This window comes from Ranitomeya variabilis, chromosome 8, assembly GCF_051348905.1.
Source record: "Ranitomeya variabilis isolate aRanVar5 chromosome 8, aRanVar5.hap1, whole genome shotgun sequence".
In the NCBI taxonomy this organism is placed as follows: Eukaryota; Metazoa; Chordata; class Amphibia; order Anura; family Dendrobatidae; genus Ranitomeya; species Ranitomeya variabilis.
The window spans coordinates 125,412,940-125,485,028 of NC_135239.1; positions in this window are offsets into that span (position 1 = coordinate 125,412,940).

Consider the following 72,089-nt stretch of genomic DNA (forward strand, 5'->3'; position numbering starts at 1 on the left):
GGACCAAAAACCAAACAACTGAAAATCAGCACTTAGCTTATCCTGAAAGATCTGGGAGCAGGTAGGCAGGAACCAAACAGAGCACATCTGAACACATTGATAGCCGGCAAGGGAAATGACAGAAAGGCCAGGTAAAATAGGAAACACCCAGCCTCTGATGGACAGGTGGAAACCAAAGGCCGCAACCCACCAAAGTCACCCAGTACCAGCAGTAACCACCAGAGGGAGCCCACAAACAGAATCCACAACAGGAGACACCCGACCGCCACAGCGCAGGCCGACTCACCGCAAGTCACAAAGGCGCCAGGTCGGGAGAGTGGAGTCAACGGTCAGCGCCTCTTCGCTGCTCGCGTTTGGCAGGCAAGTCTCTCTCCGCTGTCGGCTTCCTGTTGGTGTCTGCGTTGGGGGACCAGGTGTCAGGAGGCGTGGTGGGAAGGCAGATACTGCGGCAGGGAGGCAGCTCCAGAGCGCTCAACGAGCAGGTGAGCGATGCAGACCTTCCCTTAATGAAGCGTCGTCCCTATGATAGATGGGCTGAGGCCGCAGCAGCCGCTGTAGAGAAGGGGGTGGGTGGGAAGCACCGCCGATGGATCTGCAGCCCACTCACCCTCCGCAGGTCTTTTCACCTCCTCCAGGCACCGGAGCTCCTCCGAGAAAGTCCACCAAGTCCCTAAATATATAGGGAGTGCACCACTACAGCCTTACTTGGTGTGGTTTCCCATCTGGAGATAGGAGAGATGTAAAGGGCGCCACAAACAAATGGCGTGTCGAGAGCCCCTCCGACAGGTTCCAGGCCTGCCTGTAGGCCTCAGATTCTCGTCCCTGGAGCACAAATTTGTGTCCAACATGACAAGATAATGTCTCCAGGGTCCAAGGGCAGATGGATGTTGCCTTTCAATTATAAGGATGGGTCTTCAAAACTGCTAGATTAATTAGATTATTGCAGCTATCAGAGGAGCTTAAGGAGAGTGCGTCCAAGAGAAAATGATTTTCCAGACATTCACGGCCTTTTTTGCACATTTTTTGCAGCTGTGATCTTCAGCTTCTTGGTGTAGATGTGGTAAATTTCAAAGTCGTCATCAATACCATCATGGTCCATATCTTCTAAAGAGGAAATCTGGTGTTTCCCAGGGTCGTGGTTATCTACGTTTAGTGGCATTCCTTTAACAATGTTCGTTACACTAGAACAAATAATTTTTGACTGTGACATTTGGATATTATTGGTAATATGTATGGGTGAAGATGAAGAAGCTTGTGCCACGGGTGTGTTTATAGTTACGGGTGGTGCACTGCACTACTCTTTAAACTTAATTTTTCACAAGCATCCATCAGTTTGTTTGGTTTTCCTCCAACACTGATCTGCTTTCTCTAATTCAGCATCTCATGAACATGTTGCACTTTTCCCTTTAGACAGACAAGTGCATCTTTGGCAACATATTTTTGACTGGCATTTTTTTTTGCAGAGTCTCACACGTGCATCTGTTAGACCAATCTTCTGACTGGCATGAAACACATTCTAGTAATTGGTGGTGGCTAAACAACTAATCATTGTAGGTTGTATCCTGGATCTAATACCTCCCATAGCCACCGCTGTTATTAATCAGGTACGTTCCCATTCCTGTCATCACCATGACACTTTTCCTGATCACTTCATCCAAGGATTCGTCCGCCATATTTTTACTAAAAACCTGCACCTTCCCAGCAGCAACTGTGTAGGAAACCACTTTACAGTTTTGCAAAGTGTTTATGATGCCCCTAAAAAAAATTTTTTGATATGTACCCCCAGGGTGAAATGTTTGTCAGTCCATGCACTTAGTATATGGGCCTTTTTTTTAATGAGGCCTTCCTCCACGTCTCATCATCCACTGCCACTAGATTACCAGGGTTAACGTGTTCCGTGCTGCTACAGCCACTTTGGTTTTTTCAAGGGTCTTTATCATGCACATAAACAATTTTTTTACAAAAATTGACCCCCTATGGGGAAATGTTTTCAGCCCATACATTTAGTGCATGGGTATTTCAAGTCTAGGAGACCTGCTCCTTTAAATTGGGCCTATTTTTTAATGAGGCCATCCTCCACGTCTCATCATCCACCCCCACTAGATCACCAGGGTTAACGTGTTCCGCACTGCTACAGCCACTCTAGTTTTTTTGCAAGGGTGTTTATGATGCCCGTAAACAATTTTTTTTACAAAAATTGACCCCCCATGGGGAAATGTTTGTCAGCCTATACACTAAGTGTATGGGCATTCCAAGTCTAGGAGACCCGCTCCTTTAAATTGGGCCTATTTTTTAATGAGGCCTTCCTCCATGTCTCATCATCCACCGCCACTAGATCTCCAGGGTTATTGTGTTCCGTGCTGCTACAGCCATTCTAGTTTTTTGCAAGGGTGTTTATGATGCCTGTAAACAATTTTTTTACAAAAATTGACCCCCCCATGGGAAAATGTTTGTTAGCCCATACACTTATTGTATGGGCATTCCAAATCTAGGAGAGTCGCTTCTTTGTAATGGGACAGTATTTTTTATTAGGCCCTCCTCCATGTTTCTTCCAATGGGGGATTGGGGTGCTTGCAAATTTTGGTCAAGGCGGCCCTTGCATTCACTGCATAAAGAAACAGTATGGCAGGACCAAATGAAGAATGTGAAGTCTTTTTTCTGTACCTGGGTTCAAAGTATTCTTGGGGTGTATATGACTTGGTAGCAGGGCGGGCCTTGCAGTCAATGCATAAGAAAACAGTATGGGAGTACTAAATGAATAACGTGAAGTGGGTTTTTCTGTGGCCATTCAGTACCTGGGCTCAAAGGCTTATTTTTCAGGGAGCCCTTCTGTACCTCTCGTGAAAGGGGTATTGGGGTATGTCATAATTCTTGGCATCCCAGCCACTCACTACATAGGCAATAACAGCATAGGAGGCCCAATGTTTAATAATGGCCCTTTAAGAATATTAATGCCGCCTGATGCCCCTCGAAAAATAGGCTTTGTGAATTTAAGAGTCCCTTTTTCATAAATGAAACAAGAAGTGTCTGCTTATGTGTCACACACCAGATGGCCAGCTAGGGTTGTTAACCCCTTTCTGACATCTGACGTACTATCCCGTCGAGGTGGGGTGGGCCCGTATGACCACCGACGGGATAGTATGTCATCACCAATCAGCGGCGCTCACGGGGGGAGCGCGGCCGATCGCGGCCGGGTGTCAGCTGCATATCGCAGCTGACATCCGGCACTATGTGCCAGGAGCGGTCACGGACCGCCCCCGGCACATTAACCCCCGGCATACCGCGATCAAACATGATCGCGGTGTACCGGCGGTATAGGGAAGCCCCCTCCCTGCGTGCTTCCCTGAGACCCCCGGAGCAACGCGATGTGATCGCGTTGCTCCGAGGGTCTCCTACCTCCCTCCTCGCCGCAGGTCCCGGATCCAAGATGGCCGCGGCATCCGGGTCCTGCAGGGAGGGAGGTGGCTTACCGAGTGCCTGCTCAGAGCAGACACTTGGTAAGCCTGCAGCCCTGCACAGCAGATCGTCGATCTGACAGAGTGCTGTGCACACTGTCAGATCAATGATCTGTAATGTCCCCCCCTGGGACAAAGTAAAAAAGTTAAAAAAAAATTCCCCACATGTGTGTGAAAAAAAAAAAAAAAATATCCTAAATAAAGAAAAAAAATATATATATTATTCCCATAAATATATTTCTTTAGCTAAATAAAATAAAAAAACAATAAAAGTACACATATTTAGTATCGCCGCGTCCGTAACGACCCAACCTATAAAACTGCCCCACTAGTTAACCCCTTCAGTAAACACCGTAAGAAAAAAAAAAAAAAACGAGGCAAAAAACAACGCTTTATTATCATACCGCCGAACAAAAAGTGGAATAACACGCGATGAAAAAGACTGATATAAATAACCATGGTGCTGCTGAAAACGTCATCTTGTCCCGCAAAAAACGAGCCACCATACAGCATCATCAGCAAAAAAATAAAAAAGTTATAGTCCTGAGAATAAAGCGATACCAAAATAATTATTTTTTCTATAAAATAGTTTTTATCGTATAAAAGCGCCAAAACATAAAAAAAATGATATAAATGAGATATCGCTGTAATCGTACTGACCCGACGAATAAAACTGCTTTATCAATTTTACCAAACGCGGAACGGTATAAACGCCTCCCCCAAAAGAAATTCATGAATAGCTGGTTTTTGATCACTCTGCCTCACAAAAATCGGAATAAAAAGCGATCAAAAAATGTCACGTGTCCGAAAATGTTACCAATAAAAATGTCAACTCGTCCCGCAAAAAACAAGATCTCACATGACTCTGTAGACTCAAATATGGAAAAATTACAGCTCTCAAAATGTGGTAACGCAAAAAATATTTTTTGCAATGAAAAGCGTCTTTCAGTGTGTGACGGCTGCCAATCATAAAAATCTGCTAAAAAACCCGCTATAAAAGTAAATCAAACCCCCCCTTCATCACCCCCTTAGGGAAAAATAAAAAAATTAAAAAATGTATTTATTTCCATTTTCCCATTAGGGTTAGGGTTAGAGTTAGGACTAGAGTTAGGGCTAGGGTTAGGGTTAGGGCAAGGGTTAGGGTAAATTAAGGCCCCGTCTCACATAGCGAGATCGCTAGCGAGATCGCTGCTGAGTCACAAGTTTTGTGACGCAACAGCGACCTCCATAGCGATATCGCTATGTGTGACACCTACCAGCGATCAGGCCCCTGCTGCGAGATCGCTGGTCGTGTCGGAATGGCCTGGACCTTTTTTTGGTCGTTGAGGCCCCGCTGACATTGCTGAATCGGTGTGTGTGACACCGATCCAGCGATGTCTTCACTGGTAACCAGGGTAAACATCGGGTTACTAAGCGCAGGGCCGCGCTTAGTAACCCGATGTTTACCCTGGTTACCAGCGTAAATGTAAAAAAAAACAAACAATACATACTCGCCTTCTGATGTCCGTCAGGTCCCTTGCCGTCTGCTTCCTTCTCTCACTGACTGCCGGCCGTACAGTGAGAAGTGAGAGCACAGCAGTGACGTCACCGCTGCGCTCTGCTCTCAGTGTACGGCGGCTCAGTCAGTGAGAGCAGGAAGCAGACGGCAAGGGACCTGGACACCGAAAGGCGAGTATGTAGTGTTTGTTTTTTTTGGTAACCAGGGTAAACATCGGGTTACTAAGCGCGGCCCTGCGCTTAGTAACCCGATGTTTACCCTGGTTACCCGGGTGCTGCAGGGGGACTTCGGCATCGTTGAAGACAGTTTCAACGATGCCGAACTCGTTCCCCTGATCGTTGGTCGCTGGGGAGAGCGGTCTGTGTGACAGCTCCCCAGCGACCACACAGCGACTTACCAACGATCACGGCCAGGTCATATCGCTGGTCGTGATCGTTGGTAAATCGCTAAGTGAGACGGGGCCTTAAGGGTTAGGGCTAGGGTTGGGGCTAGGGTTGGGGCTAGGGTTGGGGCTAGGGTTGGGGCTAGGGTTAGGGCTAGTGTTAGGGCTAGTGTTACGGCTAGTGTTACGGCTAGTGTTAGGGCTAGTGATAGGGCTAGGGTTATTGCTAGGGTTAGGGCTAGGGTTAGGGCTAGGGTTAGGGTTGGGGCTAAAGATAGGGTTAGGGTTTGGATTACATTTACGGTTGGGAATAGGGTTGGGTGTGTCTGGGTTAGAGGAGTGGTTAGGGTTACTGTAGGGATTAGGGTAAGGGGTGTGTTTGGATTAGGGTTTCAGTTATAATTGGGGGTTTCCACTGTTTAGGCACATCAGGGGCTCTCCAAACGGGACATGGCATCCGATCTGAATTCCAGCCAATTCTGCGTTGAAAAAGAAAAACAGTGCTCCTTCCCTTCAGAGCTCTCCCGTGTGCCCAAACAGGGGTTTACCCCAACATATGGGGTATCAGCGTACTCAGGAAAAATTGGACATCATCTTTTGGGGTCCAATTTATCCTGCTAGCCTTGGGAAAATACAAAACTGGGGGCCAAAAAATAAGTTTTGTGGGAAAAAAAAGATTTTTTATTTTCACGGCTCTGCGTTGTAAACTGTAGTGAAACACTTGGGGGTTCAAAGTTCTCAAACCACATCTAGATAAGTTCCTTGGGGGGTCTAGTTTCCAATATGGGGTCACTTGTGGGGGGTTTGTACTGTTTGGGTACATCAGGGGCTCTGCAAATGCAACGTGACGCCTGCAGACCAATCCATTTAAGTCTGCATTCCAAATGGCGCTCCTTCCCTTCCGAGCTCTGTCATGCGCCCAAACAGTGGTTCCCCCCCACATATGGGGTATCAGCGTACTCAGGACAAATTGGACAACAACTTTTGGGGTCCAATTTATCCTGATACCCTTGTGAAAATACAAAACTGGGGGCTAAAAAATCATTTTTGTGAAATTTTTTTTTTTATTTTCACGGCTCTGCGTTATAAACTGTAGTGAAACACTTGGGGGATCAAAGTTCTCACAACACATCTAGATAAGTTCCTTAGGGGGTCTACTTTCCAAAATGGTGTCACTTGTGGGGGTTTTTAATGTTTAGGCACATCAGGGCCTATCCAAACGCAACATGGCATCCCATCTTAATTCCAGTCAATTTTGCATTGAAAAGTAAAATAGCGCTTCTTCCCTTCCGAGCACTGCTATGCGCCCAAACAGTGGTTTACCCCCACATATGGGGTATCGTCGTACTCAGGACAAATTGCACAACAACTTTTGTGGTCTAATTTCTTCTCTTACCCTTGGGGAAATAAAAAAATGGGGGCGAAAAGATCATTTTTGTGAAAAAATATGATTTTTTATTTTTACGGCTCTGCATTATAAACTTCTGTGAAGCACTTGTTGGGTCAAAGTGCTCACCACACATCTAGATAAGATCCTTAGGGGGTCTACTTTCCAAAATGGTGTCACTTGTGGGGGGTTTCAATGTTTAGGCACATCAGGGGCTCTCCAAACCAACATGGCGTCCCATCTCAATTCCAGTCAATTTTGCATTGAAAAGTCAAATGGCGCTCCTTTCCTTCCGAGCTCTGCCATGCGCCCAAACAGTGGTTTACCCCCACATATGGGGTATCAGCGTACTCAGGACAAATTGCACAACATTTTTTTGGGTCTATTTTCTCCTGTAACCCTTGGTAAAATAAAACAAATTGGAGCTGAAATAAATTTTTTGTGAAAAAAAGTTAAATGTTCATTTTTATTTAAACATTCCAAAAATTCCTGTGAAATACCTGAAGGGTTAATGAACTTCTTGAAAGTGGTTTTGAGTACCTTGAGGGGTGCAGTTTTTAGAATGGTGTCACACTTGGGTATTTTCTATCATATAGACCCCTCAAAATGACTTCAAATGAGATGTGGTCCCTAAAAAAAAATGGTGTTGTAAAAATGAGAAATTGCTGGTCAACTTTTAACCCTTATAACTCCGTCACAAAAAAAAATTTTGGTTCCAAAATTGTGCTGATGTAAAGTAGTAGACATGTGGGAAATGTTACTTATTAAGTATTTTGCGTGACATATGTCTGTGATTTAAGGGCATAAAAATTCAAAGTTGGAAAATTGCGAAATTTTCAAAATTTTCACCAAATATTCGTTTTTTTCACAAATAAACGCAAATTATATCGAAGAAATTTTACCACTATCATGAAGTACAATATGTCCCGAGAAAACAGTGTCAGAATCGCCAAGATCCGTTGAAGCGTTCCAGAGTTATAGCCTCATAAAGGGACAGTGGTCAGAATTGTAAAAATTTGCCCGGTCATTAACGTGCAAACCACCCTTGGGGGTGAAGGGGTTAAAAGTTACAATGAAATTTCCCAGTGAATGCATTTGTATTGGTTGAAAGCAATGTTAGGGTATGGTTCAACGGTCAGGAAACAATATGTGCCTGACGCTGCGTACAGCAGCAGCATCAAACACGCAGCGTCGACATGTTACAGCATAGTGGAGGGGATTTCATGAAATCTCGTCTCCACTATGCGTTAAAAAGACGCAGGCGGCAGACCTGCATAAACAGACATGAGGCACGTCTTTCTAGAATGCAGCATGTCTGTTTTCAATGCGGCGACGGTCTATCACCGCACAGTAAATTTACCATAGACTATCATTAGATGTGGTAAAACCGCATCTAATGATTAGTCATGTGTAATAACTGCGTAAATCAGGTCCGGCTCCAGGTTTTCATGGGCCCTGGGCAAAAGAGTCCCGGTGGGCCCCTTTAACACATACCACAATTCCTAATGCACGGATACGGCAGAGAAATATAGATATAGTACAATGCCAAAGATTTCACATACTTCTTACATTACATGAGTGATATCTATTGTGCATTCTACATTAGCTCAGAAACCGGACAGTATCCTCCTCTATACAGAATAATGAGCCCCATATATTGCTCCAAACAGAATAATGAGCCCCATATATTGCCCCATACAGTATAATGGCCCCATATAGTGCTCCATACAGTATAATTGGCACCATGTAGTCCTCTATACAGAATAATGAGACCCATATATTGCTCCAAACAGAATAATGAGCCCAATATTATGCTCCATGCAGAATAATGAGCCTCATATAATGCTCCATACAGTATAATGGGCACCACAGAGTGCTCCATACAGAATGAGCCGCATATATTGCTCCATACGGAATTGACCCCATATACTGCTCCATACAGTATAGTGAGCCACATATAATTCTCCATACAGTACATGATGGGCCCCATCTATTGCTCCATATATAATGGGCCTCATATGATGCACCATACAGAATGGGCCCCATGTAATACTCCTTACAGAATGGGTCCCATATAATGCTCCAAAAATAATTGGCCCCATAAGATGCTCCATGTATAATGGGCCCCATATAATGCTCCATATATAATGGGCCTCATATAATGCTCCATACAGTATATCATCGGCCCCATACAATATACTGAGTCCCATATATTGCTCCATACAGAATGGGCCCCATATGATGCACCATACAGAATGGGCCCCATGTAATACTCCTTACAGAATGGGTCTCATATAATGCTCCAAAAATAATTGGCCCCATAAGATGCTCCATGTATAATGGGCCCCATATAATGCTCCATATATAATTGGCCATATAAAATACTCCATAAATAATTAGTCCCATAAGATGCTTCATATATTATTGGCCCCATATACTGCTGAATATGTAATTGGCCACATATACTGCTCCATATTGAATTGGCCCCATAAGATGCTCCATATTAAATTGGCCCCATATAATGCTCCCTATAGAATTGGCTTCATAAGATGCTCCCTATATTATTGGCCCCATAAGATACTCCATATAGAATTAGCCCCATATAATGCTCTATATATGGGCCCCTTCTGATGGTCCCCATATATTGCTCCAATTATTAAAAAAAAAAATGAAATACTCACCTCTCGTTGCTTGACGCTGCTCTGCTCTGGACTGTGCTCTCTGTGCTGCGACTGCTCAGGCAGAGGGTGCGCACTGGTGACGTCATCGTGCCCTCTGACCTGAACGTCACAGTCAGAGGATGGAAGATTCTGCAGCACTGGAACCGGGAGAGGTAAGTATCACAAGTGCGGGGGGGTCCACTCGCGGGGGCCAGCATTATAGCGCGCCAGTGTCCCCGATGGCAAGTGGGCCCGCTGCCTGCTCAGGGCCCCGGCACTTGCCCAGGTGCGCTGGGTGCTGACGCCGGCCCTGGCGTAAATGCAGCTTACTACGCATGTCTACTAATTTAAATAAGGTCTTACCTGTCACACCACCGGAAGTCCGCTTCCACTGCAGTTCTCGCGATAACTTAGCTTACCGTGAGAACTGCCATGCACGTGACCGGGGGTTCTCAGGTCACCCTAGGCTAGTTCTCATGGTCAGCTGACCGCAAGAGCAGGTGACCTCCGGAGAGTTATCTCCGGTGGTCATCTACAAGCTTTGCTATGTCTGGATGTCAGGCATCCAGATGTAGCAGAGCTGGACTCATCGTGGGACAATCGTTATTAAGGTCTGCGTGGGACCAGGGAGTATACTGTTGATTTATTTATTTTTTTCAGAAGATCGATGGCTTCGCTTGGATTACCAGTGTAATAAAGATGACAAAACAGTGTGGGGTTTTATTTAATTAAAATACTTTATTCTGCATGTGTGTGCGTTTATTAACCCTTTACCAACTATAGGATTAGTAATGGTAGGAGTCTTATTGACGCCTCTCCATTACTAAGCCGGCTTAATGTCACCTTACAAAGGTGACATTAACCCCTTATTACCCCATATGCCACTGCTACAGGGCAATGGAAAGAGAGAGAATAAGCACCGGAAATGGCACATCTTACAGATGCGCCAATTCTGGGGTGGCTGGGAGCTGGTATTTGTAGCCAGGGTGGGCTAATATCCATGGTCCCTTCCTATGCTATGAATATCAGCCCACAGCTGTCTGCATAGCCTTTCTGGCTATAAATTATAGGGGGAGCCCACTTTTTTTTTTTTGGATGGTCCCCCTATTTTAATAGTCAATAAAGGCTAAATTTACAGCTGCAAGCTGATATTCATAGCCTGGGAAGCTCCATGGGTATTAACCCCTTCCCAGGCTATATACATTGGCCCCTAGTCGCTGGCTTTCCCTCTCTGGGGCAGAAAATTCTTTTTAAAAATGTAAACAGATATTGCAATTAAGGCCGGGGTCACAGTTGCGAGAAACTGGTATGAGTCTTGCACCTCAACGCCCGGCACTGCCACCGGCACTGCCACCAGCACTCGGGAGCGGTGCGTGCGGCTGCTCCCAAGTGCCGGCGGCAGTGCTGGGTATTAAGATGCGAGACTTGTCCGCATGTGTGATCCTGGCCTAACTCTTTATGTACCATTTTGCTATGTTTATTACTAAACATCGGGCTTGGTATTATCTTTAGATATATCTATTATCTATCTATCTATAGATCTATCTATCATATCTATCGATATATCTATCTATCTATCTATTATATATCTATCGATAGATAATAAATATATATACAGGTAGTCCTCGACTTACGACGTTGATCCGTTCTTACGCGTCGTCGTAAACCGAATTTCGACGTAAGTCAAACCATACGTTCATACAGTACTGTACCATAATAACAGTACAGTACTGCAAACTCTTAGCCTATCCAAACACCTATCCTAACACAGTACCCTACATAATTATCAATAAAGATAGGTACAGTAAAATATTGTGCAGTACAGTACGTTTAATAATGAAGTACAGTACTACTGTACTGTAAGTGCTATAACAGGTAATAAACAGTGTACAGTACTGTACATTACTGTAATAAACAAAGATAACAATTCCAAAGACAGAACAGGCTTATTGGGAGGAATCAGCAGAAGGTGCTGGAGATACTGGGGCAGGGGAGTCAAGAGGGGCAGGTGAGTCAAGAGGGGCAGGAGAGGTAGAGGGTACAGGTACAGGATCTGTTGCAGGATCTGTTGCAGGCCTCTCTACCTTCTTGAAGTACTGCTGCAGGTTAGTTTGGAAGGAGATCATCTTCTTCTCCTCCAAGATCTCCTTGTAACACCTAAGGGAATCCATGACTCCTCTGGCAACCCTAGTGTACCTTTCCGTGTTGGGATCCTCAGCCTCAAACCTTGACAATCCTTCCTGTATCAGGGCAAAACCTCCTGCCAAGCCCTGCCTTGTAAATCTCTTACGTTCTGGGGTTGGTATGTCTTCCTCTTCCTCTATCATCTGCTTCTCCAGTTGAATAAGGTCCTCAGCAGATAACTCCTCTCCATGAGATGCCAGTAGCTCTGTGACATCATCCTCCTTCACCTCCAGATTCATTGTCTTACTCATATCAACAACGTTCTTTATGACATTAGTCACTGACTCTTGGACCTCTGTGACATCATTCACAAACTGGGGACACAGTTTTTTCCACACACCATTCATACTGGTCTGCTTAACCTCATCCCAGGAATCAGCAATGTTATTCACAGCATCAAGGATGTTGTATGTTTTCCAAAAGGCCTTTAGAGTCAAGTCCTTATTCTTTTCAGTTGCTGCTAAAGCATTACCAATGACCCTTCGGAGGTAGTAGGCCTTGAATGTAGCAATGACTCCTTGGTCCATAGGCTGTATTAGGGCAGTGGTATTAGGTGGAAGGTAAACCACCTTGACATTATGGTTAAAGTCATCCAGACGAGCAGGGTGTCCAGGGGCATTGTCCAGAATTAGCAACACCTTAAAGGGGACATCCTTGGAGTTACAATACCGCTCCACGCCTGGCACAAAATGGTTGGTGAACCAGTCATCAAACACTGCAAGTGTCACCCATGCCTTCCTATTAGACTTCCAGATGACTGGTAGTTGACTCTTTGAAATGCCCTTGAGTGCCCTTGGATTCTCAGCCTGACACACCAGCATGGGCTTCAGTTTGTAGTCACCAGCAGCATTGCCCCCAAGAAGCAAAGTCAGTCTCTCCTTGCCGACTTTATGACCTGGTGCTGACTTCTCCTCCTTGGCGATGTACGTACGGTTAGGCAAACATTTCCAAAACAAGCCTGTCTCATCCATGTTGAACACTTGTTGAGCACAGTAACTACCCTCCTCAATTATCTCAGCCAATGCTTTAGGAAACTCAGTTGCTGCTTTCTCATCAGCACTAGCAGCTTCACCTTGCACTTTAATGTTATGGAAATTGGCACGATCCTTAAACCTCATAAACCAACCCCTACTCGCCACAAATTCTTCACTTTCACTTCCTTCCCCCTTATCTGTTTTCAACGCCTCAAACAGTCACCTAGCCTTCTCCTGAATAACCATAAGGCTCACAGGGATACGGCGTTGATTTTGGTCTTCCAACCAAAGCACCAGTAATCTTTCCATCTCAATAATAAGCCCACTCCGCTGCTTTGTTATCACTGTCGCTTTCATAGGAGCAGATCCTTTCACATGTTCAAGGATACGATCTTTATCCTTGATAATCGTAGCGACAGTCGAACGACTAAAGGTACCTTCACACGAAACGACTTTGTAACGATATCGCTAGCGATCCGTGACGTTGCAGCGTCCTGGCTAGCGATATCGTTTAGTTTGACACGCAGCAGCGATCAGGATCTTGCTGTGATGTCGCTGGTCGCTGAATAAAGAACTTTATTTGGTCGTCCGATCGCCGTGTATCGTTGTGTTTGACAGCAAAAGCAACGATACCAGCGATATTTTACACTGGTAACCAGGGTAAACATCGGGTTACTAAGTGCAGGGCCGCGCTTAGTAACCCGATGTTTACCCTGGTTACCAGTGTAAAATGTAAAAAAAAACAAACAGTACATACTTACATTCGCATCCCCCGCCGTCTGCTTCCCACACTGACTGAGCTCCGCAAAGTGAAAGTGAAAGCACAGCACAGCGGTGATGTCACCGCTGTGCCCTGCTACTGCCGGCGCTCAGTGAGTCAGTCAGTGCAGGAAGCGGATGCCGGGGGACACGAATGTAAGTATGTGCTGTTTGTTTTTTTTACATTTTACGCTGGTAACCAGGGTAAACATCGGGTTACTAAGCGCAGCCCTGCGCTTAGCAACCCGATGTTTACCCTGGTTACCCGGGGACCTCGGCATCCTTGGTCGCTGGAGAGCGGTCTGTGTGACAGCTCTCCAGCGATCAAACAGCGACGCTGCAGCGATCGGCATTGTTGTCGCTATCGCTGCAGCGTCGTTTCGTGTGAAGGTACCTTTAGTCCTAATGACCTGCCAATTTCTGTTGGTGTTTCCCCCTTATCAGATCGCCTTAGGATATCCACTTTCACCTCCATGGTGATGGCCTTCCTCTTCTTTGATGCACTGCTGGTGTCAGATGAGTCTACCTTGCGTTTGGGAGCCATAATGAAGCGTGTTATGGCGTGCAGGAGGCGCAGTTTCCTCTGTAACCGGGTACAGTGTACAGTACTGGACACTGTAGTTCCGCCCCTGCACGTAGTTCGACTTACGACGCAAAACGTCGTAAGTCGGAATGAGGCGTCATATAAAGCGTCGTAAACACGAAACGACGTAACCCGAGACCGTCGTAAACCGAGGACTAACTGTGTATATATATATATATATATATATATATTTTTATTTATTTATTATCTATCTATCGATATATCTACTTTTCCAAAACAGTTGAGGCAGCACACCAAATCCAAAGTTGTAAAGTGCTTTTTAACAGCCCATGTGGTGACGTTTCAGTCCTGGGTGCAGATCTTTCTCAAACTGTGCTGTTTTTTTCTATTTTTTTATCGATATATCTATCTAGCTATCTATAGCCAGCTATAGATAGATAGCGATATATATATATATATATATATATATATATATATATATATATATATATATATATAGATAGATATATCGTTAGATACGATAGATGTAAAAGAAGAGGCTGGACAAGGAAATTACAGCACAATTCTTTTTTTTTTTGTATATCTTTATTTAGCTTACAAAAACAAAATGCATCAAAAAATGAATCAGCGACCTCAGATGCAGATTTGGTGCAGATTTTACCTGCGTCAAATCCGGAGCAAATACTGAGCCATTCCTGACCGTGGAAACATACCCTTAAAGTTGAAAAACATAAAAAATGCTGCACGTGAACATAGCCCAAGTGGTGGATGAACATTTTGGTCTGGGGTTAATTATTTTGCCTTATATACAAGTCATTTCCCTGGAAAGGATGTACCTTAACATATTTCCCAGCAAAATCCATTTTGTTTTTGGTTTTGTATGTTTTTTGGTGCACCTGTAAAAATGGGGTGAAACTCTGACAACATTGTTTACAGCTGTGACCTAGGAGTCAGACTCATAAATGCTTCCAGGTGCGATGATGTTCCCGTGTCATTAGAGCAGTGTTTCCATCATTTTCAGACATTTATAGACCTTAAAAGGACCCCTGGGGGAGATCGTGGAAAAAAAATGCTCGGGTTTCCCATTGACTTATATTGGGCTCGTTGTTCTGTCCGAGTACCCGAGTATTTCTATCTGCTCGACCCAAGCAACGAGCTCCCGAGGAAGTGCTCGCTCATCACTAGTAGTCACATATGGAGTGGTTTATGCTTTCACATAATAGTCTGTTTTTTTTTGTTTGTTTGCTTTTCACAATAATAGTTATTGCACTTTACTGATAGTTTGGTGTCTGATACACATTTTTACATGGATACCTATGCTTTAGATTAGGTTTTGACATGGTGTTCACTTTCAATTTTTTAATTGTGTTTTTTCACAACACACTGGCCAGTGTGTACTTAACAATGATCTGATTGCCTCTTATGTATTAGGTCCTTAGTTATCTTAACTTCACCTGATTCCTATACGCACGCGCGTGGTAACGGGCTCGCACCTGTGTTGCACATTTTCACATGTTGCCTTTGTTTCAGACGATTTGCTGTTTACTCGATTGCGCAGGTGCGTGGTGACACGCACACGCCTGTGCTTTATCTATTTCCTCCTGCTGATGGGCTAATGCTGCTTCTGGCAGATTATGCACATGTCATTTGACATGCACACCCCAGCATGCTGCTATACGCATGTGTGGCGCCCCAGGGTCCTGATCATCACTGTAGCATTGGTTTCCTCATGGGGAGAGTGATGTTACTTTTGGAGGCAAGAAGGGATAACTGTCGCCAGGTAAACACAAGCATGCAACACATTCACACTCCAGGCCACCAGGGGGAGCTTTTGATCCTATTTACTAGGTGACTCCCCATATATATGGTAGTTTGTAGGGAAAGTTAATCAGTTCTTGCCAGGAAGCAGACTGGATCAGTCTGAGGCAGAAGAGGGTGCACGGAGCTGTTTAGCCACAGTGCAGCAGCTCCTGGAAAGAGACATACAGAAAGCCGAATATATTGCAGAGAGCATGTAGGAGAGCGAAGCACAGGAGAGGATACCAACAGGAGGCCAGCCACAAGCAGGCTGCCTCCTTCTGAGGCGCAGAGACTGGTAGCTGAAACACCGAGGTTGTAGGGGCCTCTACGACTTACATCAGAGACAAGCAGGACAGCTGAACTCCAAATTACCTGTCCGCCTTAATACCCAGGAGGCACGGTGACACCCTTAGAGCCCGGGGCGTGCTAGAGACAGGCTCAAGTCACCAGTCATATGGGTTATGTCCTATCCTATACGGGGACAGAGAGAGAACATCTGTGAGGACCTTATCTGAAGCCATAGGCAGTAAGGGACTACAGCACCACAGCGCTAGAGGAAGGCTTTGATTTCCACCTGGATAAAGGGACTCCTAACTTGCCTCCAAGCCAGCCGGACCCTGCCTGCCCTGTGATCTGGTGCCCTGGACTGTGGCTGAGAGTAAAGAGACTGCAAACCTGCATCCTCATTCTTTACTGCGCCATTCACCATCTTTCATCTACACACCGGGAGCCCTGGGGATATACTTCACCTCTGGGAAGGTATACCATCTAACTGCCATAACATCACCCCAAAGGACCCCTTAAAGCAGCGTCGGTCCCCACTGACCGTATTCACAGGTGGCGTCACAAACATAAACTTTATTCCCTTTAAAGACCTTTCCCTTTTACATGGGTGCCCAGGGCCACGGACCGGGTGGCCACCGTGACATCCCCTGTGAACTCAGGGCCTGGTACAGAGTACCCCACAGCCCTGGCAGGGCGACTCATCTTGGCGTCACGAACAGGAGGGACTGACTCAACAAGTCGGGTCATGTGCGCCTAAAAGACTGTGCCTGAACTGTGCTTTATTGAGAGACTGTATACTGTGAATTGCCACCAAAACCGCCACCATTACAGAGCCACAAGGAGCGCTGGAGAAGAAGGGCGAACCAGCATGGGAGGAGACTACCAGAGCGGCGTGAATAGTGATGAAAGCCCCCTACGAATGTTATTATACAACGAGGATGTGCTTGTCTGCCAAAGAGGTCCACCTCCTGATATGCCATGATGGGAACAAGGAGGTGAAGAAGCCCCGACCCCTGGAAGACAGAGGAGCAGCGTGCACGTGTGGCCGCAGACCCGGGAGAGAGGATGGCGACCAGCGGGTACCCGAAGGATGGCGACAACCCAGGACCATCCCAGGCAAACGAAGGAGAACCCAGACTTGCCGTTGCCGGACAATCCAGACTTCCTGGAGACGCAGGTGGAAGAGCTGAGCCGCCAGCTCCTGGACATAGAGCTGACCGCGGTGAAGAAATGGAAGTCGGCCCTGTGCAGGAAGATCGTGCTGGAGGAGTCGCAGTCCGTGCAGCATCCGACACCAGCAGTCTCATCAGCGGAGCGGACCAGCATCGGTAGAACCACAACAGATGCAGGTATAGAAAAAGACCCTACCCCAGTGGCCGATCCCGCTCCAGCAACCACTCCTGCCCCAGCCACTGACCTTGCTCCAGTGACAGCTCTTGCCCCAGATGAAGGCCCTGCTCCAGCGACTATTACCACCACTGATAAGATGCTGACAGGCCGGCTCCCAACACCCATAGGCATGCCACTGGAGGTGAGCCCCAAAGGGGTGGTCTTCCAATGGGACAATCCGAGAGTAGAACCAACCGGGATCTGTGCCCAGGGGATCATCTGACCTACACCCATCACTGGGGTGTGAAAGGCTGGTACACCATGAACGTTAGGAAATGCACACCCACAGCAGTGCCACCTACTGCCAAAGATGACACCACCGCTACACCTCCGGTCACAGAGCCAGTAACCCCTCAGACCATCACCAATACCAATACCACTGTGTGTATAATCAGATTCACCACCACTGAAACAACCGTGGCAGCTACACCAGTTATCATGCGTACTCAGGACACGCAAGCTCTAATTGCAGCACATGACTTGGCTGAATATGAGAACCAAACCCATGACATTGATCTAGCATCAGGTGTGAATTTGGATACAACTCTTTCCAGGCCAGGAAGTGTTCAATACCAAGTGTTATCCTGGAAACAGCTAAAGTAAATAAAAAATTTGAAAATGACTGTAAATAGTTGGAAGTTTGCCCATTGATGCTAACAGTTTAAAAATTACTGCTACCATTTAAAAAGTTTTGATAAACCTGACCAGGTTTCCATTTAAAGGGGTCCCTCATTTAAAGGGATCTTCTGTTTACAGAGTTCATCCGTTTAAAGGACATTTGAATCATGGACGGTGAATGGTTCACAAACTGTCTTGTAAATAGTTTGCACCTTCTTAAAGGTGCTTCCTACTGGTTTTACAAAGAAGCTTTAAAGAGACTGCTTCTAATATTGCTGTGAAAGTTGCTTTGTTTTAAAGAGACCTGAAGAAAAACCCGTTTGGTGCGGCAGGATTCCAGGTCTGGATACACGCCTTGTAGCCCGCCCAAGCCAACGTTGGGGGTTAATGACGGGTCCCTCGCTTCGTTGCTGCTGTTATAAAGTTATTGATTGACTTGAGTATTAAATTGCACCTTTAACTGCACTACCTCCATATTAAAATACTTGAATATTGGTTGCACCCTTAAAGGGAATGTTGACTTGTTGCACTTTGCTGAAATAATATCCAAAGTTAGTTAGAGTTGTACTTTATGTGCTAGAAAGTTAATAAATTAGAGAGATAATATGCTGAATAAAATTGAAACGTGAAATTAGATAGTGTTATGTGCAGGAAGTAGTGAAAATGTCTAATGTTGCACTTTTGAATTAGATGGACTTGATGTAGTATACCCGTAGAGGTAGTCTCCATTGCTAGGAAAGTTCTGCACTTTGAATAAAGAGAATGTTTGTTTTGCACTTGAAGCCTTAAGAGATAGCATACCCGTAAGGGTCATTACATTTCATAGTTAGTTACTTATTATACTGTTTTCTATGCATACTATGTACATATGTTCTTGTAACGTTCAAGTGTCCACACCTCCCATGAAGGGAAGCTCTAGTTTATACTATTAACTTGTTTTACATGTTTTATAGCATTTCAAAAATTGTATGCCTTTTTGCTAAAATATTGTTGTTCTTCTTTTCCCATTCTGGGAGAACTGGATTTAACGGGGGGGGAGTGTGGCACCCCAGGGTCCTGGTCATCACAGTAGCATTGCTTTCCTCACGGGGAGAGTGATGTTACTTTTGGAAGCAAGATGGGATAACTGTCGCCAGGTAAACACAAGCATGCAACAAATGCACACTCCAGACCACAAGGGGAGCTTTTAATCCTATTTACTAGGTGACTCCCCATATATATGGTAGTTTGTAGAGAAAGTTAGTCAGTTCTTGCCAGGAAGCAGGCTGGATCAGTCTGAGCAGAAGAGGGTGTACGGAGCTGTGTAGCCACAGTGCAGCAGCTCCTGGAAAGAGACATACAGAAAGCCAAATATATTGCAGTGAGGGTGTAGGAGAGCAAAGCACAAGAGAGTATACCAGCGGGAGACCAGCCACGAGCAGGCTGCCCACTTCTGAGACACTGAGACCAGTAGCCGGAACACCGAGGTTATATGGGGCTCTACAACTTACATCAGAGACCGGCAGGACAGCTGAACACCAAGTTACCTGTCCGCCTTAATACCCAGGAGGCACGGTGACACCCTTAGAGCCCGGGGCGTTCTAGAGTCCTTATAAACAGGCTCATTCACCAGTTATACGGGTTATGTCCTATCCTATACGGGGGACAGAGAGAACATCTGTGAGGACCCTATCTGAAGCCATAGGCAGTAAGGGACTACAACACCACAGAGCTAGAGGAAGGCTTTGATTTCAACCTAGACAAGGGGACTCCTAACTTGTCTCCAAACTGGCTGGACCCTGCCTGCCCTTTGATCTTGTGCCCTGTACTGTGGCTGCCTGAAGTCTTCAGTAAACAAGGTAAAGAGACTGCAAACCTGCATTATCATTCTTTACTGTGCCACTCACCATCTTCCATCTACACACCGGGAGCCCTGGGGACAAACTTCACCTGTGGGAAGGTATACCATCTAGCTGCCATAACATCACCCCAGAGCACCCCTTAAAGCAGCATTGGTCCCCACTGACCGAATACCACAGGTGGCGTTACAAACATAAACTTGATTCCCTTTAAAGACCTTTCCTTTTTACATGGGCGCCCAGGGCCACGGACCGGGTCGCCTCCGTGACATCCCCCTGTGAACTGAGGACCCGGTACCGAGTACCCCACAGCCCTGGTAGGGCGACTCACATGCGCTGGCATTTCATTCATTCTAACATTGTGGATAAGCAGATATTAGAGCTGACCCGGTATTTCTGTTTGCGCTTGCGCAACTTGACACGCACGCACTGATACGCTCTGCCTCATTTCTTTGCCATTGGCTGAAGCCCATTTCAGGCCTCACATTCATCCCACACAGCACAGCTGCTGGGACTTGCATCTATTGCAATCTTCCCTTCTTTCTTTGCATCCTGGTAAGTTCCCTAACAGCTGAGTCCATTCTATAATCACTACCTATGTATTTATAAGATGTGTGCTGCAAATTTTCCTTGCATTTTCCCCTGAGGAAGCCACAAGCCAGTTGCGACATGTGTTGGGCATTTCTTGCCCCATCAGGAACATGGATTTTTTTGCTTACTCAGGCTGCCTTACTCTCACAATAACATACACCATTGGCATCACTATATGCTTGCTGTAGGTATATCCTATCTTTTATCTGCACTTACCGTATATACTCGAGTATAAGCCGACCCGAGTATAAGCCGACCCCCCTAATTTTGCCACAAAAAAGTGGGAGAACTTAATGACTCGAGTATAAGCCTAGGGTGGAAAATGCAGCAGCTACCGGTAAATTTCAAAAGTAAAAATAGATACCAATAAAAGTAAAATTAATTGAGACATCAGTAGGTTAAGTGTTTTTGAATATCCATATTGAATCAGGAGCCCCATATAATGCTCCACAAAGTTCGATGGGCCCCATTAGATGCTCCATATTAAAATATGCCCCATATAACATTACCTAAAGGGTAATAAGGGCCCCATAAGATGCTCCATACAGTCACTGCTCCTTATAATGCTGCACAATCGTTATGGCCCCATAAGATGCTCCGTACAGTCACTGCTCCTTATAATGCTGCACAGTCGTTATGGCCCCATAAGATGCTCCGTACAGTCACTGCCCCTTCTAGTGCTGCACAATCGTTATAGCCCCATAAGATGCTCTGTACAGTCACTGCCCCCTATGCTTTTGCTGCAATAAAAAAAAAATCACATACTCACCTCTCTTCGCTGAGGACCCCCGGCACTTTCAATATTTACCTGCACCTCGTGCGGCTCCGTCTTTAGCACTGACGTTCAGCAGAGGGCGCGCACTGACTACGTCAGAGGTGTATCTAGGGTTTCTGGCACCCGGGGCAAGAATTCATTTTGGCGCCCCCCCCAAAGACATATGCTCCCCGTCAGCCCCATAATTGCCTTCTCCACCCCCACCATCCCCATCATTACCCTCTCCCCGTCAGCCCCATCATTGCCCTCTCCTCCTCCTCCTCCACCATCCCCATCATTGCTCTCTCCCCGTCAGCCCCATCATTGCCCTCTCCTCCTCCACCATCCCCATCATTGCCCTCTCCTCCCCCCCCCCCACACACACACAGCATTCACTTCTCTGCAGTGCGATACACACCCACACCCCCCCAATACTGAGCCGCACATACACCTCAACTTTATGGGGATTTTTATTGTTTATACAAATGGCATGTTCATATTTGTCACCTTGTATGTACTGATGTGAGAGGACACAGACACTGGACTGATAGGACCCTGACCCTGGCTACAGGATGACATTGCAAGAGATAGAGAGACAGAGATGCTGAGAGAGGCAGAGAGAAAGACACAGAGAGCTCGAGACAGACAGAGAGACTGAGAGTGAGAGAGAGAGCGACAGAGACAGAGAGAGACACAGAGAGAGACACAGAGACAGACTGAGAGACAGAGATAGAGAGACAGAGTGAGACACTGAGAGACACAGACTGAGAGACACAGAGAGACAGACAGAGAGATAGAGTGACAGACTGAGACACAGAGACAGACTGAGAGACACAGATAGAGACAGACAGACTGAGACAGAGAAAGACAGAGAGAGAGCGAGACTGAGAGACAGACTGACAGAGAGAGCAAGACAGAGCGAGACAGAGAGACAGAGCGACAGAGAGAGACTGAGAGACAGACTGAGACAGAGTGCGAGACAGAGTGAGATAGAGAAAGCACGACTGACAGAGAGACTGACAGAGACAGAGAGAGACTGACAGACAGAGAGACACAGAGAGACAGAGCGGGCGTGACTGAAAGAGACAGACAGAGACTGACAGAGAGACAGACAGCGCAAGACAGAGAGCAAGACTGAGCGAGACTGAGAGAGCGAGAGACTGACATAGACAGAGGGAGCGAGACAGAGAGACTGACAGAGTCTGAGAGAGACAGAGACTGACAGAGAGACAGAGAGACAGACAGAGAGACAGAGACACTGACAGATACTGGGAGAGACAGACAGTGAGACTGACAGATTGAGAGAGACAGACTGTGAGAGATAGAGACTGAGAGACAGAAACACTGACAAGAGAGACAGAGACTGTGAGAGACAGAAAGACTGACAGAGAGATTGAGAGAGACAGAGAGCAAAACTGATGCAAGAATCTTAGGACTTGTCAGGAGGGGAGCAGTGTCCTGCCTCCTTCTCCCTGCACAGTGAGTGCAGTCACTATCAGCCCGGATACAGCCACCTGCAGCCTGAGCTCCTACTCCATCCTATCTCCTGCCCTGCTCCTCTGTGCAGGGCTCAAGGAAGAAGCAGCGTCCTGAAGTCTCTTCAGCAGACACCACACAGCTGGCAATGTGTGCGTGTCTGCAGTATGCTGAAGGCAGCAGGTACACTGCCAGCACCCAGCGTCCCACACATGCTCCTCTACATAACAGACCGTGGTAGTGCAGGGAGATTGTCTCCCTGCACTACCGCAGAGGTTAACTATATTTGCGTGCACAGCAGGCAAATATAGTTAAGAGCAGCTTAGCTCTAGGGGGCCCCTCTGAGCACAGGGCCCGGGGCGACCACACCCTCTGCCCCCCTGGTAGCTACGACACACACACACACACACACACACACACACACACACACACACACACACACACACGTCACCTCTCCTTGCGCTCTGCTACAGCATCTCATGCCTTCCTCTGACACAGCCGGCCGCTGAATGATGACGTCATCCAGCGGCACGTCTGTGTGAGAGGAAGCAGGAAGAAGACAGATCGCGCTGGGCAGCGGAGCTGCAGGGATTTCTCCCTGCCCGCCACAGCCACCCAGCAGGGCCCCCCCCACCTATGCACACTTTGGGAGCTGGCGCGCTGCAGCTTCTCGCTGCCGGCTGTCAGCTTGACAGTCGGCACAGAGAATAGCTGACTCCTAGATCAGGGGCAGCAGAATGCAGCCGCCGGGGGAGACACTGTGGACCGCCGAATTAGGCGGCCCGACTGCGCCCCCCTGCCGGCTGCACCCAGGGCGCATGCCCCGGCTGCCCCCCCCCCCTAGATACGCCACTGGACTACGTCACCGTGCCCTCTGACCTGAGCGTCACAGCCAGAGGACACTGATGACTGAGCCGCACTGGAACGAGGAGCAGTAAATATCGCGCAGCGCTGCGCAGCGCTGTATACTCACCTACTGCTGGCGATGTGCAGTCCCTGCTTCTTCCAGCGCTGCATCTTCTTCCTGTATTGAGCGGTCACAGTTACTGCTCATTACCGAAATGAATATGCGGCTCCACCTCTATGGGAGGTGGAGCCGCATATTCATTACTGTAATGAGCGGGACGATGTGACCGCTCAGTACAGGAAGAATATGCAGTGCTGGAAGAAGCAGGGACGTGCAGGGACCGCGCCAGCAGTAGGTGAGTATAATTAGATAGCCCCCGCCCCCCCTCCCCTGCTGACCCCCGGGTATGACTCGAGTATAAGCCGAGAGCTTATACTCGAGTATATACAGTATCCCCAGTGATTATCCTAGTATTTAACTTTATATGACTATCAGTCTTTTTGATTATAAGTCAGGATGATATGCTTATATCAGTATAGCTTTATTACTACCCATGTTGGCTGTATTTTTTTATTGTAGGGATTTGTGCGGGATATTTTGTAGAGAGTATTTGATCATTTTGTGGTTACCTTGAGTAATGTTTATTTTTCAGTTCACATTTCTCATGTATTTCCTGATGGGGTTGATCACCACATGTGGTTGACCTTGGTTGTAGTCTTTTTGTCTTTTTAATTGTTTTTATGTAATCTTGTGTTTAGCTGTTCATCAATAAAATTGCAATTGTTATGATTTGATCTATTCTGGTGATCCCTTAGTCTTTTTCTTGTTTTTTTGCATTCAGTGGGAAAGATGAATATTTTTCTGCTGGACCCAACAAACAGGTCTGGGGCCTGAGAAAAAAGCTGAAATGGATGGGAAAGAGCTAAAACTAAATGGGAACAGCTTGGAGAATATGCCTGCATGCCTTTCTGACTCACATATGGTATCTGGGAATAATGTTGTCAGCCTGTTGGCTAGTTTTACGGATTTTTAAAAAGATCTACCAAACCAAACCACAATTTTTTTTATAAAGGGAAAATGCTAAGAAACATGTTTTCCTTCATAATTACATGTATATAGCGCTAAACGAAGATAAAAAAAAAAAATATATATATATATATATATATATATATATATATATATATACACATACATACACATCCCCATTAGCACATGTTCACACGGAGCATTTTGGCTTTAATATTTCTAAGGGCTCTCACTCCTACATTTGGGGGGTCCCTCCCTCATGCAAAATGGTTAGGAAGATAGTGGAATACATATTCCTCATCCCTTTATAATGCCATTTCAAACATTCCCATTTGAATTTTGGGCTTCACCTGCCACCACCACTTCCACCGCCATCCCATTTTGTGGCCCTCGCTTCACATTTTCAGAGGGCCAGCAGGTGCTGTGAAACCTGCGTTTTGTAAACTCACAGTAAATTTTTGCCACTGGAACCCAATGGAACAACTGTCCTAGCAGATGAAGCCACTGTAAGGTGAATATAATACAGGAGTTGGGTGAGCTGTATGATCAATGTCAGTAAATTGAATTCTACCAGACACCAAAAGCATTAGAATTAAATACTGAATACAGTGTATGCAGGCGAGGGCCTGTATTGTGGTCAGTGTGTCAGGCCTGAAACCCATGTCAGGAACATGTACAAGCCTCATTTTACTTGGAAGCAGCTTCGTCAAGGGAAAGAGCCAAGAGTGCCATTGACCAATCTGCACAAGGCTACGCACTTCTTCTGGAAACTACCCAACCAGGCAGAATCTTTTGCATGGGTTTGATCAACAATGGAGTAATTACAGGATATGATCCAGAGAGTGTCAAGGTCTGTGGAGTGTATTACTCAGGTAACAGGCCTTAGCATGGCAATGACCATTAGCATAAATAAAATGGTAATAGCAATTGTCCTGTTACCTTTTAAAAGACTAATAAACCTATATAGAGGAAACACGACTAAATGAATTTAAATATTTATTAATGTAAAGAAAATAAAGACAATAACATAAAAAAATCTCTCTCAACAGAAATACATGCAGTGAATGGATTTTTCATTTCTTATTAATCTTTGGTGCCATCTTGATGTTGTGTGGATTTAATTTTACCACTAAGTTTTTCTACAATTATTAATAGAAATCAGCAAATTAGCTCAGATTTCCTCTTATTCGGCAACCTATAAGGCTTGCCGAATAAGCTGCAGGGGAAACTCGGCTTCCTGGATCGTGCCGGCCAACAAACAGACTCTCAATTTGGAGCGCCCCCACGCAAGGGCAATGGGGTACTCGGCAGCGGGTCCTTCAGTTCAGGGGATGTCACGGTGGCCCAACCCGGTCCGTGGCCCTTTGAGGGACGTCCAATAAAGGAAAGAGTTTTTATGGTTTTGGGAAAGGTCTTTAAAGGGATAATGTTCGTGACGCCACCTGTGGTATTTGGTCAGGGTGACCGACGCTGCTGTGAGGGGTCCGCTGGGGTGATGTTATGGCAGCTAGATGGTATACCTTCCCACAGGTGAAGTGTATCCCCAGGGCTTCCCAGAAGTGCAGGTGATGATGGTGGATGATGTAAGGTTCAGTGAATAACGAGGACACCAGGTTGCAGTCTCTTTACCTTTACTGGAGGCTTCAGCATCCACAGTCCAGGGCACCAGATCACAGGGTAGGCAGAGTCCAGCCGGTCTGAAGGCAAATCCAGAGTTCCCTTATCCAGGTGGAAATTAGTAGCCTTCCTCTAGAGCCTGTGTGTTGTAGTACCTCCCTGCTGAGCTTCTCGGTAAGGTCCTCACAACTGTTGTTGGTGTTCTAGATGTTATGTCTTCCTCTCTGTCCCCCAGATGGTATGGATAGGACAAACCCGTATGACTGATGGCCTGAGGCTATTTACAGGGACCCTAGAGACGCCCCGGCCCCCACAAGTTGCCACCGTGCCTCCTGGGTATAAGGTCGGGCAGCCAACGTGGAATTAACTGTCCTGCCAGTCTCTGAAACAAGGCTTGGAGATGATTGATTCCTCGGTATCCTGGCTACCGGCTTCTGCGCCTCAGAAAGGAGCAGCTTGTTCCTGGCTGATCTCCCTCTGATATTCCTCTCCTGTGCTCTACTTTCCTGCACACTCTCTGCAATAGGCTCACTTTTTAGTGTCTTTTCCTAGGAGTTACAGCACTTCATGCCAGCAGAGCTCCTCTCCCTCTGTCTTCCTGACAGGAACTGAACTCTGAACCCCTTTTCTCTCCACATCTGGATGTTATATAGGGGAGTTCACCTTAAACAGGCTTAGAGCTCCCCCTTCTGGTCTGGAGTGTGAACATGTTGCATGCATTGTGTTTACCTGGTGAGAAGATCTCCTTTATTGCCTTCAGAAGTAATATCACTCCCTCCTAGAGGAGAATAATATTACTGCAGCAACCAAGACCCTGCGGCGCTACACATGCACGTGTCGTGACTGTGACACAGCCGCGACACATGCAGCTGTGGTGCCGATTAGCTGATCGGCTGGCGCGATCCAGGAAGCCGGGTTCCCTCTGCAGTTTATTCGGCAAGCGCTATAGCTTACCGAATAACAACAAACTTGGGCAAATTCGCTCATCTCTACTTATTAACTTATTTATTCCTAGATTAGATTTAGCACTTTGTTTAACTTTAGGGGCATAGTTGCAATATTACTTCACTGGATACTGTTTTATTTATTCAAGATTATTATTAATTTTAACTAGACTTTATACAGAACCAATGATTTTGGCATTAACCCCTTCTATGCAATATTGATTCTTTTGCCTGCTATTCCAATCATGTATTATATTTAGATAGGTAATCATTTCCCTTCACCGCATGTATTTCTGTTGAGAGAGATTTTTTATGTGATTGTCTTTATTTTCTTTACATTAATAAATATATAAATGAATTTTAGTCATGTTTCCTCTATCTACAGTGGGTGCAGAAAGTATTCAGACCCCTTTTAATTTTTCACTCTTTATTTCATTGCAGCCATTTGGTAAATTCAAAAAAGTTCATTTTTTCACATTAATGTACACTCTGCACCCCATGTTGACTGAAAAAAACAGAAATGTAGAAAGTTTTGCAAACAATAAAAAAGAAAAACTGAAATATCACATGGTCATAAGTATTCAGACCCTTTGCTTAGACACCTTCATTGGAGTCCAGCTGTGTTTAATTAAACTGATAGGACTTAATTTGGAAAGGCACACACCTGTCTATATAAGACCTCACAGCTCACAGTGCATATCAGACCCAATGAGAATCATGAGGTTAAAGGAACTGACCAAGGATCTCAGAGACAGAATTGTGACAAGGCACAGATCTGGCCAAGGTTACAACAGAATTTCTGCAGTATTCCTAAGAGTCCACTGGCCTCCATAATCCTTAAATGGTAGAAGTTTTGAACCACCAGAAGTCTTCCTAGACTTGGCCATCCAGTCAAACTGAGCAATCGTGGGAGAAGTGCCTTGGTGAGAGAGGTAAAGAATAACCCCAAAATCACTGTGGCTGGGCTCCAGAGATGCAGTAGGGAGAAAGTTCCACAAAGTCAACTATTATTATTTATTTATATAGCACCATTAATTCCATGGTGCTGTACATGAGAAAGGGGTTACGTACAGGGTTATAGATATCATTTACAGTAAACAGGTTTACAGTGACACACTGGTACAGAGGGGAGAGGACCCTGTCCTTGCGGACTTACATTCTATCACTGCAGCCCTGCCCCAGTTGAGCATTTATGGCAGAGTGGCCCGACAGAAGCCTCTCCTCAGTGCAAAACATATGAAAGCCTGCGTAGAGGTTGCTAAAAAACACCTGAAGGACTCCCAGACTGTTAGAAATAAGATTGTCTGGTCTGATAAGACGAAGATAGACCTTTTTGGTGATAATTCTAAGCGCTATGTGTGGAGAAAACCAGGCACTACTAAGCACCTGCCCAATACAATCCCAACAGTGAAACATGGTGGTGGCAGCATCATGCTATGAGGGTGCTTTTCAGCTGCAGGGACAGGATGACTGGTTGTCATCGAAGGAAACATGAATGCAGCCAAGTACAGATATATCCTGGATGAAAACCTCTTCCAGAGTGCGATTGACCTCAGACTTGGCCGAAGGTTCACCTTCTAACAAGACAATGACCCTAAGCACGCAGCTAAAATAACAAAGGAGTGGCTTCAGAACAACTCTGTGACCATTCTTGACTGACCCAGCCAGAGCCCTGACCTAAACCCAATTGAGCATCTCTGGAGAGACCTGAAAATGGCTGTCCACCAATGTTCACCATCCAACCTGACGGAACTGGAGAGGATGTGGCAGATGCAGTTTAACAATGATAAATGTAAGGTTATACACATGGGAAGAAGAAATCAATATCACCATTACACACTGAAAACAGCACCACTCTATATAAATGCACACCACTAATAATTAATAAAATAGGAAAACTTTTATTGATTCACCATTTAAAAACAGTTAAAATGGCCACATGCCATAAATCCCACACTGGCCCGCCAAAAAAATGTTTTTGTATATATTTTTTTGCACAATTATAGACAGGCACAACTGGCAAACAATAAACATACCATCTCTCTTGCACCCCTCATATGATCTGCAAATTATTAATAGTGCGCTGGCTTCCTTTTGTTTACTAATTATCACCATTACACACTGAACAGGAAATCACTGGGTAAATCTGACATGGAGAAGGACTTGGGGATCCTAGTTAATTATAAACTTACCTGGAGCAGCCAGTGCCAGGCAGCGGCTGCCAAGGCAAACAGGATCATGGGGTGCATTAACAGAGGTCTGGATACACATGATGAGAGCATTATACGGCTTCTGTACAAATCCCTGGTTAGACCCCACATGGAGTACTGTGTACAATTTTTGGCATTGGTGCTCAGGAAGGATATAATGGAACTAGAGCAAGTACAAAGGAGGGCAACAAAATTAATAAAGGGGATGGGGGAACTACAATACCCAGAGAGATTAGCAAAATTAGGATTATTTAGTCTCGAAAAAAGACGACTGAGGGGCAATCTAATAACCATGTATAAGTATATAAGGGGACAATACAAATTTCTCTCCGAGAATCTGTTTATACCAAGGAAGGTGACGGCCACAAGGGGGCATTCTCTGCGTCTGGAGGAGAGAAGGTTTTTCCTTTCACCAACATAGAAGAGGATTGTTTACTGTTAGGGCAGTGAGAATCTGGCATTTCTTGCCTGAGGAGGTGGTGATGACGAACTCAGTTGAGAGGTTCAAGGGAGGCCTGGATGTCTTCCTGGAGCGTAGCAATATTGTATCTTACAATTATTAGGTTCTTTAGGAGGACGTAGACCTGGGGATTTATTCTGACGGAATATAGGCTGAATTGGAAGGAGAAGTGTCTTTTTTCAGCCTTGCTAACTATGTCAATATGTTACTATGATCTGCAAGGAAGAATGGCAGAGGATCTCCAAATCCACGTGTGAAAAACTTGTTGCATCATTCCCAAGAAGACTCATGGCTGTACTAGCTCAAAAGGGTGTTTCTACTCAATACTGAGCAAAGGGTCTGAATACTTACGACCTTGTGATATTTCAGTTTTTCTTTTTTAATAAATTTGCAAAAATTACTACATTGCTGTTTTTTTTCAGTCAAGATGGGGTTCAGAGTGTACATTAATGAGGAAAAAAAATAACTTTTTTGAATTTACCAAATGGCTGCAATAAAACAAAGAGTGAAAAATTTAAAGGGATATGAATACTTTCCGACTTTCCGTATCCACTGTAGAAAGATGATAGATAACATATAGATAGATGATATATAATAGATAGATAATAAATAGATGACAGATAGACATAATAGATAGATATTATATAGATAGACTGATATTAGATAGCTTTTACACTGCTTAATGGCAGCATGTCCTATTTGACAAGAAAACATATGAAGATGTTATAATTACTTACACTTTTGTAGACATCATTGCTACTTTCTTCAAACTTATGCTGGATTCGTTCTTCCAGGAAGTAGATCCTCAATTTGAGGCTAAAGTTTTCTTTCTTTAGATCATTTAAGTGTTGTGACAGTGTTCGGTATCCGATAGACATAGTCATTTTGTAGTTAGATCTTCCGTTTTGTACACTTTAGCATATTTTAAATATATATCTCACTGTATAAAAACTCTATTCTACAAAACAAAACCAAGCACAAACAAAAGTGTGCATTTCAGCTACTATGAAATCATAGTGAAAATTTCTCAGCTGACTTGGAGCTAAGACGTCTGTGTATCCTTCAGAAACTAGCCCAGCTCAACAGTACAGTGCTTCTAGAACAGTTGCTTTTTCTTTTTTAAATTCAGGGAGACATTTATGGCATCTCTAGCAGACAACTGTCATAAATCCTTTACAGGCACAAGTGCTGAAAGCTGATACCAGTAGAGAGCTGTCACTGGAGCTGCACTTTGACTTTTATTGTGGCAGCTGTTACTTTGGCTAACATGACACACTATCTGAACATTTGCTATGTTCTTTGCCTTGCAGTAAACAACAACTATTGCAAGAAATTCATCGTTTTGTAAGGTTGAAGATAAAAGGTGAACTTGATGGACTTATCTTTGATATGTTGATACAGAGGATGACAAAAACCATGAGGCAGATGCTAAATGCCCCATATTAAAGGAGAAACTCCTTCCCTACTCCACATGACAATCTGACTAGTTCAGTAGATCAACATCTCATCACAGAATTTAGTACCCATAACCTGTAATATTGTATTTTTCAAGAAAAGCATTCAGTCCGTCCTATTTTTCTAGCAAATCAACCATTAGAACATCATACGGCAGAGAGTTCCATAGTCTCACTGCTCTTACAGTGAAGAATCACCGTCTGGATTATGATGAAACCTTCTTTCCTCTAGACAAAGAGGATGCCCCCTAAGTTTAAAGAGATCATTAAAAAGTTATCTGCACTATCCCCTCATATATTTGTATATTGTAATAAGATCCTAAGCTCCTAAGCCTTTGTTTTTCCAAACTGAATAACCCCTGGTTTAACCCCTTCACCCCCAAGGGTGGTTTGCACGTTATGGACCGGGCCAATTTTTACAATTCTGACCACTGTCCCTTTATGAGGTTATAACTCTGGAACGCTTCAACGGATCCCGGTGATTCTGACACTGTTTTCTCGAGACATATTGTACTTCATGATAGTGGTAAAATTTCTTTGATATTACATGCGTTTATTTGTGAAAAAAAACGGAAATTTGGCGAAAATTTTAAAAATTTTGCAATTTTCCAACTTTGAATTTTTATGCAATTAAATCACAGTGATATGTCACGCAAAATACTTAATAAGTAACATTTCCCACATGTCTAGTTTACATCAGCACAATTTTGGAACCAAAATTTTTGTTAGGGAGTTATAAGGGTTAAAATTTGACCAGCAATTTCTCATTTTCACAACACCATTTTTTTTTTTTAGGGACCACATCTCATTTGAAATCATTTTGAGGGGTCTATATGATAGAATGGTGTCACACTTGGGTATTTTCTAAAAACTGCACCCCTCAAGGTGCTCAAAACCACATTCAAGAAGTTTATTAACCCTTAAGGTGTTTCACAGGAATTTTTGGAATGTTTAAATAAAAATGAGCATTTAACTTTTTTTTCACACAAAATTTACTTCAGCTCCAATTTGTTTTATTTTACCAAGGGTAACAGGAGAAAATGGACCCAAAAGATGTTGTAAAATTTGTCCTGAGTACGCCGATACCCCATATGTGGGGGTAAACCACTGTTTGAGCGCATGACAGAGCTCGGAAGCGAAGGAGCGCCATTTGACTTTTCAATGCAAAATTGACTGGAATTGAGATGGGACGCCATGTTGCGTTTGGAGAGCCCCTGATATGCCTAAACATTGAAACCTCCCACAAGTGACACCATTTTGGAAAGTAGACCCCCTAAGGAGCTTATCTAGAGGTGTGGTGAGCACTTTGACTCACCAAGTGCTTCACAGAAGTTTATAATGCAGAACCGTAAAAATAAAAAATCATATTTTTTCACAAAAATGATCTTTTTGCCCCCAATTTTTTATTTTCCCAAGGGTAAGAGAAGAAATTGGACCCCAAAAGTTGTTGTACAATTTGTCCTGAGTACGCTGATACCCCATATGTGGGTGTAAACCACTGTTTGGGCGCATGGGAGAGCTCGGAAGGGAAGGAGTGCCGTTTGACTTTTCACTGCAAAATTGACAGGAATTGAGATGGGACCCCATGTTGCGTTTGGAGAGCCACTGATGTGCCTAAACATTGAAACAAGTGACACCATTTTGGAAAGTAGACCCCCTAAGGAACTTATCTAGAGGTGTAGTGAGCACTTTGACCCACCAACTGCTTCACAGAAGTTTATAATGCAGAGCCGTAAAAATAAAACAAACATTTTTTTTCCACAAAAATTATTTTTTAGCCCCCAGTTTTGTATTTTCCCAAAGGTAACAGGAGAAATTGGACCCCAAAAGTTGTTGTCCAATGTGTTCCGAGTACGCTGATACCCCATATGTTGGGTTAAACCCCTGTTTGGGCGCACGGGAGAGCTCGGAAGGGAAGGAGCACTGTTTTACTTTTTCAACGCAGAATTGGCTGAAATTGAGATCGGACGCCATGTCGCGTTTGTAGAGCCCCTGATGTGCCTAAACAGTGGAAACCCCCCAATTATAACTGAAACCCTAATCCAAACACCCCTAACCCTAATCCCAACCCTATTCCCAACCGTAGATGTAATCCAAACCCTAACTTTAGCCCCAACCCTAACCATAGCCCCAACCCTAACTGTAGCTTTAACCCTAGCCCTAGCCCCAACCCTAGCCCCAACCCTAGCCCCAACCTAACACAAGCCCCAACCCTAGCCCCAACCCTAATCCTAACTCTAACCCCAACCCTAATGGTAAAATGGAAATAGATACATTTGTTAAATTTTTTTATTTTTCCCTAACTAAGGGGGTGATGAAGGGGGGTTTGATTTACTTGTATAGCGGGTTTTTTAGCGGATTTTTATGATTGGCAGCTGTCACACACTGAAAGAAGCTTTTTATTGCAAAAAATATTTTTTGCGTTACCACATTTTGAGAGCTATAATTTTTCCATATTTGAGTCCACAGAGTCATGCGAGGTTTTTGCGGAACGAGTTGACGTTTTTATTGGTAACATGATCAGGCACAGGAGATTTTTTGATCGCTTTTTATTCCAATTTTTGTGAGGCAGAATTATCAAAAACCAGCTATTCATGAATTTCTTTTGGGGGAGGCGTTTATACCGTTCCGCGTTTGGTAAAATTGATAAAGCAGTTTTATTCTTCGGGACAGTACGATTACAGCGATACCTCATTTCTAAGTTTTGGTGCTTTTATACGATAAAAACTATTTTATAGAAAAAATAATTATTTTGGCATCGCTTTATTCTGAGGACTATAACTTTTTTATTTTTTTGCTGATGATGCTGTATGGCGGCTCGTTTTTTGCGGGACAAGATGACGTTTGCAATGGTACCATGTTTATTTATATCTGACTTTTTGATCGCGTGTTATTCTACTTTTTGTTTGGTGGTATGAGAATAAAGCGTTGTTTTTAGCCTCGTTTTTTTTTTATTTTTTTATGGTGTTCACTGAAGGGGTTAACTAGTGATATAGTTTTATAGGTGGGGTCGTTACGGACGCGGCGATACTAAATATGTACTTTTATTGTTTGATTTTTTTTATTTAGATAAAGGAATGTATTTATGGGATTAATATTTTTTTTTTTCTTTATTTAGGAATTTTTTTTTTTTTTTTTTTTTTTTTTTTTTTTTACACATGTGGGAATTTTTTTTTTTTACTTTTTTACTTTGTCCCAGGGGGGACATTACAGATCGGTCATCTGACAGTGTGCACAGCACTCTGTCAGATCACCGATCTCACTTACAGCCGTGCAGGCTGCAGCTTTCATCTGCAGCCTGCACGGCACCCGGAAGTAATCCCTGCAGGACCCGGATGCAGCCCCGCGGCCATTTTGGATCCGGGGCCTGCAGGGATAGGAGGTAAGAGACCCTCGCAGCAATGCGATCACATTGCGTTGCTCCTTGGGTCTCAGGGAAGCCCGCAGGGAGCCCCCTCCCTGCGCGATGCTTCCCTGTACCGCCGGCACACCGCGATCGTGTTTGATCGCGGTGTGCCGGGGGCGGTCGGTGACCGCTCCTGGCACATAGTGCCGGATGTCAGCTGCGATAGGCAGCTGACACCCGGCCGAGATCGGCCGCGCTCCCCCCGTGAGCGCGGCCGATCGTGCTGGACGTACTATTCCGTCCTTGGGAATTAGGGCCCACCCCACATGGACGGAATAGTACGTCCAATGGCAGAAAGGGGTTAATGACATATCTTGGTATTGCAGTTAACTAGTGATGAGCAAGCACTAAAATGCTCGGGTGCTCGTTGCTCGGGCAAATTGGAATACTCGGGTACTCGGCCAGAACAACGAGCCCAATGTATGTGCATGGGAGACCCGAGCATTTTTACCGCTATCCCCCGGGAGTCCTTTTAAGGTCTAAAAACGTCTGAAAATGATGGAAACACTGCTCAAATGACACAGGGACATCATGGGGATCGACCCTGGAAGCGTTCCCGATTCGTGCCATTTTTCCCAGTGCCACAAAAAACACATTAAAACGAAACAAACGGGTTTTGCTTGAAAATATGTCATGGTAGATCCTTTGCAGGTTAATGACTGCCTGTAAGGCCAAATATTTAACCCCAGACAGAAAATTTCCTCCCCCACTTATGTGTAGTTCAGATGCAGCATTTTTGAAGTGTTTTTCAACTTTAACATTGCTTTCAACCACTACAAATGCATTTGGATCGCCCCCAGTAGGGCAGCGGGGTACTCGGTACCGGGTCCTTTGGTTCTCGGGGGGGATGTCACAGTGGCTGACCCGGTCCGTGGCCCTAGGGACATCCATTGTAAATGGGGGGAAAGGTCTTTAAAGGGGAATGTTCGTGACGCCACCTGTGGTATTCGGTCAGGGCGACCGACACTGCTGTAAGGGGTCCGCTGGGGTGATGTTATGGCAGCTAGATAGTATACCTTCCCACAGGTGAAGTATGTCCCCAGGGCTTCCCAGTGTGTAGATGGTGGATGGAGTGAGGCGCAGTGAAGAACAAGGACACAAGGTTGCAGTCTCTTTACTGAAGGCTTCAGCATCCACAGTCCAGGGTACAGACCACAGGGTAGGCAGAGTCCGGCCGGTCTGAAGGCAAATCCAGAGTCCCCTCATCCAGGTGGAAATCAGTAGCCTTCCTCTAGCGCCTGGGTGTTGTAGTACCTCCCTGCTGAGCTTCTCGGTAAGGTCCTCACAACTGATGTTGGTGTTCTAGATTTTATTTCTCTCTGTCCCCCAGATGGAATGGATAGGACAAACCCGTATGACTGGTGGCCTGAGGCTTTTTACAGGGACTCTATCACGCCCCGGCCCCCACAAGTTGTCACCGTGCCTCCTGGGTATAAGTCGGGCAACTAATATGGAACTAGCTGTCCTGCTGGTCTCTGAAGCCAGGCTTGGAGACAATGACTCCCTCGGTGTTCCAGCTACTGGATCCTGCGTCTCAGAAAGGAGGCAGCCTTTTGCAGGACAGAACTCCTTCTGGTTTCCTCTCCTTTTGCTACGACCTCATTTCTCACTCTCTACAATACAATTCCCTTCTAATGTCTCTTCCTTAGGATGCTGCCGCACGTCGGGCAGGCGCAGCTCCGTGGCCTTCTGTCTAGGCCTCTGACAGGATCCCACCCCTGTCAGGGACCCACTACCTGAGTGGAGCTCAGATAGCAGCTTACTGGGTGAAGCCCAGCTCACTTCTGCCTCTCTTCCTATCCAGCCCACCAGTTTTACCTAATTGTGAGGAGTGCACTAATAAATAGGAGCATAGCTCCCCCTAGCGGACTGGAGTGTGAAGTGTGTTGTGTGGTTTGTGACACCTGGTAAAGAGATCTCCTTTATTGCCTTCAGACGTAACATCACTCCCCCTGGTGGAAGAATGATGTTCCTGCAATGACCAGAACCCTGGGGCGCTGCACTTTTCACTGGGAAATGTCATGGTAACATTCAACAACCCCAGCTGGCCATGTGGTGTGACACATAAGCAGACACATCTTGTTTCATTTCAGAAGGAGGGACTCTTAAAGTCACAGAGCCTATTTTTACTGGTGCATCAGGCGGCATTAATCTTCTTAAAGGGACATTATGAAACAGTGGGTCTCCTAAGCTGTTATAGCCTAGGCTGTGAGTAGATGGGCTCCCAAGAATTACGACGCACCACAATACCCCTGTCATAAGATGTCCAGGGGGACTCCAAAAAAAGTGTTGCATTGAATTCTAGGCCTGCCCTGCTACCAATTCATATGCACCCCAATAAGCCTTAGAACCAACATACTGGATGGGGCCAGGAAAATCCACTTCAAAATATGCATTTTTTTACTCCCGTACTCCTTTGTTTTACACATTGGCAGCAAGACCAGCCCTGCTTCATCATCATATGCACCCCATTAGGCCTTGGAACTCACATACTGGATTGGCCCAGGAAAATCCACTTCACAATATGCATTTTGTACTCCCGTACTCCTTTGTTTTACACATTGTCAGCAAGGCCAGCCCTGCTGCATAGTCATATGCACCCCATTATGCCTTGGAACACACTTACTGAATAAGCTCAGGAAAATCCATTTCACAATATGCATTTTTTACTCCCGTACTCCTTTGTTTTATACATTGGCAGCAAGGACAGCCCTGCTGCATAATCAGATGCACCCCATTAGGTTTTGGAACCCACATACTGGATGGGCCCAGGAAAATCCACTTCACAATATGTATTTTGTACTCCCGTACTCCTTTGTTTTACACATTGGCAGCAAGGCCAGTCCAGCTGCATAGTCATATGCAGCGCCCCAGAGTCCTGGTCGTTGCAGTACTGACGCTCCGCCGCTAAGGGGAGTGATGGTACGTCTGATGGCACTTAAGGAGTTCACCTGACCAGGTATCACAGACACCAATACACTTCACAGTCTGGCCTCCAGGGGGAGCAAAGGGTACTATGTATTAGGCCACTCCTCACAATCTGGTAAAACTGGGGGTTGGATAAGAAGTTAGACAGAAGCTGACTGGGTTGGAACCAGGCAACATCCTGTGGCAGGGGGTGTTGCAGGGGAAAGATTCAGGGGGGTCCCTGTCAGGGGTGGGATCCTGACAGAGGCCTAGCGAACAAGACAGAGCGTTAAGGAACCGCGCCTGCACTACATTGCGGCAGTATCTCAAGAAGCGAGGTTTATTGTGAAGAGTGAAAAACGAGATCACAGCAAAAAGGAGATAACACCAGTAGGAGTCGTGTCGTAAGATCGAGGCAACATCCTACTGAGGCACGTAGCCGGAACGCCGAGGAAGTATTGGGCTCCAAGCATTACTTCAAACCAACGGCAGGACAGTTAATTATAGGTTGGCTGTCTCACCTAAATCACCTAAGCAGACATAGGGGGCAACTGTGGGAGAGGGGCGTCACTAGGGTCCCGGAAGAACTCCAGGCCTACCCGTCATACGGGTGCGTCCTAGCCATATCATCTGGGGGACGGAGAAGAACATCAGAACAGATATAAGTTGTGGGAAAGAACATCAGAAACAGACACAACAGTTGTGAATAGTGTTGAGCGATACTTGAAAGTATCGGTATCGGAAAGTATTGGCCGATACCGGCAAAGTATCGGATCTAATCCGATACCGATACCCGATACCAATACAAGTCAATGGGACTCAAGTATCGGACGGTATCCCTGATGGTTCCCAGGGTCTGAAGGAGAAGAAACTCTCCTTCAGGCCCTGGGATCCATATTAATGTGTAAAATAAAGAATTAAAATAAAAAAATATTGCTATTACTCACCTCTCCGACGCAGCCTGCACCTCACCGAGGGAACCGGCAGCGTTCTTTGCTTAAAATGCGCGCGTTTACTGCCTTCCGTGATGTCACGGCTTGTGATTGGTCTCGTGCCGCCCATGTGGCCGCGACGCAACCAATCACAGCAAGCCGTGACGTAATTTTCAGGTCCTGAATGCAGAATTAGGCATTCAGGACCTGAAATTACGTCACGGCTTGCTGTGATTGGTCGCGTCGCGGTCACATGGGCGGCACGCAACCAATCACAAGCCGTGACGTAATTTTAAAATGCGCGTGTTTCCTGCCTCCCGTGACGTCACGGCTTGTGATTGGTCGCGTCGCCCATGTGACCGCGACGCATCACAAGCCGTAACGTAATTTTAAAATCCTGAAAGCCTAGAATTAGGCATTCAGGACCTGAAAATTACGTCACGGCTTGCTGTGATTGGTCACGTCGCGGCCACATGGGCGGCACGCGACCAATCACAAGCCGTGACGTCACGGAAGGCAGTAAACGCGCGCATTTTAAGCAAAAAAGGCTGCCGGTTCCCTCGGTAAGGTGCAGGCTGCATCGGAGAGGTGAGTATATCCCTATTTTTTATTTTAATTCTTTATTTTACACATTAATGTTGTTTCGATACCGATACCCGATACCACAAAAGTATCGGATCTCGGTATCGGAATTCCGATACCCGCAAGTATCAGCCGATACTCGATACTTGTGGTATCGGAATGCTCAACACTAGTTGTGAGGACTATCCCGTGGTGCTCAGCAGGGAAGTACTACAACACACAGGTGCTAGAAGGTAGGCACAGATTTCCACCTGCAAAGGAAACTCTGGAGGTGCCTTCGGACCGGCCGGTCTCAGCCAGCCCTGTTAACAATACTCTGGATTGAGGATCCTGAAGCCTTCAGTAAAGAGACTGCAACCCTGTGTCCTCGTTATTCACCGCGACCTACACCACACACCATCATCACACCTTTCATTGGACGCCCCTTAGCAGGGTCACGGACCGAGTCTAGCCACCGTGACTAACCCAGAACCGAGACAGAGAGGCCCGGTACCGAGTACCCCGCGGCCCTGCGTCTGGGGGCGCTCCACATATGCACCCCATTAGGCCTTGGAACCCACATACTGGATGGGCACAGAAAGATCCTCTTCACAATATGCATTTTGTGCTCACATACTCCTTTGTTTTAGACATTGACAGCAAGGCCAGCCCTGCTGCATCGTCATATGCACCCCATTAGGTTTTGGAACCCACATACTGGATGGGCCCAGGAAATTCCACTTTACAATATGCATTTCGTACTCCTTTGTTTTACACATTGGTAGCAAGGCCAGCCCTGCTGCATAGTCATATGCACCCCATTAGGCCTTGGAACCCTCATACTGGATGGGCCTAGGAAAATCCACATCACAATATGCATTTCGTACTCCTGTACTCCTTTGTATTACACATTGGCACCAAGGCCAGCCCTGCTGCATAGTCATATGCACCCCATTAGGCCTTGGAACCCACATATTGGATGGGCCCAGGAAAATCCACTTCACAATATGCATTTCGTACTCCCGTACACCTTTGTTTTACACATTGGCAGCAAGGCCAGCCCTGCTGCATAATCAGATGCACCCCATTAGGTTTTGGAACTCACATACTGGATGGGCCCAGGAAAATCCACTTCACAATATGCATTTTGTACTCCCATACTCCTTTGTTTTACACACTGGGGGCAAGGCCAGCCCCGCTGCATATTCAGTCACATGCACTCCATTACTCCTTAGAACCCACATACTGGAGGGGCCCATGAAAATCCACTCGTATTTTTTAATGATATGATGGTTCCCTCTTTGCAGAATTATTTACAGGAGAATTTGGCAATTGTATTTGCCATGTTTTCCACACTAAGGTTCAGATACGGCTTTAAAAAAGGCTAATCCTTGCAATACAAAGCAATTTCATTGCAAACTACAAAATTCAAGGAATAGTATGCTTGAATAGTGCGAGTGCGTACACTTTTGTATATGTTAACATACAAAGGTTAATGAGTACTGTGATGCAGCGGTAGGACCATACACAGTGAAATGGCAGTGACCCAAGCAAGTTCAAACAAAATGTTCTTTTATTGTGTTACTTCACACAGTCAATATAGTATAGAGCTTCTTCATACAGTCCATTAATAATGCATGGCTATATGATGCAGTCAATACACAGGCCGAACTTCCCTCTGTCCAGTTTCCCTGGGTGACCGCACGCCAGTAACAAGTCTCTGTACTCACTCTGCAAATTGCACTCTTTATCCTCTGGAGTGCAGCCGGGTACACATAAGACAGCCCAAAGACGCAGGGTGTCAGTCTCTCTGGTTCCTTTAACCTCTGTGTTACTCCACACAGAGAGAGAGCTCTGCAGACAACTGCCCTGTCTGCTTCCAAGAACACACTGACACACCTCCCCCACTACTACAGGGCTTTTTAATCAGTCACTGCTTCGCTATTCTAATTACAGCCACACCTGTGTCTGTAGTACGCACTCATGGCCTCACTACGTTTCCATGCACATTCTGCAGAGCACATACAGCACCCCCTAGCTGTACCAGGGGTCACTGCCTCACGGTACATATAAGGATTAAATAAATATAGTGATTACGTATATACTGTATATGAAGATTAACTACATACAGTATACTTAGACCATCACCAAGAGGCTTTTAAACATCATCCATAGATGGCATAGATGGCAAAAGCAATGCTGAAGATAACATGAGAAATCCGAGCACCCTTACTCTAACAGCGTACCAGCATGTGCTAAATGATCTTACTAGGGTTAAGATCACAGCACGCCGGCATTCATTATCAACATGTCCCAAGGTAACTTTACACAACTATAGTGATATATGTACAATCTTGTTGCCCGGACTACACTATGTGCTTCTTGCCTTTCACTTTAAAAGGGTTTAACCCTTAGGGACTGTCCAATTCAGGACTGTGTGTACATTCAGGCTTGTAAACCCTAGTAAGATCATTTAGCACATGCTGGTACGCTGTTAAGGTACCGTCACATTAAGCGACGCTGCAGCGATAGCGACAACGATGTCGATCGCTGCAGCGTCGCTGTTTGATCGCTGGAGAGCTGTCACACAGACCGCTCTCCAGCGACCAACGATGCCGAGGTCCCGGGTAACCAGGGTAAACATCGGGTTGCTAAGCGCAGGGCCGCGCTTAGTAACCCGATGTTTACCCTGGTTACCAGCTTAAAAGTAAAAAAAACAAACAGTACATACTCACCTGCGCGTCTCCCAGCGTCTGCTTCCTGACACTGACTGAGCTCCGGCCCTAACAGCACAGCGGTGACGTCACCGCTGTGCTTTCACTTTCTCTTTAGGGCCGGATCTCAGTCAGAGCAGGAAGCAGACGCTGGGAGACGCGCAGGTGAGCATGTACTGTTTGTTTTTTTTACTTTTACGCTGGTAACCAGGGTAAACATCGGGTTACTAAGCGCGGCCCTGCGCTTAGTAACCCGATGTTTACCCTGGTTACCAGTGTAAAACATCGCTGGTATCGTTGCTTTTGGTGTCAAACACAACGATACACGGCGATCGGACGACCAAATAAAGTTCTGGACTTTATTCAGCGACCAGCGACATCACAGCAGGATCCTGATCGCTGCTGCGTGTCAAACTAAACGATATCGCTAGCGAGGACGCTGCAACGTCACGGATCGCTAGCGATATCGTTTAGTGTGACGGTACCTTTAGAGTAAGGCCGGCGTCACGCTAGCGAGTTTTACGGATGTATGAGAGGTGCAGAAAATACGGATTGCATACGGTACAATGATTCTCTATGGCTCAGCTCCTATCTTCCGTATTTTACTGATCCGTATTATACGATCTTGTACGGCCGTAGAAAATCGCAGCATGCTGCGTTTGTCACCGTATTGCGCAAAAAAAAAAAAATCGCCAATGAAAGTCTATGGGGGCGAGAAAAATACGGATTACACACGGACCAGCAGTGTGACTTGAGAGAAATACGCACCGGTGTTCTCTAGAAAAGCCGGCAATTCAGTGCGGTGTACAGTAAAATCACACTGACAGAATAGAATAGGTAGAATAAATGTCTACACATAGAATAGAATAAAAACATTTATCCCCAATAAACCATCTCTGACATTTAGGCGAGCCACCAATCTTAGAGACCAGCTGGTTCGAAGCCACTATGAGGGACGGTCCCCTAAACATTCTTGGATAACTATACACCTAGAGTGGGCTGTTTTCCGTGTGGTCGGTGTGTCGCCTGTCCCAATATTGATAAATGTGATTCCTTCTCTAATTCGAGTGGCACGAAAATGTTTTCGATCAGACAACGAATCACTTGTACGACAAGGTATGTAATATATTATGCTACGTGCCCCTGCGGACTTATATACGTTGGCCTTACAACTCGCCAATTGAAAGTCCGCATTAGAGAGCACGTGTTGGGGATACAGGCGGCCGCCGGCCACACGGACGAGATCGTGGTAAAGACTTTGCCGAGACATTTTAAGGCATATCATGGATGTGATGCGACACTCTTGAGGGTGAGGGGGATTGATACCCTAAAAATTAATATTAGGGGTGGCCACCAGCTATCCAAGAGACTTGGAATGTTAGAGACACGCTGGATTTGGCATTTATGCACTGTTCAGCCTGATGGGTTAAATGAGAGTTTGTCGTTTGCCCCGTTCTTGTAGTCCCCTGCTTCCTGTGCATCTTTCCCTCTATACGGCTCAGCATATATTGTTTGATTTTAACATTTTTATTTTTATTTTATTTTAGTTTGTTCTTGGTCTGCGGCGTATTTGTTACATAGTTACATAGTTACATAGTTATTGAGGTTGAAGGAAGACTTTAAGTCCATCTAGTTCAACCCATAGCCTAACCTAACATGCCCTAACATGTTGATCCAGAGGAAGGCAAAAAAACCCCATGTGGCAAAGAGTAACTCCACCATGGGGAAAAAAATTCCTTCCCGACTCCACATACGGCAATCAGACTAGTTCCCTGGATCAACGCCTTATCAAGGAATCTAGTGTATATACCCTGTAATATTATACTTTTCCAGAAAGGTATCCAGTCCCCTCTTAAATTTAATTAATGAATCACTCATTACAACATCATACGGCAGAGAGTTCCATAGTCTCACTGCTCTTACAGTAAAGAATCCGCGTCTGTTATTATGCTTAAACCTTCTTTCCTCCAGACGTAGAGGATGCCCCCTTGTCCCTGTCTCAGGTCTATGATCAAAAAGATCATCAGAAAGGTCTTTGTACTGTCCCCTCATATATTTATACATTAAAATAAGATCACCCCTTAGTCTTCGTTTTTCCAAACTAAATAGCCCCAAGTGTAATAACCTATCTTGGTATTGCAGACCCCCCAGTCCTCTAATAACCTTGGTCGCTCTTCTCTGCACCCGCTCTAGTTCAGCTATGTCTTTCTTATACACCGGAGACCAGAACTGTGCACAGTATTCTAAGTGTGGTCGAACTAGTGACTTGTATAGAGGTAAAATTATGTTCTCCTCATGAGCATCTATGCCTCTTTTAATACATCCCATTATTTTATTTGCCTTTGTAGCAGCTGCCTGACACTGGCCACTGAATATGAGTCTGTCATCCACCCATACACCCAGGTCTTTTTCATTGATGGTTTTGCCCAGAGTTTTAGAATTAAGCACATAGTTATACATCTTATTACTTCTACCCAAGTGCATGACCTTACATTTATCCCCATTAAAGCTCATTTGCCATTTATCAGCCCAAGCTTCTAGTTTACATAAATCATCCTGTAATATAAAATTGTCCTCCCCTGTATTGATTACCCTACAGAGTTTAGTGTCATCTGCAAATATTGAAATTCTACTCTGAATGCCCCCTACAAGGTCATTAATAAATATGTTAAAAAGAAGAGGGCCCAATACTGACCCCTGTGGTACCCCACTGCTAACCGCGACCCAGTCCGAGTGTGCTCCATTAATAACCACCCTTTGTTTCCTATCCCTGAGCCAGCTCTCAACCCACTTACACATATTTTCCCCTATCCCCATTACTCTCATTTTATGTATCAACCTTTTGTGTGGCACCGTATCAAAAGCTTTGGAAAAGTCCATATACACTACGTCCACTGGGTTCCCTTGGTCCAGTCCGGAACTTACCTCTTCATAGAAGCTGATCAAATTAGTCTGACATGAGCGGTCCCTAGTAAACCCGTGCTGATACTGGGTCATGAGGTTATTCCTCTTCAGATACTCCAGTATAGCATCCCTTAGAATGCCCTCCAGGATTTTACCCACAGTAGAGGTTAAACTTACTGGCCTATAATTACCGAGTTCAGTTTTTGCCCCTTTTTTGAATATTGGCACCACATTTGCTATACGCCAGTCCTGTGGTACAGACCCTGTTATTATGGACTCTTTAAAGATTAAAAATAATGGTCTATCAATGACTGTACTTAGTTCCTGCAGTACTCGGGGGTGTATCCCATCCGGGCCCGGAGATTTGTCAATTTTAGTGATTTTTAGACGCCACTGTACTTCCTGCTGGGTTAAGCAGGTGACATTTAATGGGGAATTTTTATCACTAGTCATATTGGCTGCCATGGGATTTTCTTTTGTAAATACTGATGAAAAAAAGTCATTTAGCAGATTGGCTTTTTCCTCATCCTCATCCACCATTTCACCCAGACTATTTTTAAGGGGGCCAACACTGTCATTTTTTAGTTTCTTACTATTTATATAGTTAAAGAATATTTTGGGATTATTTTTACTCTCTCTGGCAATGAGTCTCTCTGTCTCAATCTTTGCTGCCTTGATTTGCTTTTTACAGAATTTATTTAATTTTCTGTATTCATTTAATGCCTCATCACTACCTACTTCCTTTAATTCTCTAAATGCTTTCTTTTTGTTCCTTATTGCACCCCTAACAGCTCTATTTAGCCATATTGGTTTCCTCCTATTTCTAGTATGTTTATTCCCATACGGTATATACTGTGCACAGGTCCTATCCAGGATGCTAATGAACGTCTCCCATTTTCTTTGTGTATTTTTGTGTCTCAGGATATCGTCCCAGTTAATTGCACCAAGATCCTCTCTCATCCGTTGGAAATTTGCCCTCCTGAAGTTTAGTGTCCTTGTCACCCCCCTACTACCCATCTTATTAAAGGTTACATGAAAACTTATTATTTTATGATCACTATTCCCCAAGTGACCCCCAACCCTTATATTTGATATGCGGTCTGGCCTGTTGGTTAATATTAGGTCTAGCAGTGCCCCCCTCCTTGTTGGGTCCTGAACCAGCTGTGAAAGGTAATTGTCTCTCATAGTTGTCAAAAACCGATTACCTTTGCTGGAACTGCAGGTTTCTGTTCCCCAATCTATTTCAGGGTAGTTGAAGTCCCCCATAATAATGACTTCTCCTTGAGTCGCAGCTTCATCTATTTGCTTTACGAGGATATTCTCCATTGCTTCCATTATTTTTGGAGATTTATAACAAACCCCTATCAGTAATTTATTATTTTTTCCCCCTCCCCTTATCTCCACCCACAGGGACTCCACATTTTCATTAAATTCACCTATATTATCACGCAGGATGGGTTTTAAGGAAGATTTTACATATAGACACACCCCTCCCCCTCGCTTATCTGTACGGTCATTTCTGAACAGGCTATAGCCCTGCAAGTTAACAGCCCAGTCATGGCTCTCATCCAGCCACGTCTCAGATATCCCCACCATGTCATAATTATGCTCCAACAACATTAGTTCTAATTCGTCCATTTTGTTGGCGAGGCTTCTGGCATTAGTATACATGCACTTGATGTTCCTCTCTGTACCTCTATTCTTTCTTAAATTATTAACTGTTCTAACCCCACCCCCCATGCCACCGCCACCCCCAACTTCCTTATTTGTGCCCAGCTCTCTATCTGCACTATCTTCCCCTCCTATAAAATGAATACCCTCCCCCCCAATCCCTAGTTTAAACACTCCTCCAACCTTCTAACCATTTTCTCCCCCAGCACAGCTGCCCCTTCCCCATTGAGGTGCAGCCCGTCCCTAGCGTAGAGCCTGTAGCCCACTGAGAAGTTGGCCCAGTTCTGCAGGAACCCAAACCCCTCCTTCCTACACCAATTCTTGAGCCACTTATTAACCTCCCTAATCTCCCGTTGCCTCTCTGGCGTGGCACGTGGTACAGGCAGTATTTCGGAAAATACCACGTTGGAGGTCCTTGCTTTCAGCTTGCAGCCTAATTCCCTGAAATCATCTTTAAGGACCTTCCACCTACCTCTAACTTTGTCATTTGTGCCAATGTGCACCATGACTGCTGGGTCCTCACCAGCCCCTCCCAGTAATCTGTCCACCCGATCAGCGATGTGTCGGACTCGAGCGCCAGGTAGGCAGCACACCGTCCGACGATCCCTGTCTTTGTGACAGATTGCCCTATCTGTTCCCCTAATAATTGAGTCCCCCACTACCAGCACCTGTCTGGCCTGCCCTGCTCTCCTATTTCCCTCCTTACTGGAGCAGTCACTCCTCCGGCTTTCAGAGGACATGCCTGGCTGCAGCAGTGCTACCCCTGTACTGGCACCCCCCTCATCTGCCAACTTAGCAAACTTATTGGGGTGTGCCAGATCAGGACTAGCCTCCCTGGCACTCTTCCCTCTACCCCGCCTTCTATCTGTCACCCAGCTAACTGCCACACTGTCCTGCAGCTCCATCCTACCATCCCCCTCCTCATCTATCCCATTGAGCGTCTGCTCTGTGAGCAGAAGACTCCTCTCCATATTGTCTATGGATCTCAGTGTTGCCAGCTGCACATTTAGATCCAAAATCTGGGCTTCCAAATGCACAATGTGCTCACATCTCGCACAGCAGTATGCACCCTCGACCAGCTGGTCAAGGACTGCATACATGTGGCAAGATGTGCACTGGATGGCATTAACAATTGTGGAGCACATTTCCTAATGGGGATTGCACCACACAGAAACTTTAATTAAAAATAAATACAAAGTATTAATTTAAAAAAAAAAAAAAAAACAGAAGCAATTCCTCCCTTGGAAACTCCCTGATTCCAAAGTCACTGAATCACAAGTCACACACTTACCGCCGTTCACACTTACACTCAGGTCACACTCAGCTCGCTCACACTCGCTGTGCTGAAGATTTATAGATTTTTTTTTTTCCTCTCTATCTCCCCTCAACAGCAATCCACCTTGCTGTTCAGATGCACTTCCAAAAAGGGATTTGACAGTCCCTTGGTACAGCACACGAAGAGGCGGATTTTCTACAAAGAATATATTATTTGTGCACTATCCTGAGTGAATAGTAATACTCCTATCAAGATTGTCATTCATGCATTGGATATTGTTAATCATTGGATGGAGATGTTATTGACATATTATATGGTTATATATAGATATGGGACACTGATACTTTCTGAAAACTTGATGGTGGATAGTATAGATACGTGTTCTTTGTATGTATATCTATTAAGATAGTGAGTTAAACTGCCACCTGCAGTCGTTTTATATATGCAGTCAATGTAGAACAGATTATACTTATTTCTGCTGATGGGTGATGGTTATATATGGAGATGGGTTGTCGTAACAATAGTCATAATAGCGGGAAGTGTTATTTATTCATGTATGAGTAATTATTTACTGATTAGTTAGACATTGTCTTTGTATACTTACGTTGCGGTCTGATGCATGGGTCGCTTGTTTTTATATGTATGGCTATTTCTGTATTTTTTTGTATGCCAGTAAGTATGCCCTTTTTAAAGATGGCCGCGAGTGTTTTCTGCGCATGCACAGTTGCGTCATTGCTGGTCTTGGCTGTTGCGGTGCCTTGTGGGGTGGATCACATGGGGCCCGTGTGTTTCCGGTCCCGCAGGCCAGAGTCAGGATGATGCGGCGCACATGTGAGCGTGATCACAGCTATTTCCGGGTGAAAAGCATATTTAATCTGTGCCCCCTGTTATTGGGCACACCCCCTGAGGAAGGTAGTCGCCGAAACGCGCGTCGGGGTGGACGGGAGCGGTGTGCACATGTGCTGTGACCCCCTACTACGGTATGTATTAATATTATACGTATAACCATGGTCACATGTACTCATGACAGTTGTTCTACATTCTGTTAAATAGGCATGATGTAGTCCTATACTTAAAATTGACTTCTGGATTGCTGTTTATGATTATTCACGTGCACCCTATCCGGTCCGTTTTGATATGTGTAGGGTTTGATGGAGGGGATTTTCGTCTGCCATGTTGTATGCCTGTTTTATATTCATATTTCTAAATAAAGTTTTTGCACAGTTGTATAAATTGGGACCTTTTGACTGCTTTTTCTGGCTTTTCGGATATATTCTACATAGAATAGGTATATGTAGCGCCCCCACTGCCGCAGGGCCGAGGGGTACCCGGTACCAGGCCTCTGAGTCTCTGCTCTGGGGTTGTCACGGTGGCTAGGCCCGGTCCGTGACCCTGCCGAGGGGCGTACAGTAAATAAGTATGACGGATGATGGTGGTGAGGTTGTAGTGGTGCGGTGCAGTAAATAACGAGGACACCAGGTTGCAGTCTCTTTACCTCTTTACTGAAGATCTCTGGGTTCTCAGTCCAGAATCTGGATAACCAGGCTGCGCAAGTCCGGCCGGTCCAATGGCACCTCCAGAGTTCTCTTAGCAGGTGGAAATCTGTGCCTTCCTTCTAGCGCTATGTGTTGTGGTCCTTCCCTGCTGTGCTTACGGAAAGTCCCCACAACTGTTGTGTCTGTTTCTTAAGTTCCCTCACAACTCGATTAGATGATGTTCTGCTAATCCTCCGTCCCTCCCTGATGTTACGGTTGGGACGGCACCCGTTTGACGGGTAGGCTCGGAGCTCTTCCGGGACCCTAGAGTCGCCCCTCTCCACAAGTTGCCCCCCAAGACTGCATAGGTGATTTAAGTGAGACAGCCCGCCTTAGACTGACTGTCCTGCCGCTGTTTAGAGTATCGCTTGAAGCTGAATGTTGTAATACTCCCTCGGCGTTCCGGCCACCGGTAGTGCGCCTCAGTAGGGTGTTGCCTCGGTCTTACAGCACGACCCCTACTGGTATTCTCCTTATTGCCTTGATCTCGTTTCTCACTCAGCACAATCTATCTCGCTTCTGGTCCTTCCTTGGGCACCGCCGCTATCCTGAGCAGGCACGGTCCCGTTACGTTCGCTCAAGTTGCCATGCCTCTGTCAGGATCCCACCCCTGACAGAGACCCTACTGTATCTTCCCCCACAACACCCTCTGCCACAAGGTGTTGCCTGCTTCCAACCCAGTCAGCTTTCTGATCTAACTTCCTGCCTGACCCCCAGTTTACCCACTATGGTTGGGAGTGGCCTAGTGAATAGAACCCTTAGGCCCGACTGTGAAATGTATTGGTGTCTGTGATACCTGATCAGATGAACTCCTTCAGTGCCATCAGACGTACCATAGCTCCCCATAGTGGCGGAGCCACAGTACTGCAACGACCAGGACTCTGGGGTGCTGCACTCCCCCCTGGTTAAACACAGTACTCCGGGACTGAGAAGAAAACAACAATAGAAGTTAGCCAAAAGACATACAGTTTTGTTGAGTGCAATAACAATAAGTATATTTAAACAGAGCTTCCCTTTATGGGAGGTGAGGACACTTGAACGTTACAAACATGGTTAAATATCATAGCAACATACTATAAATAACTTTTCTTACCCAACCGGGTATTCTACTAGTACAAACTTTTGAACAATAACTTAACATCGCCTTTAAGGATGTATACTCTGAATCCACTAAAGACCTTCTTATAATCACATTATAAGGCAATTTAACTTTTACATTCTCCTTCTTTAAATCTGCAGGACCGCCTGTCCTAACGGCACCAGACCTACTGCCTCTCCCTTCTTTACAGGACCGCCCCTTTCAGCCCGGGCCTACTGCCTTTTCAACTACTATACACAGTATAGAACATAACATTACTTTCAGTTTAAGAGCACCGAGCCATCTCTACATGACTCCTAGGAGGACTCAGGGTTCACCTTCTGTCCTCGTTGTCTATCAACATTATCAAACATTTTCTATAGAACATTAAACTTTCTCATTATTTTTCTTACTGACATGTATGCTGGTCACTACGTCTACCCCTACGGGCCCACTGCATCCTTCCTCTAGCTTTCACTTTCTTTCAGGAAACATCATCAGCATTTCTCTACAATTAACTAGTTGGATATATATAACTTTCTCACATAAACATTATCGTCACGTTCTCTTTATCAAAACATTATTGCTATCTCTCAGTCTTAAAGCAATACTATTCTCTAAGTGCAACACATGAACGTCCCCTTTAAGAGGGGACCAAGTCTCTATGAGGTAGCATGTCTTCTCAAGCTACCAGTCCATACTCAGCAAAAGTTCCAGTGTGGTATCTTCACAAAGAGTCCTTTTTGAAGTAAAACCAGTAGGGAGCACCTTTAATAAGGTGCAAACTATTTACAAAAAGTTTGTATCATGCACTGTTCATGATTGCGGCAGTTCTGGAAACTTGTGCAAAAACTCAGAAAAATAAACAAAACAATAGGGATCCCGGGTCAACAAAGGGATTCCTTTAAAAGTTAACCCTGAACGGGTTTAGCAGCAAAACAGGAAACGAACAAACAGTTAAGAAACTATGTACATATTTTAAGAGTAGTATTATCTTACTTATCTTGTAATGTGGGGGGTGGTCTTCTTCCGGGTCTCACCCGGCCAACGGGTCGCCTTGGTGTGGCAAGGGCCGATCCCGGCTCCAGCAGCGACAGGATCCCTCGCCGGGATGCCCTCCTAGCTTGTGGGCGAGCGCGAACCAGAGGCACGCGGTGGACCCGGTCCTCCTGCGGCTCCATGGTGACGGGTTCCGGCACCTTCCCTTCAGAAGGCTCATCCTCCGGCACTCCAGTAGCAGCCTGCAGGGCGACGCACCGCTGGACACCCCGAGCTACCCAGCCTGTTCCACCCGCTTCCCTCCTCCACCGGGTGTAGGTCACGGCATCGCCAGGCTCCAGATCGGCGTCATACCTTCCTCCACAGAGCTCGACTTCTTCCCGGTCCACGCGGACCTGCAGTGGCTCCCTGATCTCTTGGATGACTCCCTTCCCATGTCGGGAGTTGAAGGAGACCACCACACCCCAGTGGGACGGTGGGGTTTCATCCACACGGGTTAGATCCACCTGGGCGGCAGGCTGAGGTCTGTCCCGCCACGCTGCCATGAGGCACCGCAGATGTTCTGCCTCCGGCAGGATCCTCAGGCCCGATGCGCGCAGCTCACACTCTGCCGCAGCCTGGATGAAGGAGGCAGGGGACACTGGAGACAGGCGGACCTCCGTAGGCTGGCCCAGCCGAGAGATCACACGGGCTTCGGCTTCCATGCGGTAAGCTATCCGCCGGGCCTCGGCTGCGGCCACACACTCCTCTGACAGCGGCCTAGGAGGTTGGCCCATCGTTGGCTCCGCAAGGGTCAGCTCCCGCAGTGACAGCGTATCTTGGGCTGCATCGGGCTGTTCGGCCTCTCTCCGAGTCTGATCATTCCCATGCGGGGTCTCTGGCGTCGCCATTTTCGTTTTTCCTCCAGTGTCCTCTTCCCGCGGTCTCTTTCGTGGGCGGCCCCGTCTCCATGGTCTCCATCCTCCAAACAAGATCAGGAGGCGGACCTCGGCTGTTGACGGACACGTCCTCAGGACACAAAAATATTTAGACTGGGCGGCCATTCTTTTTCGCGCTCTTCAGCTTGTCTACGCCTACTCCACGCCCCTTTCCTCTTCCTGCGCTCTCCTCAGCGCTGTAATGGCGGCGGATTTTGGCGGTAAATAGCGCAGCACAGTCCTTGCAATAAAGTACAGTCCAAGTATAATAAATCACAGTTCCAAGGCACACATGACCTGATTCTTCAGGCTTAAGTAGATCCTGTTCGTGACGCCAAGTTGTAGCGCCCCCACTGCCGCAGGGCCAAGGGGTACCCGGTACCGGGCCTCTGAGTCTCTGCTCTGGGGTTGTCACGGTGGCTAGGCCCGGTCCGTGACCCTGCCGAGGGGCGTACAGTAAATAAGTATGACAGATGATGGTGGTGAGGTTGTAGTGGTGCGGTGCAGTAAATAACGAGGACACCAGGTTGCAGTCTCTTTACCTCTTTACTGAAGATCTCTGGGTTCTCAGTCCAGAATCTGGATAACCAGGCTGCGCAAGTCCGGCCGGTCCAATGGCACCTCCAGAGTTCTCTTAGCAGGTGGAAATCTGTGCCTTCCTTCTGGCGCTATGTGTTGTGTTCCTTCCCTGCTGTGCTTACGGAAAGTCCCCACAACTGTTGTGTCTGTTTCTTAAGTTCCCTCACAACTCGATTAGATGATGTTCTGCTAATCCTCCGTCCCTCCCTGATGTTACGGTTGGGACGGCACCCGTTTGACGGGTAGGCTCGGAGCTCTTCCGGGACCCTAGAGTCGCCCCTCTCCACAAGTTGCCCCCCAAGACTGCATAGGTGATTTAAGTGAGACAGCCCGCCTTAGACTGACTGTCCTGCCGCTGTTTAGAGTATCGCTTGAAGCTGAATGTTGTAATACTCCCTCGGCGTTCCGGCCACCGGTAGTGCGCCTCAGTAGGGTGTTGCCTCGGTCTTACAGCACGACCCCTACTGGTATTCTCCTTATTGCCTTGATCTTGTTTCTCACTCAGCACAATCTATCTCAGTTCTGGTCCTTCCTTGGGCACCGCCGCTATCCTGAGCAGGCACGGTCCCGTTACGTTCGTTCAAGTTGCCAAGCCTCTGTCAGGATCCCACCCCTGACAGAGACCCTACTGTATCTTCCCCCACAACACCCTCTGCCACAAGGTGTTGCCTGGTTCCAACCCAGTCAGCTTTCTGATCTAACTTCCTGCCTGACCCCCAGTTTACCCACTATGGTGGGAGGGGCCTAGTGAATAGAACCCTTAGCTCCCCCCGGAGGCCCGACTGTGAAATGTATTGGTGTCTGTGATACCTGATCAGATGAACTCCTTCAGTGCCATCAGACGTACCATAGCTCCCCATAGTGGCGGAGCCACAGTACTGCAACGACCAGGACGCTGGGGCGCTGCATATATATATATATATATATATATATATATATATATATATATATATATATATATATATGTATATATATATATAGTAGCATTTCACCCGCTACGGGTCTAGGGGACACTCGCTTAGGTGCGGCGGATGACACTCAGGAGACACGTTTCCTTAAAAGTTCACAGGGTTTATTGCTCCATAAACCATATTGCAACAGGGACAACAGGTAAACAGTCTTACGTCAGACAGGTGATTCCCCAATGTCCATAGTAGAGCTCCGCTCTCTCACGTCTGTGGGCTCACAGACCGTGCTATGTCCAGCACGTAGGCTCTCCAGCCTAATGATGGTCTCTGTCTTGTTCAGGACGTCTGTCCCCACGTGGAACCGTCCAACACACAGGCCACTCTGCAGTGTCCAGCCAAGACACCTGGAAGTGTGTCCACCCTGACACACACCCACACACTCACACCATGTGCTACACACACCTCCATTATGTAGCCTGAAACCACACCCAGGAACCCATCACATGATCAGACATGTTGTTCTGACATCACCACAGGTCCTGAAACAAACATAGATAGGCATGGTTATGCCCCTTACCCAGGGGTGAGGTATATGGGTAGCCAGACCCTCCCATCTCTCATAGCTACCTGTAACCCGGACCCAAATATATCAAACAATTCCTTATTGCTTTATGTGCATTACGGAAAACACTCCGGGTTACATCACAGCGACAAGCCTTCTCTGTGATACATACCTCCCGTCAAACATACCTCCCGTCAATCATATGACCAGTCGCTATGCCACATATTCCCCCCCCCTCTGCCTAAAGCCATGGGGCTTGGCACTTTCTATTACCCGACCAGAGATCCTTCTCTGTCGCCCCTGACAGTCAAACCGTCTGTCAAAGTCAGGGCCTGTTACTGAACCCTTTCGTCGGCATTCGTCAACCATTTCCGTCACACCCTCTGATAAAGACGACCCCTTGTCATCTCGTCTGCTACAGGGTCTCCCACGTAAGTCACTCAGCCCTGAGCTGAGGAGTCACTGCTAGTGTTGAGCGATACCGTCCGATACTTGAAAGTATCGGTATCGGAAAGTATCGGCCGATACCGGCAAAGTATCGGATCTAATCCGATACCGATACCCGATACCAATACAAGTCAATGGGACTCAAGTATCGGACGGTATTCCTGATGGTTCCCAGGGTCTGAAGGAGAGGAAACTCTCCTTCAGGCCCTGGGAACCATATTAATGTGTAAAATAAAAAATTAAAATAAAAAATATTGCTATACTCACCTCTCCGACGCAGCCTGGACCTCACCGAGGGAACCGGCAGCGTTCTTTGCTTAAAATGCGCGCTTTTCCTTCCTTCCGTGACGTCACGGCTTGTGATTGGTCGCGTGCCGCCCATGTGGCCGCGACGCGACCAATCACAGCAAGCCGTGACGTAATTTTCAGGTCCTCAATGCCTAATTCTAGGCATTCAGGAATTTAAAATTACGTTCCGGCTTGTGATTGGCCGCGTCGCGGTCACATGGGCGACGCGACCAATCACAAGCCATGACGTCACGGGAGGCAGGAGACGCGCGCATTTTTAAAATTATGTCACGGCTTGTGATTGGTTGCGTGCCGCCCATGTGACCGCGACGCGACCAATCACAGCAAGCCGTGACGTAATTTCAGGTCCTGATGCCTATTTCTGCATTGAGGACCTGAAATTACGTCACGGCTTGCTGTGATTGGTCGCGTCGCGGTCACATGGGCGGCACGCAACCAATCACAAGCCGTGACGTAATTTTAAAAATGCGCGCGTCTCCTGCCTCCCGTGACGTCACGGCTTGTGATTGGTCGCGTCGCCCATGTGACCGCGACGCGACCAATCACAAGCCGGAACGTAATTTTAAATTCCTGAATGCCTAGAATTAGGCATTGAGGACCTGAAAATTACGTCACGGCTTGCTGTGATTGGTCGCGTCGCGGCCACATAGGCGGCACGCGACCAATCACAAGCCGTGACGTCACGGAAGGAAGGAAAAGCACGCATTTTAAGCAAAGAACGCTGCCGGTTCCCTCGGTGAGGTCCAGGCTGCGTCGGAGAGGTGAGTATAGCAATATTTTTTATTTTAATTCTTAATTTTACACATTAATGTTGTTTCGATACCGATACCCGATACCACAAAAGTATCGGATCTCGGTATCAGAATTCCGATACCCGCAAGTATCGGCCGATACCCGATACTTGCGGTATCGGAATGCTCAACACTAGTCACTGCCTCTAACTCTTCCTTCAGGCTGGGTACTTCTACCCCTTTGTTTGTCCACATTTCAGGTCGAAAGTGGCCGCAGCAGTCCTGTAAGGCGCCGTCCTTCAACCCTTAACTGCTCCATTTCCTTCAGATATACCATGCGATACTCCAGCAGAGTCCGTATTTTGCTAAGACTCTCCACTGTTCCTACAACGAAGAAGGGAACCATACCCTTTTCTCGGGGTATTTGGTCTTCATGGACACCAGGTATTCTCAACCTTACCACTCCAGACTTATCCACCATCTCTTGCATGGCTTGACCATTCCTTCCAATGACTTTCTTCACCCTAGAAACGGGTACCTGTATTACATCTTCTCGAAGACTCCGAGCTTTCCTTACATGCTCCAGCCGTCTAGCAGCATCTTCATCCCACAATTGGGCCATCCATTTTGTATGCACATATCTCAGGTGCATGTCACTCAGGGTAGCTACCCTCTTAGCTGTGACATTAGTCGTGGACAGCATCACTAACTGATTAGTTTCTGGGGACCAATTCACCTTACATGCCCCCACAGCCTTCTTGAACTCTTCATGCATAGACTCCCTGGAACAGGCCTCTCTCAGGTCTTCAGGTACGTCTATCATACATTTGAACAAGGAACTCTCCTTCTCTTCAGCTGTCATTAGACACCCATCTTGTTCAGCTTTCAGAGCCAACTTCTTCTGAACATCACCAGCTTCCAGACGTTTGGCCAGGATAGACACCTGCCGCTCCACCTTCTCCCATGCTGCTTTATACATTGACTGGCTTTCTTTCAGGCGACCTCTGAGCTCCACCACCTCTTTCTCTAAGGCACTCACACGACACTCAGCGGCCTGTCTCCGAAGCTCCTCTTGCTTCAAACGGGTATCCACAGCCTCTTGGACCATGCTTAGCTCGCTCCCTCCATCCTGTGGATTGGCTGAGCTTTCATCACGCGAGGTGGTATCTACTTCAGGCCCCACTCCTTTGGTGGCCCCCTCCAGCTTTTCACAAGGTGCAACTGGTACCACTTCTTTGCATCCTTTACGTCACTAGCTATTGGAAGGACTTTTCCTTCTGGTGGGGCTCTTCTTTACTGTACTCCCTTACTTCCTCAGAGTTACAGTCACCAGCATAGTCTGTGTCATACCCCACAGTATGGTGAACCCCCAAGTCACACTCTTTCCGGGAGTACGGCCCCACTTACGGCCTACATTGATGGCAGATAATACAACATTCTGTGCCAAATTTGAATCTATTACGAATAACTTCTGTTTTGATCTTATGCTCTTGAACATTGAATTTTTGAGCAAGGAAATAGAGACTTTGAGAAAAAGTATCATGGATTTGGAACAACAATTGGGTAAACAGCTGACAGCACAGGAGATGTGTACATTTAAGACCCGATTGAATGAGAATCTTGCTAAATTCCGTAAGGACAATGAAAGCACGAAAAGAACAAAATGGTTTCGTGATACTGAAGATTATAAAAGTGGCCGTGTATTTTCATGGCAGATGGGACCACAGTCTTCTTTTTCTAATTATAAAAGGAATAATAAAAAATTTCAGCCACGCAGGCCCAAGAAGAAACAAGATAATAGACAACAATTTGGGTTTACCACTGGTGATTCTGATTCGACTGATGACTCTAATATGAGGGCCTCGGGGTCTGCTCATTTTTTAGTGAAGGACACCACCATAGCCACCACTGGAAAAAGAGGTGTCGGAGAGGTGGAAGAAAACATAAAAGGAATAAGACCACAGGAACAAAGGACAACCCGCAATGCCACTATGAAATTGAAGAATATGGAGGAGAAAGGGGGAGTCAACATTTGAATGAAAAGACTCTGGTGGTAAATATTTCATCCTATGTATTATCAGAAATTGAATTGAGAGTTTTGGAGAAGGGATTGTCCTTTTGTCCCACGAACTTGCCAGATTGGTTTGAGCTAGAGACTGACTTGTTTTCTTTTTTTTAGGAGGTGTCGTTAAACTACATTTTTTTCAGGTAAACAACGGGGACCACCTGGACCTACTGTTAATGCTGATGGTTTTTCACTTAATGGTTTGGATTTGTTCAATAAAAGTAATTTTCAACCCCCTACCACGAATCATGTTGTTGAGACCTACATCCAGTTGGTCGAGAAGGACTTTGAACAACTTAAAAAAACTTATAAAAACCGTGATCGTCACAATTTGACTGTGGATGAGAAAAAAGCTTTGGATGACCTTTCTAAAAATACTCTGATTACTATAAAGGCCACTGATAAAGGTGGGGCGGTGGTTGTAATGGACACTAGTAAATATAGGGCTGAAATATTACGCCAATTGGCGGATGTTAACGTACACTGTAAATTGCCCAATAATCCTTCTGTGTGTTTTCAAAAGGAACTACAGCTTCTAGTCAATGAGGCCTTGAATGATGGCTTGATTGACTTGAAGCTGTCCGAGTATTTGTTGGTTGATTGTCCTGTTAAACCCTTGATATATGTTTTGCCAAAAATACATAAAGACTATTTTAAACCTCCAGGATGCCCAATCGTGTCAGGTAGGGGCTCTATGTTTAATAAAGTGGCCATTTTTCTTGATAAGGTATTGTCTAAATTTGCCAATTCTACACGATCATATATCAGGGATACAAATGATTTTCTAGACAAAATTGAGAATATAAATGTGACAGTTGACACAATTCTGGTGTCTTTTGACGTTGTCTCCTTATACACGTCAATTGAACATGCTAAAGGCTTGGCGGCCGTTGATGTGGTGCTATCGGGCTCGGACATGGGTGGGGGCTGTGCACGTCTGGTCCTCACGCTGCTTGAATTCATTCTCCAGAAGAATTACTTTCTTTTTGGAGATGAGTTCTACCTGCAGTTGAGGGGTACCGCCATGGGGTCCAATGTGGCCCCCACTTATGCTAACATCTATATGGCGGTATTTGAGGAACAGTATGTGTACAGTTCCAGATATTGGTCCCATGTCCGGGCCTGGTGGCGCTACATCGACGACGTCTTTGTGATATGGGAGGGACATTTACAGGAGCTTCTTGAATTTCATTGTGAGCTTAATAACATCTTCCCTGAGTTAGGATTTACAGTGACACATTCATATGATCAAGTTCAATTTTTGGACACATTGGTCTATAAAGATGGATCTTCATTAAAGACGGATCTTTTTGTCAAGAGCACAGACAGAAATAGTCTGTTGCAGTTCAATAGCCATCATCCCAGAAATATGGTTGAGTCCCTACCCTGGAGTTAGATGTTGAGGGTTCACAGAATTGTGACAGATGAGTCACTCCTTGACTCCAGGCTAGATGTGATGTGCAAGAAATTTGTGGATAGAGGTTATCCTGACAGCACAGTTACAACACATAGGAAGAGAGTTAAGGAGATCTGTAGGACAGATACAAGAAAACAAAATAATAAGAGTAAAGACATGCAAATTCCATTCGTGTCCACGTTCAATACAGCTAGTCGCCAAATGAACAATATCCTGGTTAAACACTGGGGTTTATTAAAACAAGGTCTTCCTGGAGTAGATGGGTTTACTCAACCCCCGATTTTTTCATTTAGGAGGGGTCATAACATAAAAGATAAGCTTGTTAGGTCTGACATCGGCCCTGAACGGTCGACTGTATAAAGGACATTGGCACCACCCAGGATGGGAAATTTTCCCTGCCTGGGGTGTGCCTGTTGTGGCAATTTAATTAAAGGTGATTTCTTCTATCACCCCCATACGGGGAAGAAAATCTATATCAGGGGGAGGTACACTTGTACCTCCAGCTTTGTTATATATTTGATAGTGTGCCCATGTAGTTTGACCTACGTAGGTGAGACCACTATGGAGGTCAAGGCACGAATTGGTAAGCACAAAAGTACCATCAGGACCAAATTGGTGGAATTGCTGGTGCCTAAGCATTTTGTGGAGAGTGGTCACTCGGTTAGTCAGTTGAGGTTTAGGGTAATTGACAGTGTACCCCCCTTGAGGAGAGGAGGTAATAGGGTCAGATTGTTGAAACAGAAAGAACTAAAGTGGATCTCTAGACTTGGTTCCCTTTATCCGGGAGATTTGAATATTGAATATAACCTACAGTTATGTGCTTCTTAAATATACGTGCGGTATCTAGTCAGTGTAGTTTGTTTTTAACAATTGGTTGTTTTAATTGGTGTTTTGTATGGAGAGTTTTCTTATGGTTTATTATTGTGGGGTCTGAATATAGACTATCTACATTGTTAATCTAATAAGACAGCAATGGCCACTTTAAGCAAAATGTGCCTCTCCTTGTCAAATCACAAATGCTAAGCAGCTTGAAGCTGGGTAAGTACCAGCATGGGAGACTGGCTGGGAATCCCCGATATGATGGCTTGGGTGCCTTTTACTAGAAAAAACAGGTGGTTGTCCGGGTAGCGTGTATAATGCGTATAAAGATAAGTTGGTCCCCTTCCTTTCAAGAAACCATGGATATGGTGTATAAGTGTTAGGCAAGTAGGGGGTATAGTTTTTTGAATGGCGAGTTTTTTTATCCTCTTGTTATGTGCATACGCCCAGTTAGAATAATGGTTCTCCTGTGGTCATTGTGGAAGTTAATATCATTGTGATGTATTGGCGTGATATTTTATTTTTCGAGGTGGAGTAGATTTACGATCCTGGATATGAAAATTTATATAAATCACATGCCATGATTATGTAACTTTGTCCTCCTACAGTGTGGGAGCCGACACCGCGTTTGTGTGTGGGCGTGTCTTATGGCTCTCCTGGGCGTGTCCAATGGGCGCTGCTCATGTGGAGCTGGGTGTCATGCGTATTCGCATACCAGAGTTGGCACTGCACGTTGGAGAGAGGCCGAATCTCTGCTGGATATGACGGGTAAATGAGGCCCCGATCAGGTGATGTGGAGTTTACTTTGGATTGGTTCTACTGCGTCAGCCTGAGATTCTGGCGCGATAGCCAATGGCAGCCCCTGTATCAGACTATGCTGGTGATAGTGCTGTGATTTGCTGATATATTTAGTGCTCTGATTGGGTTAAACTGGACATGTGACAACTTTTTGTTGGTAGCCAATGGCAGTCCTTGTAGTAAACCATGCTGGAGGTAGCACTGTGATTTGCTGATATATTTAGAGCTCTGATTGGGTTAAACTGGACATGTGACCACTCTTTGTGGGTAACCAATGGCAGCCCTTCTATCAGACCATGCTGGGGATAGTGCTGTGATTTACTGATATATCTGGAGCTCTGATTGGGTTAAACTGGACATGTGACCATTTTTTTTGGTAGCCAATGGCAGTCCTGGTATTAGACCATGCTAGAGATAACACTGTGATTTGCTGACTCTTTTAGAGCTGTGATTGGTTTAAACTGGACATGTGACCACTCTTTGTTAGGTTACATCTTATTGGTAGTGAATTAGTGACCAAAGCACCGTTTGAGGTAACGATTGGTTTAGATACAACAGCATGTTTCTGTTTATTTACGTTTGATGTACTCCATGTGCTAGAATCTCTCCATATAAATAAGAATTGACACATTTATTTAGGTAGATGTGATGTATTTATGTGTGTTTTTATATATTGTTCACTTTATTATATATTTGTATGTAAATTATATGGGCGGTTTCTTGTAAAGAGATTGGTGGGATTTACAACCATTCCCTATTTAAAGCCGCCATTTTTAATCATTTTGTATGCTTGAAAAAGACCTTTGATGGTTGAAACGTTGCACTTGGCACAATAAAAGAAGTGTTTTTTCACCTGGATTGGATGCTGTCCTTCATCATTTTTTGGGGTATGCATACCTCCCAACTTTTGAAGATGGGAAAGAGGGACAAAGTTTGCGGCGCGCGAAGCGCGCCGCGGTAAATTTTAGGCCACGCCTCTGACCACACCCATTCATAATTAGTCACACCCATATCCACGTCCCAAGCACACCCATTTAGCACTGCTGATCACACTGTTTCATATACAATAGTTATAAACAAAAAAATATGGCCACACAGTGCTCCATACTGTATAATGACCACACATGATGCCCCATACTGTATAATGGCCACACATGACGCTCCATACTGTATAATGAACACACATGACGCTCCATACTGTATAATGACCGCATGCATACTGTATAATGGCCGCACATGATGCTCCATACTGTATAATGACCGCACATGATGCTCCATACTGTATAATGACCGCACATGATGCTCCATACTGTATAATGGCCGCACATGATGCTCCATACTGTATAATAACCGCACATGATGCTCCATACTGTATAATGACCGCACATGATGCTCCATACTGTATAATGACCGCACATGATGCTCCATACTGTATAATGACCGCACATGATGCTCCATACTGTATAATGGCCGCACATGATGCTCCATATTGTATAATGACCACACATGATGCTCCATACTGTATACTGGCTGCACATGATGCTCCATATTGTATAATGACCGCACATGATGCTCCATACTGTATAATGACCGCACATGATGCTCCATACTGTATACTGGCCGCACATGATGCTCCATACTGTATAATGACCGCACATGATGCTCCATACTGTATAATGGCCGCACATGATGCTCCATACTGTATAATGGCCGCACATGATGCTCCATACTGTATAATGACCGCACATGATGCTCCATACTGTATAATGACCGCACATGATGCTCCATATTGTATAATGACCACACATGATGCTCCATACTGTATACTGGCTGCACATGATGCTCCACACTGTATAATGACTGCACATGATGCTCCATATTGTATAATGACCACACATGATGCTCCATACTGTATACTGGCTGCACATGATGCTCCATATTGTATAATGACCGCACATGATGCTCCATACTGTATAATGACCACACATGATGCTCCATACTGTATACTGGCTGCACATGATGCTCCATACTGTATAATGACTGCACATGATGCTCCATACTGTATAATGACCCCACATGATGCTCCATACTGTATTATGGCCACAGTTCTCCATACTGTATAATGACATACAGGCACGCAGCTCACACAAATGCAGCATCACACACACAGTATCACACATACACATGCAGCATCACAAACGCAGCTCACAAACACATGCAGCTTTGACACAAATGCATCACACATGCAGCCATCACACACACACACAGCCATCACACACACACATGCAGTCATCACACACACACACGCAGCCATCACACACACACGCAGTCATCACACACACACACGCAGCCATCACACACACAGCCATCACACACACACGCAGTCATCACACACACACGCAGTCATCACACACACACGCAGCCATCACACACACACACACGCAGCCATCACACACACACACGCAGCCATCACACACACACACGCAGCCATCACACACACACACACACGCAGCCATCACACACATGCAGCCATCACACACACACACGCAGCCATCACACACACACACACACGCAGCCATCACACACACACACACAGCCATCACACACACACACACACGCAGCCATCACACACATGCAGCCATCACACACACACGCAGCCATCACACACACCCAGCCATCACACACACACACACCCAGCCATCACACACACACACACACCCAGCCATCACACACACACACACCCCCAGCCATCACACACACACACCCAGCCATCACACACACACCCAGCCATCACACACACACACCCAGCCATCACACACACACACACCCAGCCATCACACACACCCAGCCATCACACACACACACACCCAGCCATCACACACACACACCCAGCCATCACACACACACCCAGCCATCACACACACACCCAGCCATCACACACACACACCCAGCCATCACACACACACCCAGCCATCACACACACCCAGCCATCACACACACACACCCAGCCATCACACACACACACACCCAGCCATCACACACACCAGATACCTCATACACACATGACACACACACAAATGCAGCATCACACATCTCACACACACACACACACACACACACACACACACATCACACACACACAATCTCCTCTGTGGTGCAGGGGCGGCTGATCTGGCCATGTGCACTGCAGCTCTTCAGTTTCTCCGGCTGCTCACAGCTCTGCACTGTCCCGGCACCTCCCCCTTCTCGCCTTCTCTGCCGGGATAGCAGCTAAGAGCAGGAGATGCCGGAGCTCCGTGCACACACAGGAGGAAGTGAGTGGCTGACCTCTCATCTTGATCGCTGCTGGCTCTCTTCCTCAGCGTGGCAGCGCCGCACACACAGGGGGCGGGGGCGGGGGCGGGATCGGTCGGGAGGAGACCCAGCATGTATAAGAAAAAAAAACGGCTCTCTCTACGTCCCGGAAGTGGGCGGGGCTTCACCGGCGGCCGCAAATTCGGGATTTTAAATGCCCAAAGCGGGACAGCGGGACCCCGGTGCCAAAGCGGGACTGTCACGCTGAAATCGGGACGGTTGGGAGGTATGGGTATGTACACTCTTTCCGGGAGTCAGCTCCACACATTCTATCCATCACACCACTAACAGTCATATTGTGGCACACATTAGGTGACGTCATGTCCGTAAATTGGGACCCTCCACCATTTTCCTTGGTCACGCATGACTTAGGACTGACAACTATAGGGGGTGCATTCTCTGCATTAATTTTTATACACATCAATTCCACAGACACTTCACCCTTTTTCCACCAGTCCCACAGTGCTTCCAAATCCTGTCCTATTACCATAGGACATGGCAAGTTCGGGACTACAGCCACCTCATGGTATGTGGAAACATTAGCTGCGACAATGTAGAGAGTGGCTACCTGAAGACGTTTAGTGTCCCCAGGTGACACAGAACTTCCTGGAAGGGTTCCCAGCAAAGACACTTCTCTCCCCGGGTCTATCAACCCCCGCACACACTCTCTATCCAGCCAAAAAGGACACAGTTGTGACTCCTCACTGATTGCCACCCCTTTTTTGGCTCTGCCCACTTTTGGGCAAGTGCTCCACTTTTTGACACCACCCCTGTTCGGGATACAGCCCCCTTTTGGGATTCCACCCCTTTTTGGGCTACTACCCCTGTTTGGGTTACCGCCCCCTTTTTGGGGCTCCGCCCCTTTTTGGGACTCCGCCCCTTTTGGGCAACTATCCCCGTTTGGATCACTGCCCACTTTTATGGACACCACCCCTTTTAGGGACACCCCTCGTGGACTCCCCCACGGCACTCACAAGCCCCAACAGCTCCACAGTATATATCTCTTTAGGTCGGCACTGGCCCTTTAAGAGTCTGCACGACCTGGAGCACAACATTTTTTTTTTTTAAACAACCTTCACCAGCTCTTGCTGGCACTGCTACAGCTCCTGCTGCAGACACAAATCTCCGGCACCTCCGGGTGCTGATCACAAACAGCTGCTGCTGCCACTGCAGCTCCTGCTGCGGAACTTCTTGCTGCAACCGCGCTGCACGGCTCAGCCCGCCGATCCACAGCAAGCCGCTTGTCACCTTCGTGGACCCGCCGATCCACAGCAAACTTCGTAACCCCGCCGAGTTACTGCCAGACGCCTTCAGTTTTCGTGGCCCGCCGAGCCACAGCAAGTTGATCAAAGAAGGAAAAAAAAAGAAATACATGGACTCGCCGGTCCACAGCAAGCACCTGCACACATGCTTTATAGAAAAACACAGTCTCTCACTGACCCCGGTCAGAACAACACAGACTGCGGTCTGTTACACACCTGGCTTTACAGCACAAACACAATTTCTCACTGACCCCGGTCAGTATAATACACGGTTTTCAGACCGTTACCCGTTGGCAACTTTTACGGGTTCCTGGACACCCCTCGGCCTCAGAGGTGCCCAGACGCAATATCTCTCTCCCCAATCTGACCCCGGTCAGTACACTACGGATCTCCATCCGTTCCCTGTCATTGCCACACAGGTTCCCGGATCCCTCTTCTCCTCAGAGGTATCCCATAAACAGCAGTTCTCACTGACCCCGGTCAGTATTTACTCACGGTTGTCAAAACCGTCCATTCTTCTGGCTCAGACCAGCCAGCGCTGCAACCTGTGTTCCGTGGATCGTTGCCCGCATTCGAAACACCAATTGTAGCATTTCACCCGCTACGGGTCTAGGGGACACTCGCTTAGGTGCGGCGGATGACACTCAGGAGACACATTTCCTTAAAAGTTCACAGGGTTTATTGCTCCATAAACCATATTGCAACAGGAACAACAGGTAAACAGTCTTACGTCAGACAGGTGATTCCCCAATGTCCATAGTAGAGCTCCGCTCTCTCACGTCTGTGGGCTCACAGACTGTGCTATGTCCAGCACGTAGGCTCTCCAGCCTAAAGATGGTCTCTGTGTGTTGTTCAGGACGTCTGACCCCACATGGAACCGTCCAACACACAGGCCACTCTGCAGTGTCCAGCCAAGACACCTTGAAGTGTGTCCACCCTGACACACACCCACACACTCACACCATGTGCTACACACACCTCCATTATGTAGCCTGAAACCACACCCAGGAACCCATCACATGATTAGACATGTGGTTCTGACATCACCACAGGTCCTGAAACAAACATAGATAGGCATGGTTATGCCCCTTACCCAGGGGTGAGGTATATGGGTAGCCAGACCCTCCCATCTCTCATAGCTACCCGTAACCCGGACCCAAATATACTAAACAATTCCTTATTGCTTTACCTAGATAACCTAGATAACTCACCACTTCCCCTCTCTGACCACAACATTCTCTCCTTCACACTCACAATTCCTCGCCCACCCCAGCACTCTCTTACCTACCACACACTCAGAAATCTACAAGCCATTAACCCTCATACACTTTCAGACTCCTTACATTCATCACTGTCCCCAATCTCCTCTTTTTCCTGTCCTGATCTGGCAGTACATCACTACAATGACACTCTTAGAAGCACCCTAGACCAAGTAGCACCCCTCACCATCAGAACCTCCAAACACAGAGTGAAACAGCCCTGGCTCACATCGCAAACCCGATTTCTCCAGCGATGCTCTAGGTGTGCTGAATGCTTATGGAGGAAAACTCGTACACCAGGAGACTTCATACACTTCAATTTATGTTTATGTTAAGGACCTATAACTCTGCCCTTCACCTTGCCAAACAGTCCTACTACACCACCCTGATCTCCTCACTATCCAACAACCCCAAGAAACTTTTTAACACCTTTCACTCCCTCCTCAGGCCAAAAGCACAAGACCCTATCACAGACATTTGTGCTGATGACCTGGCCTCCCACTTTATAGAGAAAATAGACAATATCCGTCAGGAAATCCGCTCCCAGACACCAAGTGCAATGACTCCCATCCCTCCCTGCATCTCCCCTGGCTCACTCTCCACATTCGATCCCATCACAGAAGAAGAAGTCTCCAAGCTCCTCTCCTCTTCTCGTCCGACTACATGCACCACCGACCCCATTCCCTCACACCTCCTCCAGTCTCTCTCTCCAGTCGTCACAACTTACCTAAGGGTACCGTCACACATTGAAATTTCCATCGCTACGACGTTACGATTCGTGACGTTCTAGCGATATTGTTACGATATCGCTGTGTCTGACACGCTACTGCGATCAGACACCCTGCTGAGAATCGTACGTCGTAGCAGATCGTTTGGAACTTTCTTTCGTCGCTTGATCACCCGCTGACATCGCTGGATCGTTGTGTGTGACAGCGATCCAGCGATGTCTTCGCTTGTAACCAGGGTAAACATCGGGTAACTAAGCGCAGGGCCGCGCTTAGTAACCCGATGTTTACCCTGGTTACAAGCGTAAACGTAAAAAAACAAACAGTACATACTCACCCGTCGGTGTCCTTCAGGTCCCTTGCCGTCTGCTTCCTGCTCTGAGTGCCGGCCGGAAAGTGAGAGCAGAGCGCAGCGGTGCTGCGATCTGCTCTCACTGTACGGCTGCACTCAGAGCAGGAAGCAGACGGCAAGGGACCTGAAGGACACCGACGGGTGAGTATGTACTGTTTGTTTTTTTACGTTTACGCTGGTAACCAGGGTAAACATCGGGTTACTAAGCGCGGCCCTGCGCTTAGTTACCCGATGTTTACCCTGGTTACCCGGGGACTTCGGCATCGCTCCAGCGCCGTGATTGCAACGTGTGACCGCAGTCTACGACGCTGGAGCGATAACCATACGATCGCTGCGACGTCACAAATCGTGCCGTCGCAGCGATGAAAATTTCAATGTGTGACGGTACCCTAACTACAATTTTTAATCTCTCCCTTACCTCTGGCATTTTTCCCTCCTCCTTCAAACACTCTATCATTACTCCATTACTAAAAAAAACCCACCCTTGACCCATCATGCACAAATAACTACAGACCAGTCTCCAATCTCCCCTTCATCTCAAAACTCCTGGAGCGCCTAGTCTACTCCCGCCTTACCCGTTACCTCTCCACCCATTCCCTTCTAGACCCTTCACAGTCTGGTTTCCACGCCCTACATTCGACAGAAACTGCACTCATCAAGGTGACTAATGACCTTCTGACAGCAAAATGTAACGGTGACCACTCTCTGCTCATTCTCCTCGATCTTTCTGCAGCTTTCGACACTGTTGACCACCCTCTCCTAGTCTCTAGGCTCCAGTCACTAGGCATTAAGGACACTGCTCTCTCCTGGTTCTCCTCCTATCTTTCTGAACGCTCCTTCAGTGTTCTGTTCTCTGGCTCCACTTCATCTCCTCTTCCTCTCACTGTCAGGGTACCCCAGGGCTCAGTCCTTGGCCCCCTTCTCTTCTCCCTCTACACGGCCCCAATTGGACAGACCATCAGCAGATTTGGTTTTCAGTACCATCTTTATGCTGATGACACACAACTATACACGTCATCCCCTGACCTTACCCCCGCTGTACTACAGAACGCCACTGACTGTCTGTCTGCAGTCTTCAACATCATGTCCGCTCTCTATCTGAAACTCAACCTCTCCAAAACTGAACTTCTTCTGCTCCCGCCTTCTACTAACCTCCCTAAACCTGATGTTTCCCTCTCCGTGGGTGGCACCATCATAACACCCCGGCAGCAGGCACGCTGTTTGGGTGTTATGTTTGACTCCGATCTCTCCTTCACCTCCCACATACAATGTCTTGCCCGCTCGTGCCGCTTACACCTAAAGAACATCTCTAGAATCCGCCCTTTTCTCACCATGGAGACAACAAAAACTCTCACTGTCGCCCTAATCCACTCCCGTCTGGACTACTGTAACGCTCTATTAATTGGCCTCCCCCTCACTCGACTTTCCCCTCTCCAGTCTATCCTTAATGCAGCAGCCAGGGTCGACCATCTGGCTAATCGTTACTCGGACGTGTCCGCTCTTCGCCAGTCATTACACTGGCTGCCCATTCATTACAGGATACAATTCAAAGTAGACAATTCAGAAACAGGAGGGGGGAGGAGGGGAAAGGGTTGAAGCTTGACACGCCGAAACATACATCTAGGAGCCGTTGCAAATGAATATAACTGGTGGGTGCCGTACCTGCTGGTGATTAACAGCTGATGTAGAAGAGAAGAGAAGTGGAAATTCCCAGCACGTCCATCCAGTATGAGTAAAATAGCCAAAATTTATTAGAACATTTTAAAAAACAATTTTAAAAAAAGAGAGAAAACCCTCTTTGCCTGACGCGTTTCTGGCGCACCACAGCGCCCTTAGTCATAGGAACTAATACAACATAGATACACAGGTTTATATATGATAGGGAACCAATCACAAACATAGCAATTAATTTCATTGGAAAAAGCTGCAGCTAAATTCACATAACAAACCTTTACCTATTTTTCTCCAAATATCTTAGAAATACACAAATATCTGTTTTAAATTACCACAAAATCTGTTTAACAATTCAATATATATAAAATAGATCATTTTTGTAATTCATACCATGTGGATATTTGGTGTCTAAAGTTAGAATCCAAAAGGCTTCCCGCAGAGCCAATTGCTTCCTCCAATCTCCACCTCTAGGTGACTGACTAACCCTTTCAATGCCGAAAAAGGAAAAATCTGACAGATCGCCTTTGTGCACAGAAATAAAATGTTTAGTGGCCCCAGAATAACCTGAATTACTATTCTTTATATTGGCTACATGTTCAGAAATTCTTTTTTTAATTTTCCTTGTGGTATAACCTATATAACAAATGTTGCAGGCTTTGCATTTTATGCAGTATATGGCATGATCAGAATCACAATTGATAAATGATTTTATATTATAAGTGACATTTTGATTCGAAGAAAAAGAAGTTCTTTTATTGTCTGCAAATTGGCAGACATTGCATCTATTGCCAGAACATTTAAAAAAACCCTTCACTGATAGCCATGATGTGGGAGTTTTTCTCGGGCGCACCATACTGGGAGATAAAACATTCCCCAGTGTGCAACCTCTTTTAGCCACTATCCTGCAACCATTTTGAAGAATTGTGCACAGAGAACTATCTTGATTGACTACAGGGAGATATTTAAGAATAATCTGTCTGATTTTGTTATATTGGCTGCTATAAGCAGTAGAAAAAGTGATCTGCGTTTCAGAAGCAGCATTTACCTTCTTGTTTTCAGAATGCAATAAATTGGTACGTGGAATTTTGGAAACCTGTCTGAATGCATGCTTTATGTTAGAGTGTTTGTACCCTCTATCCAGCAGTCTGTCAGAAATAATGCGACTCTCTTTATGAAAATTTTCATCGCTAGAGCAAATTCTTCTTGCTCTGGTAAGCTCCCCCCTAGGAATGGCGTGAATGGTATGACGAGGGTGTGAACTTGAAGACATCAGGATCGTATTACCAGAGTTGTCTTTTCTATAGAGTGAGGTATTAACCCTCTGCGTTATATTACTGCCTGTAAGGAGAACATCCAAAAATGAGACTTCATCTGAAGGAATGCCGCTGGTGAAACGCAGATTACACTGATTGTCATTCAGATAGAACATAAAATCAGAAAATTTTGTCACCTCCCCCTGCCAAATTAACAAAATATCGTCCACAAATCTCCCATACCAATTAAGGCATGGGAGAAATGGATTATCATCTGTAAATATATAAATTTCTTCCCACCATGCCATAAATAAAATAGCTAAAGATGGAGAGAACTTGGACCCCATAGGAGCACCCATGGTTTGGATGTAATAATCATTTTGGAACATGAAAAAATTGTGTTTTAATAAATAATGTAAAGACGCAAGAATAAACCATTTCAATGAGTCTGAGTAACTGCTGTACTTATTTAGATGATATTCAATTGCTGTCATAGCCAAAGAGTGGGGAATACACGAATATAAGTTTGCGACGTCACAAGTCACAAAAGAATAATCGTGACACCACTGAAAAGTATCAAAAACCTTCAAAACTGATGAAGTGTCTTTAAGATACCCTGGAATTCTTGGGATCAAAGGTTGGAGATACTCATCGATCAAATGACTGAGGTTTTCATTTAGGGAACCCATCCCAGAAATTATAGGTCGTAAAGGTGGAGGGAAGACATTTTTATGTGTTTTTGGGAGCCCATGAAAAATGGGAATAATTGGATGTTCCGGAAGTAACCATTTATGAATTTTGTTATTTACGACCCCCAATCTCTGTGCATTATTTAGTATATCAGTCATGTCATATTTGAATGACAATGTGGGGTCAGATTTTAAAGAAGTGTATGTGCTGGTGTCCTGTATAATGGATGTTATCAATTTACAGTACAAGGCAGTATCTATAAATAGTTCGTCAATCAGACAAAGGGGGTTGTATAGTAGTTATAGATACTGCCTTGTACTGTAAATTGATAACATCCATTATACAGGACACCAGCACATACACTTCTTTAAAATCTGACCCCACATTGTCTTTCAAATATGACATGACTGATATACTAAATAATGCACAGAGATTGGGGGTCATAAATAACAAAATTCATAAATGGTTACTTCCGGAACATCCAATTATTCCCATTTTTCATGGGCTCCCAAAAACACATAAAAATGTCTTCCCTCCACCTTTACGACCTATAATTTCTGGGATGGGTTCCCTAAATGAAAACCTCAGTCATTTGATCGATGAGTATCTCCAACCTTTGATCCCAAGAATTCCAGGGTATCTTAAAGACACTTCATCAGTTTTGAAGGTTTTTGATACTTTTCAGTGGTGTCACGATTATTCTTTTGTGACTTGTGACGTCGCAAACTTATATTCGTGTATTCCCCACTCTTTGGCTATGACAGCAATTGAATATCATCTAAATAAGTACAGCAGTTACTCAGACTCATTGAAATGGTTTATTCTTGCGTCTT